The following is a 72,089-nucleotide window of genomic DNA, read 5'->3' as shown; positions in this document are numbered from 1 at the left end:
ATGTATTCAAATTGCTAATTCCTTCTTCGTCTCATCAGGTTTCAACTACAAAATGCGTGAAGAAATGGATAAATTTCATAACAATATCAATTATGTGATATGCATTTAATAAACTTACAGTTAGAATTATTAATGAGGTATCGTTCATTACCCCCATGGGATTTTCTGGCTAGTAGCATAAACAAGGAAAAATCAGTGTCCTATGGAAGAATCAAGAGGTCCACATTTGCCTGCCATTCTAGAATCTGCATTTTTTCATTGTAATGGAAGGCTTAATATAGATGAGTATGGAGATCGTATCTCTGGCTTGCCAGGCCTCAAGAAGAGAGGTCATGGACTTGGTTATCGTTCCTGGATAAAAATTGATCAGAATGGTGACTCGAAGATTTTGGAGCTTGATAAGGCTGCTATAATGAGACATTGTTCTTTGCCTGCTAGAGATCTCCGGCTTTTAGACCCCCTTTTCATTTATCCTTCTACAATTTTAGGACGAGAAAAGGCTATAGTGGTCAGTCTTCAACAAATTAGATGCATAATTACTGCTGAGGAAGTTATCCTGCTGAAAACATTAGATGGATGCGTTGTTCAATATGAGTCGGAATTCTGCAAGCGGCTTCAATCAAACAGAGATCAAGCTGGTAAAAAATATATCTAATTGTTACATTTTTATTGATTTGAATGGCCTCAAAACTTCTATTTACTTTCTTGCCAATTGCTTATAAATGTGATACAAAACAACAATAATTAATACATAATTGGTCCTCAAATTGATTTTGCATTATATCAAGCTAAAAAGAGTTTGTTGAAGGTATTTGCCTTCCTGTTTTACAAACAAAACATGAAAGAGCTTGCGTGCAATGTTATTCTAATAGATGCACTGGTGTTTTCTGTATGTCGCAAATGAGAGAAATTTCTTGTGAATACCAATATTTAAATATCAGCTAAAACTTGACGAAGTAGATAGAGATCGGTAATAGCTTTATAAATTTTTTTTTCTTTTTTCTTTTAGGCTTCAATTTCTCTCGCTCTTAATTATGATTGTTTTTCTTATATCTCTTGAAATTTGTGAAATCAAATGGAAAATATCATGCTCTCTAATACTGGTGTGTTGATCAGAGGACTTGCCATTTGAATTTAAAGCACTGGAACTGGCTTTGGAATTAACTTGCATGTCTCTTGATGCTCAGGTATGCTCTAATCTGGATTCTGGATCATTAGCTAACAATTTAAATTACTTCTCTCTTTGCTTTTTTAAAATCTTTTTTAGCTTCCACTATGCATTCTTTGTTAATTTTCTGCCAACCAAAGTATTCTGTTATTCAAATTGTAAGGAGATAGCTTGGGGATTTGATCCATGTCCAGTTTGCTAGGTCCTTTCTCCTTGGCCTTTCCCTGTTCATAAAGTTTGCTGGAAAATCTTCTGAAGCCGGGGAATTTGTGATAACAAAATTCGTGAGAACATTTTACTACATCACCGTACATTTTGTAAATATTATGATGCTCCGTATCAATATTAGTCCAATAGGATTGGAAGGTAGAGGAGTTTAGATTTTGAATAAGTGAAACAGCTTGTTTTGCTATTTTCTCATTTAAAAAGAGAGCTGAGCTGAGCTTTTCCTCTGAACTGCAAAATTATTGATATTGTCATGGGTTTGAAGCCTTGAGCTGAGATAATCACTGTTTGATTTACATGATTTTTGTGGCTGATCTGAGAATTTGACATAAACCTGAGGTTTTTGTTTAGTTTTATACCAAGGATGCTTTCTTTATCTAAGAAGTATGTCCGAGTTCATGATGCCTCAGGTAGCATTTTGCAATTTGGAAAGCTTGAGTTTCAAATTCTATTATTTATGAGTTGCATGTACTTTATTTAAACAACTTCTCAAATACAAAAAGCATGATGGATTGAGTGTATCTTTAATGTCTATCTAGTTTCATTTTATTAAACACTTATAGCCTTGTCAAGCTGTGATGTAAAAGAGTAATAGTTTGGGTCAGTTTAATAGGTAAAACTTATAGGTAAAGTAGGAAAGTTATAATTGACAACTAAAGTGAGAGAAAGACCAACTTGGTCCACCGACTCAGCCCATTATGGACCAATTAGCCAACATTTGAAAAGAACATGTGAACTGAATTTATATTTTTGTGACTTTAAGGCTGAATTGGGCTAACAATGGATGAGTTAGTGGACTTAGTTGGACCAAATATGTTCGGCCCTTGCACTTTGTGGATCAGATTTGGTGACTATGGCTAATAACATATTGGCTGGAATAATGGTTGTCACGACATGGAGTTAATCGCCAAACCTGGTTTGAAGAAAGTCTCTCTGGGATGGTGATAATTAGCTGATAATTTAGTGGCTTTGGCTAATAACATATGAAGTAATGTGGAAAATGAGTTCTTATCTGTGGCAATGATAATATTTTTGGGTTGTGGGGCCTGCCAAGTCTTGAAAGCAGCTAGATCATGCTAAATTCTTAGAAGATGGGAATGTTATCTTACACTCTGCCAATACATGACTTGCTGAAGAAAAGAAAAAGCTTTTGGTTTTTGTTAGAGATAATATAAACAATTCTTGAACCTTACCTATGAGTTTAAACTGTTGGATTAAAGGGTTTTTTGGCATGGTTTCAGAGCCTCTTATACTAACCGGTGGATGGTTAAGTCCTGGTAATTCCCATTTATTAATTAAATTTCAGCTTAAGTGGAGCAGGCCTGTGCTTGTATAGGTTCAAGGCCAATGAAAATTCGTGTTTGGGGTTGTGTCAGATATAATAGAAACTATTCTTGGACCTTACGTATGAATTAAATGGTCTTGACAAAGCTATCACTCACATTGTTTTGCCTTGTGTTCACAGGCAAAAGAACTAGAATTTGAGATTTATCCAGTGCTGGATGAACTAGCATCATCTATTAATACTATTAACCTGGAACGTGTTCGTAGATTCAAAGGCCACCTTCTGGCATTGACTCAGCGTGTTCAAAAGGTAAATTTTTTACAACCTTTTCCATTTTTCTCTTTTTTGTTTTTGTCTGTTGCTACTTTTCCTCTATTTATTAGCTTCTAGATTGAAATTATAGGTCCATGATGAAATAGAGCATCTCATGGATGATGATGGTGACATGGCTGAGATGTATCTGACAGAGAAGAAACAGAAGGCAGAAGCTTACGCACTTGGTGATTTGTCTTTCCAAAACAGTATCTCAGGTGGGACCACAATAGTTTCAAAATCTGCTCCTGTTTCACCTGTGAGGTCACTTAGCGGAGTTCCATTGTTGGAGAGAACATTTAGCAGTATTGTCACATCAAGTAAGCATGGAAGCTTCACCAATTCAACTAATTATGAAAATGTTGATCAGCTTGAAATGTTGCTTGAAGCATACTTTATCGTTATCGACAATACTCTCAGCAAGTTGTCATCGGTGAGATGCTTTCCTCATAATTTGTGTTTGAACATCTCAAAATACATAAAGATTGCTGTGCCTGTAATTAAATATTATATGTGAATTTGTTTTCTGATTGTTAGCCAAGGCTTTAAGGGTCTTTTGAAATTAGTATTCTCAACAGGAAAAAATTTACTCTCTTCATGTAGTAACATCAAAATGAAGAAATGTTATAGGTTTCCATTGCTGATGTCGGGTATACATAATATTAATTTTTGAATTGATGATGCAGCTCAAAGAATATATTGACGATACGGAAGATTTGATCAACATTAAACTTGTAAGTCGATAATTAGTCATGCATTTCTCCTTTACGGGCAAAATAGATGTCGAGAATTTTAATCTCTTTTTCTTTTCCCTTCAAAATGAACAGGGAAATGTCCAAAACCATTTGATTCAGTTTGAGTTGCTTCTTACAGCAGCAACCTTTGTGGCTACAATATTTGCTGTTGTGACAGGAGTGTTTGGGATGAACTTCCCTGCTTCTGTTTTTGATAATGCATCTTCATTTAATTGGGTTATTCTTGTGACTGGTATTGTATGTGCCCTTTTGTATTTCTTATTCTTGGTTTATTTTAGGCACAAGAAGGTATTCCCATTGTAGAATCAGAAAGTATTACAAATTACTCTAATTATACTTCTTTCCATTTATCTTTTCCTCTTGTAAGTAGGTTAATAGTTGAAAAACAAAGTGATATCCTCTTTATCAATTGGAATGGACACCATTGGTTCAGCAGTTGATTGTTTGTTAATCAATAACTTATTTCTCAAACAAGTTTATTTGGTTGCTTTTTGACATTAGAAAAACATGTTATTAAAACAGCAGAAGCTTGTATCAAGTAATTTTCCAACTTATTCCTGAGTGTCTTTAGACTGTGTCAACCGGAAAACAATAGACCAGCACATGAAATGGCATTATTAGTGGCGAAGTAATGGACATTAAAATATATTAAAAACTATAGATTTTTGGACTGACCAGGATGTTTCAGTCTTCTATCAGTAATTTTAAATCCGTTACAAATTCTGAATAGGTTGAAATTAGCGATGGAAACTTTTATTTCTCTCCTGAGTTGGGAGGTCAACGGACCCTCTGGAATCTCTTGACCTTCCGCGCCGGGGGCAATGATGTCCTTCAGGATCTATGTTAGTATTCAGAGGGAAGTGCCTGATTTTGTTAAACAATTTGCAATCTCTGATCTACCTCCTTGAGACTTTTATTGTCATTTCTATTTAAAAAAAGAAAATGGAAAACGAAAACTGGTCCAAACTAGTGTCGTGCTTGCACAACTGTCGACTGTGCACGCCAGGATATCCCTCTAATCCCGGGATAACCTGAAAGAATCATAAACCTTGCCGTCCCTGCTTTTCTTGTACTCGGATAACAGGTTTGAATGGTCAAATGCCGTAAGTTTCACAAAACCATAATCATAATCTCTGTACAAACTCCAAGTTGTTTGGAGTGGTGTAAATGGGGAAAGGTATGCTCCTGCACCACCAGCAGCAACATGTATTGTTCCATTCAAGGCCCCCTCATAGTGCTGCTTCTCTTTTCTGGTGCATATATTCTGTAATAAGAAGATTAGATTTTCAATAATCAGTGAATGAACACTGCAGTAAATTTAGAGACCATTAATCTACAAAAAGTTGCAGAAATACCTGATAAACAGGGCATGTTCGTTCGTAGTTATGTACATGACCAAACACAGCAATGTCAACCTTATACTTCTGCCACAGTTTCTGAAGGCTGTCCCTTCCCATTGGCTCTGCAAATGATCCTTTTTTAGCATAAGAGAGATCTGAAGAATAACCCAATACCCTATGCCCGAGAAAGATCAGCCAAGGCTGCTTTTGCCTATCCACTGATGATAAACAATGCTCGATGAACTTGTACTGTTCAGTTCCCTCTCTCCAATCATGTTCCGTGTCAGCGATGCAGAATCGGAACATACCATAGTCAGTAGAGTACCTGTTAAATGATAAACCATTATGTTCATAATAAGTGTCTGAGCACATCAAGAAATACAAGGACACATAACTCTCGAGAGCTCTTGCTCAACTCCTGCAGTAATTAGAAAATTGCTTCGAGTTACAATAACAATAACATAACAAGTTATCGAATAATCAGAAAGTGGTATTGAAGAGTGGAGGTAGGTATAGACATTTCAATCGACGACATAAAAACCATTAATTCAGCTACGATAAAGTTTTCTCACCAGAACTTCGCCCTGTCCTCTGCAGGGACGTAGAACATGGTCTCAGCTAAAACACCACATTCTCCTCCAGAATCCATGTACCCATAGAAAGATCCAGAGTCAGGCCAATCACGCTCATGATTACCACTGCGCCGATAGATTATAAATGGTCACAAATGGTTTCAAAGTATAGTATATGTTTAGTTAAGCAACCCAAACACAAACCTGGCAATCATGTACGGGACAGTTGATGCAATCGGCTCAACTTGCGAAGTAAATTGGTCCCATTGTGATATGTATCCATTTGCATAACATATATCTCCAATGTGAAATATTATGTCAATGTTATCCAAGTCCTCAATAAGCTGTTTAGTTGTGTTTAGTGAGCCAGGTTGAAAGTCATTATATTCAGAAGAGCCATCAACTTCACCCTGCAGGTTAACACTTATTGTGTTAAAAATTAAATACAAGATACAATTTGTAAAAAAATAAACATATACCAATCAGATTACAACAAATCAATAAATTCTTACTATACTATACTAGACTGATGAGCTTCAAGATTCACTTGATGTATCAATTAGCATAAATTAGATGTTATTCAATTCCCTGATCCGCATGGAAAAGAAAATGAAGAAAAGCCAATTCAAACCTTTCCCATGTCACCAAAAATGACTACGCGCTGCAGAGAATTTTGTCCAGGGTAAGGAGATGCTTTAAACTGGTATTCTCGACATCCAAGCCCATTTGAAGAAAAGGGTATTGTAGTTGAAAGAAATTTAGCAAAACACCAGCTTTTGCAAATTGTACTACAATAGAAAGGAAATTACATCAAGGTTTCCTATTTCCTTAATGCCAATAATCTAAGTTCTCTATTGCTTCGATTTCATGGTGCGTCATCCTTTAGACATAATATATATCTTTATTAGAAAAGCCAAGACCAACCTCATAAATTGGTGATGTCAGAATTATGAAGAAGGCAAATGTTTGTACTTTCTTTGTACAATCTTCAACAATATTATATCAACAGAATGAATCACTCCATGCATACTCAATCAGACCATCATGTTTAAAGCCATAATTAGTCTTTCAAATGGAACTAAAATCTTTTTCTCCTTTTTTTTTCTTACCTTTTCGTTTTACGAATTAATGCAGACAACAAATAAGCATGCATAATACTGAGCTGATTCTGGCTTATCAGCATCTACTGAGTAAGCTACTAACATGAGTTCCAATTAGATTTGTAAAGCAGCATTCTTTCATTTAATTCCCACATATAATTATAGCAAGAAAACCCCAGAAATTCAAACTTACTCACCACACATGCTAGTACGGTCAAATGTTTGTGTTCCAGCTGGAGAACGGATAAGATCACCTCCTGTTGCACCCCATTCAACAAAAGGTTCTGCTTCATTAATCCCATATCCACTCGTCCATGTCACAGTCATCTGAGCAAAAGAATTAAAATTTTATCAACTCCAAGAGATATTGCCCCAACAAACTGACCGAAATAGCATCAACTGTATGTTCAGACAAAAATAAGTATTAAGTATAGTAAATTTAATAAAAAAACAGTCTTATGCAAAAGGAGAGACTGGCTATACTTCATCCCATGTTTTTCCATGTGCTAAGCGTGGATAGACTGGTGCATTTGGATTTTTGAAAGCTACCGTATTTGACACTGCCACCAACTTTGGCTGTTGTACCAGGAAAAAGGAAAAAATCAGTACACAAATTGCAGAAAGGATTATTTGAAGTAGACATAAGCAAGCATATGGGAAAATTTCAATATATAATTAACAGGATGTAGAGATATACAAAAGGAAATGATAGCAGAAATATATTTAGATGCAACAGATGCTTGCAAATGCTAAGTTTAATTTGACCAACTAAAGCATGCCGAAACTGGAACATATGAAAGAACCATAAAATTGTATTCAAAAGCCAGAAAAGGTACTTGTATATTATACTAGAGGAAAAATAAAAAATGCTTTCATCTGCAGCAGTTATACATGTCTGTTTGTCAGAGCCAAACCAGCAAGAAGGATGACAGACTTTGTAGAACACAGATCTAGTCGAGTTAGAATAGGATCCACAAATTTGAATTTTCCAACCAATTTCTTTCTGATTGGAAAAACAAAACAATTCCAAATTCAGTAAAAGTATTCCCTTCTGAACTTGACACTTTCTACGGCACATGCTGAGTGTGAGATTTTGATATAAAAAGAACAGAAAAATGCAGTTGATGATTTTAACCTTTGCATGCACGACTTCTAAAGGCAGAGGAATTACACACAAAATTCAAAGAAATCAAAGAAATATATTAGACATGTTTGAAAATAATTGTATTCAGTTTCACCATCAATAATCTAACAGGGGCAAGACAAGCACAGTTTGCAAAGAGGCATCTGCCTCATGTAAAAGGGTATTGAATATGAACCAGTATAAGTAGGTTTCGAACTGGAAGGCTCTGAAAGGACGAGAAGAATGCAGAAAAAGGAGTTTGAACTAAGTACTAAACCAATCGGCAATTCTTGCTAATCCATAGATTATTTGTTATGAAGAAAATTGGGAAAAAAAAATCACACAATAATGCAGATGATAATATAGGTAATACAAAAATTAAGAGCATACATTTAAAAATCCACCAGTAAATAAAGCAAAAGAGAAGTCGGATCTCTGTTTGATCAGTTGAAGCTTCAGTGACCCATTTCCTGAATTTTTATACTCGGGACTAGAGTAATTGGCATACTGGAACTGCAACGGAAGTAAACAGTTTCAATTTCAAATATACAAGCATAAATTTCCAATTTCACTGAAAGAAAAAGCAAAACCTCACGGAACACAGGTAGTGGAACGAACCTTAATAGGTGCAGAACACAATAGTGGAGGGAATACTTTTGTATTTTCTGAAGGGCAGATGGAATTGCTAGAACATTGAACACAGCGATACAGTTATATGAAGAGAAGGCAAAAAAATTCTTAGTGAAGACAGAAAATAGTACCTAAAATTGGCAGGAGAAAATACTCCAATCCAATCTGTAACGACCAGGTCCGGAGTGGGTGGCGCCGGGATAGAAAGCCTGAGCAAGGAGCGGCCTAAGGGATGGCGATGGGGCAGGAATGAACTGAATCCCACATCGGAAATGGAGAGGGAGTGAGTGGGGCTTATTAGTAAGATGTAAATCCAATAAATGCAGATGCGTTTTAAAGCCGTGAGGCCTAAGGTGTTGGATTTGGGGCCAGAGCGGACAATATCTACGTGGTATTGGATCAAGGTCATTACACAATCATCAACAGTTGGATTGGATTACTGAACTCCACAGTAACCCACTCGGAATCATTGAATAAGTTAATTTATTGTAAAATTCATGAGTTTAATTTCCGTATTACAAAAATAAAGAGGGAGCTTACCGCGAGTCCAAGAAGTGAAGGATGGGCTTTAACATAGGCAAGATCAGCAAGAGCCAAAGTAGCCCTATGTACAGCGATTTTGGAGAGAGGATGATGTCCATGTGAAGTTACCTCTTGCAGAGTAACCAGAAGTAGGAGAATTGCAGCGAAGATCAACTTCAATCCATCCATTTTGACCCTAAAAAAAGCTGAGTAGAGAAAGAAGAGGGAAAAAATTAACTAAATTACCGAACTGGAACTGGATGAGATAAAGAAAAGCTGAGCATTTCTTAGCAGACAGGAAATAGAACAAGAAAGTTCCACACTAATAAATCAAAGTACACACTAATAAATCAAAGTCTTTTGGTTTACTTTGAATTGTGTGGCGGGACAATAGTATGGAATTTATTTAAGGGAAAAGTACAAAAATAAACGTTGTGGTTTGGCCCATTTTGAATGATAGACTATGTGGTTTAAAAGTTTGCAAACTAATAACACCATTAAAAAAAATGATGATGTGGCAAATTTGGTCAAAAAGTCATAGGGTTATTTTAGTCTTTTATTTATTAATTTATAATTAAATTTTATTTTCTTATTCATCCAACCAATCTGTATTTAACACCACACATCTCACTCTCTTCTCTCCTGGTCTTTAAAACAATTTGAACTCTCAATGGTTTGCAGTATATTACGTATTGCTTTAAATAAGCATTGTACAGATATGCAGTTACAACAGATTACACAAGATATTTGCTAATTCAAAATACATTAGACTAAATCAAAGTCTATCTCAACTAAATGACTAATTACTTGATTACCCTTAACACCTCCCCTCAAATTAACGGTGGGGTAACAGTTAATTTGCCTCGTAACAATTGAAAACGCGCTTTAGACAAAGGCTTGGTCAAGATGTCAGCTCGTTGATCAATAGTCGATATGTAACAAACGCGAATTTCCTTCTTAGATACTTTGTCACGCACAAAGTGAAAGTCGATTTCAAGATGTTTAGATCGATCATGAAATATCGGGTTGGCAGTCAAATAAGTCGCTCCAAGATTATCACAAAATAAAGCAGGAGATTTAGGCAAATTGAAACCAATTTCAGTCATCAGCATTTGTAGCCACAATACCTCGGATGTGAGACATGCAAGTGCACGATATTCCGCTTCAGTGGATGATCGGGACACAGTGTGTTGTTTCCGTGCTCGCCAAGAGACTAAGTTGGGCCCAACGAAAATAGCAAATCCAGTAGTTGATTTTCTATCATCAACATCACCACCCCAGTCCGCATCAGAAAAGCCGACAATGTCAATAGAGGAGCCTTTCCGAAACATTAGGCCGTGTGAAGTTGTAGAATTCAAATAACGAAGAATTCTTTTGACAGCCTTCCAATGATTAATACTAGGATTCTGCATGAATTGGCTAACCTTGTTCACAGAATTGCTAATGTCAGGACGGGTAATGGTGGCATATTGTAGTCCCCCAACGATACTTCGATACAAACTCGGATCCGGAAATGGTTCCCCGTTGTCGCGGCTGAGCTTTGTTGAGGTACAAGAGGGTGTCGAGATCCCTTTTGAATCTGTCATTTTGGATTTCTTGAGAAGATCAAGAATATACTTGCGTTGACTGAGATGAAGAGAAGCTTTACCCCAATTTGCTTCAATGCCGAGGAAGTATGATAGTTTCCCAAGATCTCGAATTGCAAAACGAGTTTGTAGTTGAGAAAACAAGTTATCAATTGCTGTGTGACAATTACCAGTCACCAAAATATCATCAACATATAGTAGGCAATAGAGTCGAACACCCTTAGCAACAAAAAAATACAGAGATGAATCTGCCTTTGAGCCAACAAATCCAAGCTCCAAAAGAGCTTTAGTTAAGCATTGATGCCACATTCTTGGAGTTTGCTTCAAACCATACAAACTCTTATGAAGCTTGCACACATGATGTGGATAATCAGGATTGACAAAACCGGGTGGCTGTTGCATGTACACTTCCTCTTCCAAAGTTCCATGAAGGAACGCAGTACTAACGTCAAGTTGTCGAACATTCCAAGAATTCAAAACCGCAATTGACAAAAGTAGACGTATTGTCGTAGGTTTGATCACTGGACTATATGTTTGGTCATAATCAAGACCCGGGCGTTGGTGATAGCCTTTAGCAACTAAACGTGCCTTGTCTCAATCAACAGTTCCATCGGGATTGAGTTTGGTCCGAAAAACCCAAAGACACCCAACTGTATTCGTAGCATGCTCTGCGGGAACTAATTCCCAAGTGCCATTCTCAATGAGTGCATTGAATTCCAACCGCATAGCTTCTCTCCATTCGGGCTTTGACATTGCCTGAGTATAACAGGTAGGTGTGTTATTTTCAACCACAACTTGAAAAACCTTAGGTTTAAGAGATCTGGTTTGTGCCCGTGTAACCATGGGATGAGTTTTGGTCTCGGTGGGGGGCTGTATCTGTGTAGGACGGGTCTGTATAGTGTTTTGATTTTGGACAGTGGTAAGGATAGTAGATGAAGGTGTGGTAGAGGGTAAGGTAGTTGAGGTGGGGGCTGAATTTGTGGAGTAGCTGGTTAAACCAATTTGTTGAGGAATGGTGGGAAGTGTAGTTAAGGTTGGTGGTTGATTGGATGAACTTGGCAGGTCATTGGAAGGGATGCGAAAATTGGGTAAAGGTCTATGAGGGATTATGGCAAGATTATTTGGTGTTGGAGATTGTGGAGTATTATGAGTAAAGTTTGGAAGTGGAGCAGTAGGGGGGATCACTGTAAAGGGTTCTTTTGCTGAAGGAAACGTTACAGTAACCGGTGCTGGAGTAGAATTGGTCATAGACATACGTTGCAGCTCATCCTCTAATGACTTAAATGGATACTCCTGTTCATTGAAAACAACATGGCGTGAGATAAACAGGCGATTATTAAGCAAATCATAACATTTATAGCCCTTATGAACTTTACTATACCCAAGAAATACACATTTACGGGAACAAAGAAGCAATTTGCTGGAATTATATGGACGAAGCCATGGAAAACATGAACAACCAAATGACCGAAATTGAGTATAATCAGGTGCAGAACCAAACAATTTTTCATATGGTGTGCAGTAATTTAGAACTTGAGCAGGTAATAATCACATAAATTGCACAATCAAAGGCATAAGTCCAAAATTTTTGTGGAATTTTAGCTTGATTAAGCAAAGATAAACCTGTTTCAACGACGTGATGGTGTTTTCTTTCAGCACAACCGTTTTGTTCGGGAGTATATGGACAAGACACCCTTTGATTAATACCATTTTTGCTTAGATAATCAGTTAAGGCCTGAAATTCGCCACCCCAGTCAGATTGAAAGTTAAGAATTGGGCGATTGAAATATTTCTCAACAAGTGTCCGGAATTTAATAAAGACACTTAAGATTTCCGATTTGTAATGCACAAAAAATAACCAAGTGAATTTGCTATAATGATCATAGAAAAGCACGTAAAACCGGTAATTATCATGTGAAACAGCGGGAGCAGGTCCCCATACATCAGAGCAAACTAATTCAAGAGGATTAGAAGCAACAAAATTAGATAATTTGAAAGGGAGGCGACGAGCCTTACTAACACAACAAGAGTCACAAAACAGGCTACTTTTATTATCATCAAAGGGAAGATTATTCAAAGCAAGAGTTTTCTTAACAATCTGATAATTAGCATGTCCTAAACGAGCATGCCATAAAGGAAGACTAATGTGAAACGCCTGAACACGAGGTGAATCGGATGGAGGAAGTGACATGGTATAGAGCCCATTTTTATGCATCCCTCGTTAAATTTCCTTCTTGGTCTCCAAGTCCTTCAAAACAAAATGGTCAGAAAAGAACTCGACAGAAACATTATTAGATCGAGTTAAGGATGAGACTGATAACAAATTATTAACAGTTTTAGGGACTCTGAGAATATTCTGAAATTGAACTGAAGTATTTTTGACAGGAAATTTAGAATGACCGATATGAGTAATTGGAATAGAAGAGCCATTACCTACAATAACCTGTTCAGGACCATCGTATTCACTGTGAACATGGAGATTGTCCAAATCTGCCGTTAGATGATGGGTTGCACCGGAGTCTATGAGCCAATCGGTAGAGCAATTAGTGGAGGAAGCAGCCATATTCGATGAAGGCTTAAAGGATCCACGGGTGTTTCGACTGAATTTGGGAGGACACTGTTTTGAGATATGCCCCATCCCTTTGCAATTATGACAAGTCAGATTAGATGCATCCAAGGGGGCCAGAGTACTGTAGGTTGGTCGAGGAGTATAACCGGAGTTGTGATAGGAAGCACGATTGGAATAGTGCTAGGAATAAGATTGTTTTCCACGGCCTCTCCCTCTAATGGGTGCACGAGCAGAATAGTTCACAGACGGTGCGACAAGAGAATTTTCTCGATTTATCTGACGTTCTTCAGTAAGAAGGAGGCCAGTTAAATGATCAAATGAAACAGCCTCTAGCCGAGCATTTAAGGCACGAGAAAATGGCCGGTAGGCAGGGCCAAGACCTTGCAATATGGCGGTAACAAAATCATCTTCTGGGATGGGACTTTGAAGAGCCGTCAATTCATCATTAAGCAGTTTTGCTTTTTGCAAATACACAGGTATTGTGTCATTACCTTGCTGAAGGTAGTGAATTCGATCCTTAAGATCACGGATCTGTGACTTGGAGCCGGTGCCAAAAGCAGTGGCTAATTTACTCCAGGCGTTAGCTGCCATTTCAGCCCCAATGATGTGCGAGATTACACTCGGTGATAAGGAAGAAATAATTAAGCTGAGAACCTGCTGATCTTTCTGTTCCCAGGTATCAAATTCTGAATTAACAGCTCCGGTGGGCAGCGTTCTGGGGGGCGGTGTTTTGGTTGCATCAACATGATGTGCCAACCTTTGCCCTTTCAAAATGGGCATTAACTGAGTTTTCCACAATAAGTAATTGGTGGATGTTAATTTTTCAGAGATTTGGATGGAGAGAGCCGAAGAGGTACTGTTTGCAGCCATGGATAAGAGAGAGTTCGGGAAAAAAAAGCAGGAAGGAGACAGAGTTGTTAAACCTCCTAGAGGCTCTGATACCATAAAACAATTTGAACTCTCAATGGTTTGCAGTATATTACGTATTGCTTTAAATAAGCATTGTACAGATATGCAGTTACAACAGATTACACAAGATATTTGCTAATTCAAAATACATTAGACTAAATCAAAGTCTATCTCAACTAAATGACTAATTACTTGATTACCCTTAATAGTCTTCACCCTCAATGTCTCTTCTGGCTCGCTCTCGTCTGCCTCGCCTGTAAAAACCAGCAGCTCTTCCTCTTGTATTCCACTCAACATGCACATCCGGCCGCTGCTCATCACACTTTATCAGAAAATTATGCAGCAAACAACCCATTACAATCACAAATGGTAAGAATTCCGCCGTATCCCCTTCCACCTCACCGCCTGCAGCTTCCATTTATCAGCAAACCACCCAATTCCATTTAGCAGCAAACAACCCAATTTCATCATAAAATTATGTAGCAAACAACCCAATTTTATTGCTTTCTTATGACAACAATTAAACTCTTTCTTTGCTGAATTCAAACTATCCCCTCCAATATATGGAGTTAATAGCCATAGAAGCATAGACAAACAAGATTCCCCCATTATGTATTGCAGAATTGAAAATTCCATTATTAAGATTATAATATTTTCCGTTTAGTAATTCTTTGTTTTTTCGATTCGACTATAGAGTTTGTTTTGGTCAAGATAGATTCCGGCTTCATCGTACATGGCCCGATAGAGATAACCAAGAACCTTCCCTCACAAATTTCCTCAATTCAAAGACCCTCTTTTCGCCTTTTCCAGATCTGAGAAGAGAGATAGATAGATGTGAAGGGAAAGAGAGAAATCAAATGAACTTACCGGAACAGACTGTGTTTGCTGAACGTAGAAGATGACGAATGACAGAGAAGACGAACAGAGAAGGGAGAAAAGAGAAGAGAGAAAATGACTAAAATAACCCTATGACTTTTTGACCAAATTTGCCACATCATCATTTTTAACGGTGTTAGTGTTTTAGACTGTCTTTGCTAACGGTTTGAACCTCAATGTACTAGTTTGTAAACTTTTAAACCACATAGTCTATCATTGAAAATGAGCCAAGCCACAAGGTTTATTTTTGTATTTTTCCCTTTATTTAATACTTATTGATTTGATATGCATTTATTATTTTGTTTTTCATGATTTGTTTTCTTGTCAATTACATATAATATTTTATTTCTTTTTATTATTTTTGATTAATTAATATTTTATGTTTAATCTTGTACGAGATAAAATCATTACAAGTTTGAATACTCCTCCTTGATGCTTTGTCCATAGACTCCAAGTTTAACTTGTAAGAACTCAAACTTATTTTTCGGGAGTGTCTTAGTAAAAATATCTGCAACTTGATTTTCACTACTGCAATGAATCAAATTAATTTCGCCTTCATTTTCAGCTTCGCAGACAAAATGAAACTTGATATTGATGTGTTTCGTTTTTCGATGCTGAACCGATTTTTACCAATGGCAAATGCAGACTTGCTATCACAAAAAATCTTAGTCGGTTGGTGTTGTATTTCGCCCATATCCTCTAAAATTCTTCTTAGCCATATCGCTTGATTTACCGCTGAACATACTGCAATATATTCAGCTTCTGCAGTTGACTGCACGACTGTTTCTTGCTTCTATGAGATCCATGAAAAAACTCCGCTACCGAGACTGAAATTATAACCGGACGTATTTTTCATGTCATCTTCTGAACCTGCCCAATCACTGTCTGAAAAAACCAATTAATTGATAAAATTTCATTGGTTTGTACCAGATTCCAAAATCAACAGTGCCTTTGATGTATCTTAGCACTCGTTTTGCTGCTGTGAAATGAATTTGACTTGGATTCTGCATAAAACGTGATAATAGGCTTGTAGCGAACATGATATCTGGTTTGTAGATGTAAGATACAACAAGCTACCGATCAGACTTCTGTATTGCCTTTGATCTGCTGGTGGTGAACCATCTTCCTTAGTCAATTTTTCATTATTGACTAGAGGTGTAGTTACTGCCTTGGAATTCTCCATCTTGAATTTTTTGAGAAGATTGCTTGCATACTTTTTCTGACAGAGAAAAATTCCTTCAACGCTTTGAATAATTTCCATGCCAAGGAAATAATTCATCAAGCCCAAATCCGTCATCTCAAATTTTTTCTTCATCTCATTTTTAAATTCGGAGATTAAGGATGGATTGTTACCCGTCACAATTAAATCATCAACGTAAAGTGAAATAATGATGATATTTGAATTTTTATCAACCTTTGTGTAAATAGTATATGTTGAGCGATTTTCGCAAGTGCACGGTTTTGCTTGTAGTAATAAAAAGATATTGATCCCACATGGAACGTTTTTTCACAGAAACTTATTTAGATATAGTTTAAATACGACTTAAGGTTTATTTAATAGATAATCGTTAATTGAATTTGGTTTTGAGATTGATTTAATAAGAATCAGATTAGAATATACGTAGAATGTTAGAAATCAATTATGTTTTGAGTTTGAATTACAAAACAGAAACGTTTAGTGTTTAGACCAAGAGAATAATTGTACTCATTTGCATTAAGCAAAGAAAACAACTTTAAACTTTGTAAAAATTATAAATGTATAATAAACATAAACTCCTTCAATTAAAAGGCTTTGAACCGTAGATAATCCCCCTGGCTCTGAGTAGATTTCTACCTTGACCAAATTTATACTTATTTCCGATAAGCCGACCTAACGATCATATCGTCCGTAAGAATGAATTTACCTAAATGTTCAACAAAGTTTCCTTGTAAAGATTTTGAATTTAACTACGTTTTATGAAAACACCAGAACTTTACTTCGGATCATTTACCAAAGTAACTACATAAAAATATGTTGAGTTGCATGAACTTTATTAGATGAAGTGTGAATTGATACAAGTTTACAGAGAATAAAAAGCATGGAAGCATTCAAGAGGACTTAGTGAGTCTGGGTTGTCAATCCTTCCTCAAACCTCGTTAGAGTTTGTCAGGCTCCGGGGTCGAATCCGCTACTTAATCTTCTCGCTGAATCTTCGGAATAGAGATGGTTCTTCTACTACCAAAATGTAAACTAGTCTTGAACAGATCTTAATCTAAATCTAATTGCTACTGTGTTTGTAATTAATTTAAGAACAATGTGTGTACATCAAATTGTTTTTACAAAATCGAACTTTAACTCTGAATCGTTTCTGACTCAGAATTTCTGCATAAATTTTGTACTAATCTTAAAAATCTAACTCTCCACAACTCTGAAATCAACTCTTTATTTATAGATGTTGAAGAGTCATGTTTAAGGATCGTGTCCGCTGCGAAGAGACATTTTTATCCACCCGAACGGACGCGTTTCTTTGAATTTCAACATGTGAAGGATGTGCTGCCAGAGTTTCTGATGTTACCGAGATTGAGGAGTAAAATTTTTGTCTTTGGAACGCAAGGAAGAGACGCTGAAATCAGCGTGTCGCGATCGAGATTAGGGAATCTCGGTCGCGACTCGGGAGTTTTTTCCCGACTCCGACTTCATTCCATCATCTTCATTTCGGTGCGTTGATTTTCTTCGTCTTTTGCTCGTAACTTAGGGTTTTTCCTTCGTTTTTGACCTCTTTTTGTTCCTATTTGAATTGTACCAAATATTTAGATACCTTGCATGAAAGAAACATATTCGGACGTAAAAGTACTCTAAATAGATATAAACATTACAAATTCATAGTAAAACTGATGTAAATATTAATGATATTTTAGGTATATTTTGGGCTTAACAAATATCCACACTTAATCTTTTGCTAGTTCCGAGCAAAATTTTACTGAATTTATCATTTAACTAATCTCTTTATGAAAATAAAACATATATCTTTGTATTAACTTTTTAAATTAGTTAAGCCGAAAAGATTAACTTCGCATGACAAATTTATACGCAAAATATCAAACTAACTAGTATAAAGGCGATATATCATTTGTCTTGTATTTTCAATTTTTAAATTGAAGTATTCGAGACAATATAAGCACGCATGTTATTGAGTCTTTCGTCTCAAGGCATTTCAAAGCATAAAATTTCATTTCCCAAACCTAAACTATTATATGAAAAATATTAAATGAATAAGTACTTAGGTTAATTTATTTGCTTAGTTACGCCCGAGATAAGGGTGGTCTCGATCGTAACTTTATATGCATTTTATTTGTGTTCGCTTAAGAGGTACCGACCATGCCATGGGTGGACGCAATCGTTACTTTAAACTTAAACACGCTTAATTTTTGCTTTTAACGTTCCTTCCATACCTCGATTGTGATAAGGATGGTCACAATCGTGGCCAAAAGTACCGTTTACTTAATTTTCTGCCCTTTCATACCTCGATTGTGATAAGGTTGGTCTCAATCGTGACCAAAAGTTAAGAATACGACTACTTGATTTAATTAACATGAATTATAAAATTAAAATTGTAAATTGGAAAAAAGAAAAATAGCACATTCATCCTATATTGGCTTAAAATTCAACATGTATTATGGCTAAAGTTTCCTTAAAAACTTCAATTGGTGTTAATGTAAGATGAAAATCAAACCGAGCTAAAAATTGTTAGTTCAATTTAATGCCTATAAACCTAATTGAAAATTTAAAATAAGATTTATTGTATCATGAATTTCATGATATAAAATAAAGATTGAAATAAAGAATTTATTTACTTAAATACATTCACTCGAGACAATTTTACTTAAAATCGTATTGGAGATTTGTGAAAAATTTGAAAAATATTACCCGTATAGAAATTCTATTTTCTATTGATAATGATAACCTAAAAATAATCATAACTTAAAATTTTTTTAACTTATGATTAATTTATAAACACATGAAAAATATTAAGTTATAAAAATAATGTTTTTGCATAAAATGTCATTTATTAAAAAGTATGACTTTATTGAAAATATGTTGCATATTACTTTAAACAAATGTTGCTTTAAAAACTTATTAACATGTATTTTTGTTAAATAAATCATTTATCTTTATTCGTTGCATTCAGTCGTACTAAAAATAAAACGATATATGTAATATCTTCTCCCACACTTAATTTGGACCATGTTCTCATTGGTGCAAAAATTGATAAAACACGAAAAATTGACGAAAATAAATCATACGAATTAAGATATAAAAATTATGAAATAAAAATCATTCAACATAAAACTTAGAATAAAAGGATCCAACAAAAAATAAAATTGTACCAAACATAAGAAAAATAAATTGTACCAAACTTAAATTAAAAAAAAAACAAGATAAATGATGAAAAAGAGTAGATAGAACCTAAGTATGAATAGGTGAATCCGGTGGAGTCGGAGTGGTGTCAACATTTTGACGACGGAAAAAGGATAATACCCGACGCCGTGTGGATTTGTGCTCCCTCCGCAAAGTGTTGATATTGTTATCAACCTCGGTGACTCGTGAACTAATCACATTGTTGCTCTCAACCATGTCGTCTAATCGCAAATTTAATTGCCGATTATGTGCATTCATTTGGTTCCAAATCATCCTCTAATCAATTGGATCATCATCATTGGGCGCACCACCTACAAACGCTTGAGTTTGAGCTTGTGGTTGTGGTGGTGGAACATCATGCACCTCCTCCTCACCCGCTTCTTCTTCACCTCCCTCTTCGGTACCTACATTATGTGAACTAGAGGCTCCTCCACTCGTATGACCACTAAGATGGGCAATACGCGCCTCATATGAAATAAAAACGGGAGGACCATCTCGAAGTAATAAATTGGCTCGATTAAGGGCAGCGAGGTCCAAAAGAGGTATATAGCCTTGGTAGGAGAGGGTTTGAAAATCCGTTAATTCCCCACGTGCACCCATCACTAAGCCGGTAATAAAATTTCCTAAAGGCACTTACTTAGTGTGTGACGCGGAAGCACAATATAAATTCTCAAATAGCATTCCGATGCTATCAATATGAAGACCTTTCAACAAGCAATCAAGCACAAATAAATCCCGAACTTGAACTTTTGAACTCTCTACCCGTCCAAACAAGGAAAAGCTCAAAAATTTGTGAAAATAAAACACACAATTATCCCGAATCATCTTGCTTGAAGTGTTTTTGGGATAAAAATATTCTTGGCCCGAAATTGCATGCCAAATAGTGTGTGAATCAATATCCTTAGACCTATCAACAAAGCCACTAGTTGGAAACTCGAACATATTCCTCATAGCCTCATAATCAATAGTATATGTGATACTATTATTCCTAAAGGTGATAAATCTCTTCCTCTTATCATATTTCAAAGTACCTAAAAATTCTATGATGAATTCATCATTATGAGGAAATTTCATAATAGCAAAGGTATTCCAACCAAGTGTATCAAGGAATTCATTGATTCGATCAGAGAAAGAGACCTCGCTTACCGAGTCAAAGTGGAGAAACGGCATGTTTATGAACTCCATTTTGGACCCGGAAAAGTGAGTAAAGAGTTTACCTTCCTCCTCGGATTCAATGTCGAAATATGCTCCGTATCTCACACGAAGACGATTGGCTTCGGTGACCTTAGGCTTATGCCCGGAAACCTTGATTCTAGGCATGATTTTTGTTAGTGTTTGAGTAGATTAGAGAAAAGAGAATATAAAAAACTTGAAAGGTTTTGTGTGTAATGGGTTAATGGTGAATGAGTGAAAGAGAGAAAATAGAGTAAATGGTAATTGATTGTGAATAGGGAATGAATAAATTGGGAAGAGTAAAAGGTAGAGTATTGGGAAGAGTTTAGTGTGTTTAATTGGGTAAAATTGGAGGTGATGTGATGTTTGTGTAAGGAGTATGTATATATAGAGTGGAATATAGGTATGTAGAGTTAGTATATGAATAGGAATTGAAAAATTTTTAAGTTCAAAAATCGGAATCCCCCTGCCTACAGGTCGCGACACGGTAATTTCTGGAGATTATTTCTCCAGAAATTCGACCGTCTTGCTGAACTTGTAGGGATTTGCTAGTCCCTACCGAGATTCAGACCTGGTTGCTGAAAAAACGCGCCTAAAAAACTCCGTTTTGCACAATTTTTGTGTAAATATGTCCTATAATTGAATAAATGTATACCTGAAACTTAAAAACATAAAATAAAGCATTAAATACAAGGTAAACCAAAGGTTTATCCTTATTAAATGTTGAGTAATGAAACATTAAATGCCTTAATTAGAGTTAATATATAATCAACGTTCATTAATTCATATAAGTTAAATGAATAAGCATTTAATGTAAATGAACCTTGTAATTATGGAATGATTAAGTATTGAATTGATAGAAATGTTAAATATTATTAATCACTTATTCATAGTAAAAACATAATCATTGAAACTTATGAAAATTAATTAAATTTTATACAGAATCATTTTAGCATTAGAGACAGATTTATGTGGAAGGTTATACTGTTCCAAATTAATCATTATATTTATATATTCATTCTATGAACTTGCATGGTAACATATATCAAAAGAATAACCATAGAATTAAAATGATACTTTATTAAAAAATGAAGAACATATATACATTACAAAACTAAGAACAAACATACATAAAAATGAAAACAAACCTATTTACAAACTATATACATAAAATTAAACAGAACAGAAATAAATTAAACTAAATTCTCATCCCTTTGAATTGGGATTCGCATAGACCGGTAACGATCAATCTTCTCTTGCACGAAGATCTGTCTTTCTTCCGCAGAAAGAAATCATGGGTCAACCCTAAAAATACGCTTCATGAGGCCCTCACTTTCCAAAAATTCATAATCCATTATTGGAAAGGATTCAGCATCAGTCCAAGGAACAGAACTTGCTCCTTTTGCCCCAAGGATTATGCCACAGATAATATTCCCATATCCAATCTTCTTATCTTTGGATCGAGCAGCGACAACCAGACCTTCCATCAATATTTTTGAAGAATTGATGGTGTTGCCTTGGAAAATGTCCCCTAATACGTACAAGTCTGTGTCTTTGACAACACTGCTTCTAGTTCATCCAAACAAACTGTGACACAGAAACTTGTGCAAATAAAGCATAGAATTGGAGTTGATGGACTTGTTGTAGGCGAGACTTGGGTTGAAACGCTAGAAACCAGTTAACATCCTCCAAATATCTCTGGATGTCATATCTCTGCCAGGGTGTTAATGTGTTGTATCCCTAGGCGGGAAACCAAACCAGGCATGTAATTCAGGGTAACCAAAAGTGAAATTTCGCCATCCTTGCGAAAACTTAGACGAACTCGACGCTTATTCACGAAGCGCACTGTACAGAGGAATTCCATAATCTAGTCTCCAATTATTGGAAACTTCATGTAGACAAATTTAGACCAGCCTAAATTCCTTAAGTAGCGATCCATATCTTCGCTAACTCCGAGTTCATCATTTAAGAACTCATCCATGTACATCATTCCGACAAAAATGGCATAGCGGAATCGATAATATCTTCGTCCTTCATCATGGTTGTAAATGGAGAATGGTGCACCGTAGCATTCTGACATACCAGGACGCTTATTGCGTGCAACAGCATCCTTCTTTGAAGATTTATGCTTGGTAGTCATGTTTGTTTAAGAAGAAAAAGTCTTTGTAACTTCTTTTTTGAAAAGGGTTGGATCTTGACCAAACAAGTGCTTTTGAGAAGAAATCAAAATTGTCTAATAGAGATGAAAAGAAATGGGAAGTAAAAGAAGACTGATCTTCTCTAATTATTTATAATGAATCTAGGACAAATCAATGTGTCTGTTGGTATTAAAAAGGTGTAAATTCACACCATTTGGACATGAACTAACCTGATTTTTCGAAATGTACAGCAAAGGTTCATGAACTAAAGAAGAAAGAAGGACACAGGTCAAAAATGACCCGTGTTGCGACCGAGATTGGTGAATCTTGGTCGCGACACGCTGATTCCCTCTTGGGAATCGTGCGTCGAAACCCTATTCCGCTGATCTCGGTCGAGATTTAAATCATCTCGGTAAGATCAGAAACTTCGCTCACCTTTCCTTGAATAATTGAATCCCTGGAATCTCAACTGACATTCCTGAAATCTCAACTGAGATTCCTGAAATTTCACAAATACATATGAATTTCCTGAAAACTGACTAAAAACATGACTTAAATAAATTTTTTATTGATTTAAAACTTGATATACACAATCCTAAAAACTAAAAATCTTAAAAATAAAATTTGTAAAAATAAATAAATTAAAACTAAATTAAAAACAAATAAAAATAAAAGCTAAACTTTAAAACTAAAGAAAAGGTAACAAGAAATTGTATGAAAATTATTGAATTAATCTTCATAAAATTCGTCCACAAACTTAATTTCCTCAATTGGAGCGTTTTCATAATAAATTTTGCATCTATTACTGTTAACTTTAAAACGAATTCCATCAGTTCTTTCTAGTTCTAAAGATCCATAGTCGAAAGTTTTAACGACTAAAAATGGTCCTGACCATCTAGACTTAAGCTTACCTGAAAATAATCTGAGTCGAGAATTAAACAGCAACATTTTATCTCCAACATTAAAGCTTTTGACTTTAATTTTGGCATCGTGCTATTTTTTCACTTGCTCTTTATATATCTTTGCATTTTCGTAGGATAAATGGCGTAATTCATCCAACTCGTTTAAGTCGAACAAATGCTTCTTTCCTGCTTTCTGCAAATCATAATTAAGTGCTCTAATAGTCCAATAAGCTTTATGTTCTAATTCTACTGGTAAATGATAAGCTTTTCCATACACGAGTCGGTACGGTGTCATTCCTATAGGTGTTTTAAATGCAGTATGGTATGCCCATAACGCATTGTTAAGTTTGTGTGACCATTCTCTTTTTGAAGACGAAACTGTTTTCTCTAATATCCATTTGAGTTCTCTATTAGATATCTCCGCTTGACCATTCGATTGAGGATGGTATGGCGTAGATATGCGGTGGTGTACTCCATACTTTTTCATAAGCGATTCAAAACTTCGGTTTATGAAATGGGTTCCTCCATCACTTATCATAACTCTAGGGACTCCAAATCTACAAAATATGTCATCAAGAAACTTAACAACAACTTTAGAATCATTCGTCGGGGTTGCAATTGCTTCAACCCACTATGAAACATAATCTACGGCTACTAATATATAAGTTTTACCAAAAGAAGGGGGAAAAGGACCCATGAAATCGATTCCCCACACGTCGAAGACTTCAACTTCCAACATGTTCGTGAGAGGCATCTCATCTTTCCTTCCTAAATTCCCGGTTGTTTGACATTTGTCACACCGAATAACAAACGAACGAACATCTTTAAAAAAATGTAGGCCAAAAGAATCCGCATTCTAATATCATAGCTACTGTTTTACTTACGCCGTTATGCCCTCCATAAGAGCTTGAATGACATTCTGACATTATAGACTCATATTCGTTTTCACTGACGCATCTCCTAATTATACCATCACCACATGTTTTGAACAAGAAAGGATCTTCCCAAAAATACATTTTAATATCGAAAAAGAATTTCTTCTTTTGTTGGGAGTTTAACCCTTCTAGGACAATATGAGCTGCGAGATAATTAGCTATATCCGCATACCATGGTGATATACACTTTTTATCTGATTGAGATATTCATCGGGGAAATCATCTCGTATACTAATAGTTCACCGATAGGACCGTTTTCATCTTCAAGTCTTGATAGATGATTAGCGATAAGGTTTTCTACTCCCCTTTTGTCTTTAATTTTTATGTCGAATTCTTGTAATAACAAGACCCATCTAATAAGACACGGTTTTGCATCTTTCTTAGCGAATAGATACCTTAAAGCTGCATGATCGGTATATATAATAACTTTAGATCCTAACAGATATGACCTAAACTTATCACATGCAAATACTACTGCTAGCATTTCTTTTTCGGTTGTGGTGTAATTCAATTATGCACCGGACAATGTGTGACTTGCATAATAAATAACATGAAGTTTCTTATCCTTCCTTTGACCTAATACACATCCTACGGCTAAGTCACTTACATCACACATAATTTCGAAAGGTAAAATCCCAATCGGGTTTAGCAATTATGGGTGCACTGACTAAGGCGGTTTTCAATGTTTCAAAAGCTTTAATGCAATCTTCATTAAAATCAAAGGTTGAATCCTTCATAAGCAAATTAGTAAGTGGTTTGGAAATTACAGAAAAGTTTTTAATAAATCTTCTGTAAAAACCTGCATGTCCTAAAAATGACCGTACTCCCTTAACAGTAGTTGGAGGGGGTAATTTTTCTATAACTGAAGTTTTTGCTCTATCCACTTCTAATCCTTTTTCAGATATTTTATGACCTAAAATAATTCCTTAGTCAACCATGAAATGACATTTTTCCCAATTTAAAACTAAATTCGTTTCTTCACATCTAGACAACACTTTATCTAAGTTTTCTAAACATGCTTCAAAAGAATCTCCATAAACTGAAAAATCATCCATAAAGACTTCCATGATATCTTCAATGAAATCATTAAAAATTGCAGTCATACAACGTTGAAATGTTGTTGGTGCATTACATAGACCAAAGGGCATTCTCCTATATGCAAAGGTTGAATGTTGTTTTATCTTGGTCATCCGGGTAAATATATATTTGAAAGAATCCGGAATAACCATCGAGAAAATAATAAAAAGCATGACCGGCTATCCTTTCGATCATTTGATCGATGAAAGGTAGAGGAAAATGATATTTCCTGGTTGCTTTGTTTAGGTTCCTATAATCTATACAAACCCTCCAACCGGTGGTGGTTCGCGTAGGAATTAATTCACCTTCGTCATTCCTTACTACAGTTATGCCTCCCTTTTTAGGTACACAATGGTGTTGGAATTTAGTGTCCTAAATACAATTGTTTTGGATATTAATATTAATGAATAAATTGTTTATTTGGTCATTTGTTTAATCAGATATATAGCATTAATATGTAACTATATATAAAGGCACAAATCTTTCGCAAAGGAAGTAATCCTAAGTTTATTCAAGTAGTTATAAAGTGTTCATACAAGCATGAAGTGAGACTATACTTTATAATAGACTGATAGACTTAAAGTAAACCCAAGTCAAGTAATATGTTATAGGGATTGGCATATTGCTGTTGAGACTTACATGTAACAGTGTTTTCTATCGAGACAGAAAGCTGATCACACAAGCTTTAGATATTCTGATATCTAGACAGTTACATGGATCTGATGAAGGAGTTCATTAGGATTGGGACCCGATTTGAGATAACAAAATGGAGTGATTTATCTAATGTGTCAACTGTTCATCTCATCGGTATTAGTAGGTATAACTAATCCTCAGACTCAAACATTCATTAATTAGTAATTCTGGATTGCGGAGTCTGATACTTTGATTCTGTGCGAGCACGATCCAATAGGTGAGAGCCTAGGGTGTGTGAGAGCAGGGTTGGGTATCACACGAAGTAATTACAGAATGGTTAATGTCAGATTGAGAATTCGTCACTCCCGATAAATGGGAGATATATCCAAAGGGCCGCTTGTGGTGAATTGACTGAAATCCTTGCAAGGTGATACAGTTAAGAGTATAAATAAACATTTCACTTAACTTATCTTTCAAAGTGAATTCAACCTGTACAAGTAAAACCGGACTCTTCGTTATATGTAACCTTGACACATTCCATGGTTATAAGGAATTGACCGACAGGATATAGTTGATGAATGATCGTATTATATTGTACCTAATACAGAAAGGTTAATGTCAGTTATCAACCTGACTTCTTAATTGCTCTGGGGGAATATCATAGGTTCTGCTAGTAACAGCTCTCGACGGTATTCCGTTATATATATGTTGGAATTAATCGTAATGAATAATTTCAAATGATATATACGGCTAGTGGCAATAAAGAACCTAATGGGTCGCATATGAGACTTGGAATCGGAGGACGAAAATATAATTAGTGGGACATATACATATGGGCCGAAATTTATATTAATTTAGGGATAAATTAATTTGATTAATTAAAAGATTATCTGATAATATTAATTAGAAGTTTTTATGTGATTGAAACTCTAATTAATTATCCCTAATATTAATTAATTATTAATTTGATTAATAATAATTATCTAGATATAATTAGTTATTATTTAGATAATAGTAAAGTGTTTATTTAATTATCTAATTAGGAATCCTATTCCGAATAAGATTCCAATTATTTAATTACCTAACACAACTGGGATTTGGGTTAAGAAAAGTCTATAAATAGACTCCCTAACCCCTAAAATTCGACCAACACAAAAGTGAGAGGAGGAATCGTTCCGTCTTTCGTCTCGGCTAATTTACTTTATTTTTTACTCCCTCTTTGATCTCGTATCGATTTCTGTTAGAGGCAATCATTGCGATTGCTATTCATTGAAGGTTGATCATTGATTATCTTTTGGTTTTGTGTTGAATCAAACGTTCGTGGTTCACGAGTTGATAATAACAAGTTGTGGGCACTTCGTTTGCAACAGTAGATAGTTCATCAGTAAAGGTATTACTATGAAATAACAATTAACAGATCTTGGAAAAGTAAAATAGATAAAATTTTATTATTCCGCTATGCCTAGGCTTGTCTATTTTCCTACAGATTGGACTAACACATTCACTATCCGAGATAGGATAAATGATTCCATTGTCTAAAAGCTTAGTAATCTCATTTTTTACTACTTTCATGTTCGGATTTAAGCGTCTTTGCCTATCTGCTTTAGGTGGCTTATCTTCTTCTAAATGAATTTTGTGCATTACAATACTAGGATTAATTCCTTTTAAGTCTGAAATTTTCCATCTCATACTTCCTATTCTATTTCTAACAACTTCTTTCAATTTTTCTTCTTGATCTTTAATCAAGTTGTTAGAGATAATTATAGGAAGAGTATCACTTTCGTCTAGGAAAGCATACCTTAAATGGTTTGGTAACTCTTTAAGTTCTAACTTAGGGGGTACTACAATTGAAGGCGGAACTGGTCCATCTTCTCGAGTCAAAGGCTCTGGGTCCTTATCTTCTAATTCTTCTTCCACTATGGGTTCTATTATTTCTTCTCTTTGAACAATATCATTGACACATTCTTCGACCAAATCAAGTTTCATACAAGCGAATTCTTCCATAGGATATTTCATCGCTTTGTTCATATTAAACTTGATCTTATCTTCACCTATTCTTAAAACTACTTTCCCTTCCGATACATCGACTAATGCACGTCACATATTCATAAACGGTCTACCAAAAATTAGTGGACAATTAACGTCATATGCAAAGTGTAATATAACAAAATCGGTAGGAAAAATAAACTTATTGACTTTAACTAAAACATCCTCAATTATACCATATGGTTTCTTAGTGGTTTGATCCGCTAATTGCAAAACCATATTTGTACGCTTGATATCTTCTTCTAAACCTAAGTTGTTAAAAATAGACAACGACATTAAGTTAATGCTTGCTCCTAAATCACAAAGACAACTTGGAAATTCAATATCTCCCAACTTACACGGGATGGTGAAACATCCAGGATCTTTGAGTTTAGTGGGCAAATTACTTGACACTATTAAACTATAGTCCTCTGTTAACGATACAGATGAAATTCCTTCCCAACTGATTTTCTTTGAAATCAAATCTTTTAAAAACTTACCATAGTTAGGAATTTGCGTTATCGCATCCATAAACGTCAAATTTATATGCAAATTTTTAAGTTTGTCCAAAAATGTTAAAAAATGTTTGTCATAGTCCTTATTTCAGACTTTGTGTGGAAAATGTGGTTTGGGTACAAAAGTTTTTGAACTTGAGTCAATAGGTGAACTTTTTGTGTTTAATGTATCTTCTTTGGATTTCGTTGGTAAATCAGTTCCCTGTATAATATTAGTAGAATCTCTGGGCATTTCCGGGCCTAAGTAATTTTTCCCTGAACGAAGAGTTATAGCCTTTACATGCTCTTTCGGATTTTCTTCCGTATGGCTGGGAAGACTTCCCTCTTTTCGGGATGGAATTGATTTAGCAATTTGTCCAATTTGAACCTCTAAATTATGGATGCTAGACGAGTGGTTTTTAATAAGTTGATCGAATTTATTCTCGATACGTTTAAAACCATCATCGTGGCTACTTACTTTTCCACCGATAGCGTCTATAAATTTATCGATTTTATAAGATAAAGTGCTAATCGTATCTCTAGATTGATTTTGATAATTATTGGTACGATTTTGATTAGCGTTTGCATTATTATTATTATTATTATTATTATTATTATTATTATCTTTCCAGTTAAAGTTAGGATGATTCCTCCATCCAGAATTATAAGTACTAGAATAAGGATTATTAGTTTGGTTTTGCCCTTAGACAAAATTTACCTGTTCAATCTCGCTCATACCTTCGTAATCCACATCCGTTGGGATTGGATTACCATTGGTATCGCATGGTGCCATAAACCTATCAATTTTGTGTGATAAGGCAGAAAATTGGGCTTGTAACATCGAGACTGGATCGAGATTCATTATACCTTTAACTGATGATGTGGTTGAGGATGATGGTTTCACCACTGGTATGTGTCCACGTTCTGCTGGCCACATACTGCTGTTGATTGCCATTTCCTCCAAAAGTTCTCTTGCTTGGGTGGATGTCTTCTTCTTAAATAACCCTCCCGACATAGCATCTAATGAACTTCTAGTTGTAGGATTTATCCCATTATAAAAAGTTTGCATTAAAAGTGCATCGGGCAATTGGTGGTGTGGGCATAAACGTTGAAGTTCCTTAAAACGTTCCCAAGCCTCATAAAGAGTTTCATTATCATTTTGAGAAAAAGATGTCAACTCTTTTATGACTCTTGCTGTTTTTGCTAAAGGGAAATACTTTGATAAAAATGCTTGGGCTAATTGGTCCCAAGTTGCAAATGTTGCGCCTGGCATAGAAGTTAACCAATCTTTAGCTCTATCCTTCAAAGTGAAAGGAAAGAGTCAAAGTTTAATTGCTTCGGCAGTCACATCTGGTATTTTGAAAGTGTCACAAATTTCTAAGAAATTTGTCAAATGGGTGTTAGGATTTTCGTTAGGTAGCCCATAAAATGTTACATTGTTTTGCAACATATTAAGCAAAGCTGGCTTAATTTCAAATTGGTTTGCGGTTATTCGGGGTCTAACTATACTGTTGGTTACACCGGCCACTTCTGGCCTAGCGTAATCCATAAGTGTTAGTGGATCTGCCATATTTTCTGGCTCGGAATTTTGTTTATCTTTTTGTTTCTTGTTTTTCTTTTTCTTTTTAATTGTATTTTCAATTTCTGGATCTAATGGGTTTGGTGGAATGCCCGAACTTCGAGAATTGCGCATGAACTTGAAATTTTTGCACGAACCAAAACTACCTTCAAAACATAATTGAAAAATAAATATGTTAGTAAAATAAAATATAAAAGTTAAAATAAGTATGTATAAACCTAGATTCGAAATAAAACATGAAAAATCTAAATTTTTGTAAAAAAAATTGGCGTTTCCCGACAACGGCGCCAAAAACTTGTTGAGCGATTTCCGCAAGTGCACGGGTTCGCTTGTAGTAATAAAAAGATATCGATCCCACAGGGAACGTTTTTTCACAAAAACTTATTTAGATATAGTTTAAATACGACTTAAGGTTCGTTAATTGAATTTGGTTTTGAAATTGATTTAATAAGAATCAGATTAGAATATACGTAGAATGTTAGAAATCAATTATGTTTTGAGTTTGAATTACAAAACAGAAACGTTTAGTGTTTAGACCAAGAGAATAATTGTACTCGTTTGCATTAAGCAAAGAAAACAACTTTAAACTTTGTAAAAATTATAAATGTGTAATAAATGTAAACTCCTTGAATTAAAAGGCTTTGAACCGTAGATAATCCCCCTGGCTCTGAGTAGATTTCTACCTTGACCAAATTTATACTTATTTCCTATAAGCCGACCTAACGATCATATCATCCGTAAGAATGAATTTACCCAAGTGTTCAACAAGGTTTCCTTGTAAAGATTTTGAATTTAACTACGTTTTAATGAAAACACCAAAACTTTACTTCGGGTCATTTACCAAAGTAACTACATAAAAATATGTTAAATTGTATGAACTTTATTAGATGAAGTGTGAATTGATACAAGTTTACAGAGAATAAAAAGCATGGAAGCATTCAAGTGGACTTAGTGAGTCCGGGTTGTCAATCCTTCCTCAAACCTCGTTAGAGTTTGTCAGGCTCCGGGGTCGAATCCGCTACTTAATCTTCTCGCTGAATCTTCGGAATAGAGATGGTTCTTCTACTACCAAAATGTAAACTAGTCTTGAACAGATCTTAATCTAAATCTAATTGTTACTGTGTTTGTAATTAATTTAAGAACAATGTGTGTACATCAAATTGTTTTTACAAAATCGAACTCTAACTCTGAATCGTTTCTGACTCAGAATTTCTGCATAAATTCTGTACTAATCTTAAAAATCTAACTCTCCACAACTCTGAAATCAACTCTTTATTTATAGATGTTGAAGAGTCGTGTTTAAGGATCGTGTCCGCTGCGAAGAGACGTTTTTATCCACCCGAACGGACGCGTTTCTTTGAATTTCAACATGTGAAGGATGTGCTGCCAGAGTTTCTGATGTTACCGAGATGGGAGAATCTCTACCGAGATTGAGGAGTAAAATTTCTGTCTTTGGAATGCAAGGAAGAGATGCTGAAATCAGCGTGTCGTGGCCGAGATTAGGGAATCTCGGCTGCAACTCGGGAGTTTTTTCCCGACTCCGACTTCATTCCGTCATCTTCGTTTCGGTGCGTTGATTTTCTTCATCTTTTGCTCGTAACTTAGGGTTTTTCCTTAGTTTTTTACCTATTTTCGTTCCTATTTGGATTTTACCAAATATTTAGGTACCTTGCATGAAAGAAACATATTCGGATGTAAAAGTACTCTAAATAGATATAAACAGCACAAATTCATAGCAAAACTGATGTAAATATTAATGATATTTTAAGTATATTTTGGGCTTAACAGTATACTCATTTGGACTTTTCTTGAAGCCTTGTTCATTGAAGTAGGTGTCGATTCTGCTGTACCATGCTCTTGGTTCTTTTTTGAGACCGTACAAGGCCTTTTTCAGCCTTAGTACCTTGTTTTCTTCTTTCTCAACAATAAAACCCGGTGGTTGCTAGACATATATTTCTTCTTTGAGAAACCCATTCAGAAAAGCTGACTTCACATGTAGCTGATAAACTTTCCACGCCTTTTGTGCTGCTAATGCAAGAATTGTACGAACTGTATCTTGCCTTGAGACAGGAGCAAATGTTTCATTGTAGTCGACTCCAAATTGTTGTGAGTATCCTTTTGCAACCAATCTCGCCTTGTGCTTTTGGATTGAGCCATCAGGGTTGAATTTGGTTTTGAAAATCCACTTAACGCCAATAACATCTTTATGCGGTGGTTTTTCAACTAGCTCCCATGTCTGATTCTTCTCGATCATCCGAATCTCCTCCTTCATTGCAAGCCTCCATTCATCATGTTGAGCTACTTCTTTAAAACATTTTGGTTCAAGTGAAACATAATTACAAGATTCTACAACCTCGGTGTTGTCGTAGAGATCAGTTAAGAGTCTTGTCCTTCTTGGTGGAGATTCTGAATCGTTTGAATAACCATCATCATCACTTGAGTCTGAACTTGAGTCTTGATGGTGCTCCTCCTACGGTTGATCCTGTTCTGGCTGAGTATTTTGCTGAAATGATGGAATGTCCAATAGTCTCTTTTCTTCCTTGTTCTGCTCCCAATTCCAAAAAGCTTCTTCATCAAAATTGACGTCTCTGCTAATAACAATTTTTTATGTCTCCAAGTTGTATATTCTGTAGCCTTTGGATTAAGAACTGTAACCAACAAAGATTCCCTTACAGCTTTTGCTTCTAGCTTGTGTCTTTTCTCAACTGGAACGTGCATGTAGCAGATACAACCAAACACCTTCAAATGTCCGACATAAGGTTTGTGACAGGTCCATGCTTCAAGTGGAGTCATCTTTTGAACCGCTTTTGTGGTGTTGCGATTCTGAAGATAAACATCTATATAGACTGCTTGTACCCAAAACTTGTTAGGCATATTTTTATCTTTCAACATTGACCTGGCCATCTCCATCACTGTTCTATTCTTCCATTCTAAAATGCCATTTTGTTGAAGAGTATATCGAGTGGTGAGTTGATGATGAACACCTTCTTCGTCACAAAACTTGTTGAACTATGTGGATGTGTACTCCGTGCCACGATCACTTCTAATTGTCTTCAGTTTGCAGCCACTTTGATTTTCTACCAGATTTTTAAATTTCTGGAAGATCTTCAAAACCTCAAATCTGTCTTTCATGAAATAAACTCAAGTCATTCTTGAATAATCATCTATGAATAAAATGAAATATTTGATGTTGTCAAGTGAGAGAGTCCTCATTGGCCCGCAGATGTCTGTGTGTACCAATTGAAGCTTTTCCTTTGCTCTCCAAGCCCCGCCTGTAGGAAATGAATGATGACTCATTTTTCCTAATTGACAGCCGTGACAAACTCCAGTGCAGTCAGAGATTTTGGGTAGATCTTTCACCATGTTTTGTTGAGAGAGTAACTTCAAACTTTGAAAATTGCTATGTCCGAACCTCTTGTGCCAAAGCGAACTGTCAGCTTCAGTTTGAGATTTCATTGCTGCCATAGCTATACTTTCCCATTTGATAGGAAATGCTTTGTTCTCCATCTTCACACATACAACCTCCCTTTGTTGAGAATCATAAATTGCACAAGTGTTACCTTCAAAGTGCAAGAAATAACCATTAAGCATCATCTGTGGCACACTCAGCAAATTTTGGCTCAACCTAGGAACATACAAGACATCATTTATTAGTCTTGTTCCTTTCTTCGTGTTGATGGTGATCGTTCCTTTGCCTTCCGATTTTACGACAGCTCCATTTCCCATTGTAATTGGAACTTGAACAAATTCATCCAGTTTGGTGAAGATGTGAGGGTCTTTAGACATATGGTTAGTGCATCCACTGTCTATTAACCACATATCTTTATTTTCTGTAGCAGCTTGACAAGCAACGAACAAGTGATCTTCTTCATCTTGAGCCTCCTGACTGGCTGCAGCTTGTTGTTGTGGCTTGTTTCTGTAATCATTTTCGGTGTGACCGAATTTGTGACAATAATTGCATTTGGGTTTTCCTTTCTTCCAGCAATTTTTCTCCAAGTGGTTTGTCAGTTGACATATGCCACAAGGAGGAAATTTCTCTTTCTTGTCTCCATCTTTGGATCTCCAACTGTTTCTCGAATTTTGGCCAACATTAACGATACGGAAAGATTTGATCAACATTAAACTTGTAAGTCGATAATTAGTCATGCATTTCTCCTTTACGGGCAAAATAGATGTCGAGAATTTTAATCTCTTTTTCTTTTCCCTTCAAAATGAACAGGGAAATGTCCAAAACCATTTGATTCAGTTTGAGTTGCTTCTTACAGCAGCAACCTTTGTGGCTACAATATTTGCTGTTGTGACAGGAGTGTTTGGGATGAACTTCCCTGCTTCTGTTTTTGATAATGCATCTTCATTTAATTGGGTTATTCTTGTGACTGGTATTGTATGTGCCCTTTTGTATTTCTTATTCTTGGTTTATTTTAGGCACAAGAAGGTATTCCCATTGTAGAATCAGAAAGTATTACAAATTACTCTAATTATACTTCTTTCCATTTATCTTTTCCTCTTGTAAGTAGGTTAATAGTTGAAAAACAAAGTGATATCCTCTTTATCAATTGGAATGGACACCATTGGTTCAGCAGTTGATTGTTTGTTAATCAATAACTTATTTCTCAAACAAGTTTATTTGGTTGCTTTTTGACATTAGAAAAACATGTTATTAAAACAGCAGAAGCTTGTATCAAGTAATTTTCCAACTTATTCCTGAGTGTCTTTAGACTGTGTCAACCGGAAAACAATAGACCAGCACATGAAATGGCATTATTAGTGGCGAAGTAATGGACATTAAAATATATTAAAAACTATAGATTTTTGGACTGACCAGGATGTTTCAGTCTTCTATCAGTAATTTTAAATCCGTTACAAATTCTGAATAGGTTGAAATTAGCGATGGAAACTTTTATTTCTCTCCTGAGTTGGGAGGTCAACGGACCCTCTGGAATCTCTTGACCTTCCGCGCCGGGGGCAATGATGTTCTTCAGGATCTATGTTAGTATTCAGAGGGAAGTGCCTGATTTTGTTAAACAATTTGCAATCTCTGATCTACCTCCTTGAGACTTTTTATGAAATGTCATTTCTATTTAAAAAAAAAAAAAAAATGGAAAACTAAAACTGGTCCGAACTAGTTTCTGCTTTGTACTATTAGAGTCGTTAATAAAGGAACAAAGAAGGAACAGGCAAATTTACAGTTCTAATCAGGTCTTAGAGCAACATGATTTACTAAAAGCCAACTTTACATACTGATAAATAATACTTGTATATGTGAAGGTACACATCAAGATGCTAGTGTCGTGCTTGCACAACTGTCGACTGTGCATGCCAGGATATCCCTATAATCCCGGGATAACCTGAAAGAATCATAAACCTTGCCGTCCCTGCTCTTCTTATACTCGAATAACAGGTTCGAATGGTCAAATGCTGTAAGTTTTACAAAACCATGATCATAATCTCTGTACAAACTCCAAGTTGTTTGAAGTGGTGTAAATGGTGATAGGTATGCTCCTGCACCACCAACAGCAACATGTATTGTTCCATTCAATGTCCCCTCATAGTACTGCTTCTCTTTTCTGGTGCATATATTCTGTAATAAGAAGATTAGATTTTCAATAATCAGTGAATGAACACTGCAGTAAATTTAGAGACCATTAATCTACAAAAAGTTGCAGAAATACCTGATAAACAGGGCATGTTCGTTCGTAGTTATGTACATGACCAAACATAGCAATGTCAACCTTATACTTCTGCCACAGTTTCTGAAGGCTGTCCCTTCCCATTGGCTCTGCAAATGATCCTTCAATAGCATAAGAGAGATCTGAAGAATAACCCAATACCCTATGCGCGAGAAAGATCAGCCAAGGCTGCTTTTGTCTATCCACTGATGATAAGCAATGCTCGATGAACTTGTACTGTTCAGTTCCCTCTCTCCAATCATGCTCTGTGTCAGCAATGCAGAATCGGAACATACCATAGTCAGTAGAGTACCTGTTAAATGATCACAATCAGCGGCTGAGCACATCAAGAAACACAAAAAGTCAAGAAAGCTCTTGCTCAAGTCCTAGAAAGTGATGATCATTCTTGAGATCATTTGAATAGAAGTGGTATCAGAGAGTGGAGGTATGTATAGACATTTTCAAATCATTCATTAGCCACAACAACACAAAAACCATTAACTGAGCTACGATGAAGTTTTCTCACCAGAACTTCGCCCTGTCCTCTGCAGGGACGTAGAACATGGTCTCAGCTAAAACACCACATTCTCCTCCAGAATCCATGTTCCCATAGAAAGATCCAGTGTCAGGCCAGTCACGCTCATGATTACCACTGAGGCGATAGATTATCAATGGTCACAAATGATTTCACATATAGTATATGTTAAGTTAAGCAACCCAAAAACAAACCTGGCAATCATGTACGGGACAGTTGATGCAATTGGCTCAATTTGCGAAGTAAATTGATCCCATTGTGATATGTATCCATTTGCATAGCATATATCTCCAATGTGAAAAATTATGTCAATGTTATCCAAGTCCTCAATAAGCTGTTTAGTTGTGTTTAGTGAGCCAGGTTGAAAGTCATTATATTCAGAAGAGCCATCAACTTCACCCTGCAGGTTAACACTTATTGTGTTGAAAATTAAATACAAGATACAATTTGTAAAAAAATAAACATATACCAATCAGATTACAACAGATCAATAAATTCTTACTATACTATACTAGACTGATGAGCTTCAAGATTCACTTGATGTATCAATTAGCATAAATTAGATGTTATTCAATTCCCTGATCCGCATGGAAAAGAAAATGAAGAAAAGCCAATTCAAACCTTTCCCATGTCACCAAAAATGACTACGCGCTGCAGAGAATTTTGTCCAGGGTAAGGAGATGCTTTAAACTGGTATTCTCGACTCCAAATATATGTACCATTGGACAATCTATGTCCCATCTTGTACGTATACCTACAGAATCAGCAAGAAGCACATCATATGCTCATTCCATCGGAGAATAGAAGACCAAATCTAAACCATTCAACAAGGTGCTAATCTAATGCATCACAATTCCACTTACATCCAAGCCCATTTGAAGAAAAGGGTATTGTAGTTGAAAGAAATTTAGCAAAACACCAGCTTTTGCAAATTGTACTACAATAGAAAGGAAATTACATCAAGGTTTCCTATTTCCTTAATGCCAATAATCTAAGTTCTCTATTGCTTCGATTTCATGGTGCGTCATCCTTTAGACATAATATATATCTTCATTAGAAAGCCAAGACCAACCTCATAAACAGGTGATGTCAGAATTATGAAGAAGGCAAATATATTTAACAACAATCTTCAACAATATTATTTCAACAGAAAGAATTACTCCATGCATATATGTTTATACTTTCTTTCAGATAAAGAAACAGATGACTATCCCTCATGAATTGTTGAACTAGTTTACACTCACACGTATCACATATCCTGGTAATATGTAAGAACATATTACTTCTGTTTCACATTTGAGGTCTGTAATTAATGTAAAGCATGTGTGTAATGTATGCTGTAGGGTTGGGCTGCTGTAGGGTGAGATGTCTAGACTACTTGTAGGGTAAAGACGTCTCCTAATTGTGTATATAAATATATGTGCATGTAATAGAGAATCAATAGAGAAATACCAATACAGATTACATGGTATCAGAGTTTAAGGTTCTGTGAAAGGTTTTCTCTGGAAGACGAATCTTTTACAAGATATGATGTGGGTTGATTAATTAAATTAAACTTGGGAGAAACTTCCACATTTGACAAAAGGAATTGTTAACAGGAAGTTATAAAAAACTGTTAAGAGTAAACACAACATACCCTTTATTAGGCCACAAATCCTTCAAAAAACTAGTATGTATGTAACCAGGATCACGCCAACCCACAGTCCTTGCTGGTGCACCTGTTTATAGGTAGATTTTTATTATCTGAGTCACTAACCAGAGAAGCATGCTTTAACTTCAAAAGCACAAATGTTAGACCATAAGAAATAAGGTAAATATGTCGCCATCATATCCTACTTGAACAATCTAAAGATTCTAAACCAAGTATAAAACCAATTTAAAATGCACAATCAAATCAGTAACTACACTCACTTTTAAAACTCAATCAGACCGTCAAAGCCATAATTAGTCTTTCAACAACAACAACAACAACAACAAAGCCTTAGTCCCGAAATGATTCGGGGTCGGCTAACATGAACCATCATATAAAACCGTGAAAATCAAGTCGTGTCAGCGACACAGATTCGCTCCCTCCACTCCGTCCTATCCACTACCATATTTTCCTCAATTCCCAATAAACTCATATCACTCTCGATCACCCTCCTCCAAGTTTGCTTAGGTCTTCCCCTACCCCTCACCACTACATCCCTTTGCCACTCTTCGGTTCTCCTAACCGGCGCATCAAGCGCTCTACGTCTCACATGGCCAAACCACCTTAGTCGGTTTTCTCTCATTTTATTCTCAATAGATGTGACCCCTACTTTTGTCCTAATTATTTCATTACGCACCCGGTCCTTTCTCGTGTGACCACACATCCATCTCAACATAATTAGTCTTTCAAATGGAACTAAAATCTTTTTCTCCTTTTTTTCTTACCTTTTCGTTTTACGAATTAATGCATACAACAAATAAGCGTGCATAATAATACTGAGCTGATTCTGGCTTATCAGCATCTACTGTGTAAGCTACTAACATGAGTTCCAATTAGATTTGCAAAGCAGCATTCTTTTATTTAATTCCCACATATAATTATAACACGAAAACCCCAGCAATTCAAGCTTACTCACCGCACATGCTAGTACGGTCAAAAGTTTGTGTTCCAGCTGGAGAACGGATAAGATCACCTCCTGTTGGACCCCATTCAACAAAAGCTTCTGCTTCATTAATCCCATATCCACTTGTCCATGTCACAGTCATCTGAGCAAAAGAATGAAAATTTTATCACCTCCGACATATATTGCCCCAACAAACTGACCGAAATAGCATCAACTATATGTTCAAACAAAAATAAGTATTAAGTATAGGAAATTTAATAAAGGAACAGCCTTATGCAAACTATATGCTATGATATAGTTGTTCTGTTCAAGTTCAATGCATCACATGAATGAGCTTTGAAACTTGCAAGATAGGAGAGACTGGCTATACTTCATCCCATGTTTTCCCATGTGCTAAGCGTGGATAGACTGGTGCATTTGGATTTTTGAAAGCTACCGTATTTGACACTGCCACCAACTTTGGCTGTTCTACCAGGAAAAAGGAAAAAATCAGTACACAAATTGCAGAAAGGATTATTTGAAGTAGACATAAGCAACCATATGGGAAACTTTCAATATAAAATTAACAGGATGTAGAGATATAGAAAATGAAATGATAGCAGAAATATATTTAGATGCAACAGCTGCTTGCAAATGCTAAGCTTAATTCGACCAACTAAAGCATGGCGAAACTGGAACATATGAAAGAACCATAATATTGTATTAAAAGCCAGAAACTGTACGTGTATATTATACTCGAGGAAAAATAAAATATGCTTGCATCTGCTCTAAGAAGGATGACAGACTTTGTAGAACCTACTCTAAATCCTATGTAATTGTTACTTATAGAAAACAACGTAGCAAAATACAGATTTAGTTAAGTTGGAGTAGGATCCACAAATTTGGATTTTCCAACCAATTTCTTTCTGATTGGAAAAAAAAAAAATTCAATTCCAAATTCAGTAAAAGTATTCCCTTCTGCAACTTCACACTTTCCATGGCACTACGAGTGTGAGATTTTGATAGAAAAAAGAACAGAAAAATGCAGTTGATGATTTTAACCTTTGCATGCACGACTTCTAAAGGCACAGGAATTATATTAGACATGTTTGAAAGTACTTGTATTCAGTTTCACCATCAATAATCTAACAGGGGCAAGACACACAGTTTGCAAAGAGGCATCTGCCTCATGTAAAAGGGAATTGAATATGAACCATTATAAGTAGGTTTGGAACTGGAAGGCTCTGAAAGGACAAGAAGAATGCAGAAAAGGGAGTTTGAACTAAGAATGTGGCTTTAATAAGTACTAAATCAATCGGCAATTCTTGCTAATCCATAGACTATTTGTTATGAAGAAAATTGGAAAAAAAAAATATCACACAGCATTGCAGACGATACTATAGGAAATATAAAAGTTAAGAGCATACATTTAAAAATCCACCAGTAAATAAAGCAAAAGAGAAGTCGGATCTCTGTTTGATCAGTTGAAGCTTCAGTGACCCATTTCCTGAATTTTTATACTCGGGACTAGAGTAATTGGCATACTGGAACTGCAATGGAAGTAAACAGTTTGAATTTCAAATATCCAAGCATAAATTTCCAATTTCACTGAAAGAAAAAACAAAACCTCACGGAACACAGGTAATGGAACGAACCTTAATAGGTGCAGAACACAATAGCGGAGGGAATACTCTTGGATTTTCTGAAGGGCAGATGGAATTGCTAGAACATTGAACACAGCGATACAGTTATATGAAGAGAAGGCAAAAAATTCTTAGTGAAGACAGAAAATAGTACCTAAAATTGGCAGGAGAAAATACTCCAATCCAATCATCAACAGTTGGGATTGGATTACTGAACTCCAGAGTAACCCACTCGGAATCCTGTTCCTGAAACAATCATTGAATAAGTTAATTTCTTGTAAAATCCATGAGTTTAATTTCCGCTCTCTCTGTATCACAAAATTAAATTAAAGAGCTTACCGCGAGTCCAAGAAGTGAAGGATGGGCTTTAACATAGGCTAGATCAGCAAGAGCCAAAGTAGCCCTATGTACAGCGATTTTGGAGAGAGGATGATGTCCATGTGAAGTTACCTCTTGCAGATTAAGCAGCAGTAGGAGAATTGCAGCAAAGATCAACTTCAATCCATCCATTTTCACCCTAGAAAAAGCTGAGAAGAGAAAGAATTAACTGAATTACCGAACTGGAACTGGATGAGATAAAGAAAAGCTGAGCATTTCTTAGCAGACAGCAAATGGAATAAGAAAGGCCAGGAAGGTTGGAGGAATGTTTGACAAGGGGCGTGGAATTTGTAGCTCTATACCCTCCCTTTCCTCCCTCCGATCACTCTTAACAAACATGCCATAAGAGAATATGCAAAAGGAAGATCCCATTATCTAATCATTTTCTTGGGATGCATGTATGTAGCAAGTCACTATTTTGTCATGAAATTATTGGACAACCATTCGAATCTATGCTACAAGAAATTTTACCATTCAAAGTTCGGTCCTCTATATATATATTAATGTACAGGAATGTCGTATAGAAAATAAATATTCTAACTTCATGAAATTAAAAATATATATTCAATAGGGGTAAGCTATGTTACTTTATTTTTAATAAATAATTATTATTTTGTTTTTTTTTTGTAAGAGATAGAAAATTAATCTAATGGTGAAAAAAAAATAAAGTCATAGTGAAAAAAACAAAATGATAGTTATTTTGTCAAAAACAAAATAGCTATATTATACGCAAAATATAGCTATGGGATCAAAAAATTTAAAATGTTTTTGTATTACATCTAATAAAAAAAATAAAAATGTTTTATATTATTAATATAATAATATATCAAAATAGAAAGGTATAAGGTACTAAAATAGGTTTATGGTTTTTTTTGGAGAAGTATCAATTTAGGTTTCACGTACAAAATAGCACCAATATAGATTTAACGTTTAAAAAATGTATCAATTTAGACATCGATAACGGATTGGACACGTCATTCCTATTACTCCGTTAAGTTCTGATTTCATCCTCCACATAAAATTGACTGAACTTAACGGAGTAATATCAATGACGTCTCTCGTTCCGTTATCGAGGCCTAAATTAGTACTCTTTTTTAAACATTAAGTCTATTTTAGTGATATTTTGATACTTTCTCAAGGTCGCTCTTTCAAATCATCAACAATTGAATCTATACTAAAACTATATGTCATCTCCCTCTCAATATACAGCATCAAACAATTGGAGAGATAATCATTTTCAATTAAAATTTGAACTTAAATTCTACTAAACATGGTTAAATTCAAATTTATTTAGCACAATTAAATAGAAATTTGAAAATAAGAGGTAGAATTTGAACTTTACTTGATTAAAAATTGTTTGCCGACTGATTATTAACAAAAAAAATGAAAATTGTTCGTCTATCAATTATCAATTAACAAAAATGAAATAAGAAATGGACTAGGAGTGGAGAAGTTTAAAAATTGTTCGCCTATTGATTATTAATAAAAAAAAAATATGAAATAAAAAATGGACTAGGAATGGAGAGAGACTGAATTAATGAAAGCTCTTAATGGGTTGAGGAGTAAGCTCTTGGAGTTGGTTTTTACCTCCCTCTCCTCAAATTTTATTTGGTCTTAGACCCTTAGACGTGAACTTCTGTAACGAAAATTAAGAATAGAAAAAACTGAAGTAAACTAAAAACAAAAGAAATAGAAAATAAAATAATGGTTAACCATTATACTTAGGTTCAAATAAAAACTGTTTTTAGTTAAACATTATATTTAGGTTTGGATTAAAAAACTTTAGTTAACCGTTATTTCTAGTTATCTATTAAGATAATGGTTAAAATCCATTAACCCAAAATTATTGTTAACCGTTGATAAAGTTAACCAATATACTTAGATTGGTTTAAGGGTTAGTGTCTTAAAAACCAAGTTTAAAAAATATTCTGATAAACTGGTTAATCGAACTGTGCGCACCCATAGTTATACAATTTACATTTTGACCTTGCTCTTGTTTTTCTTAGCTTTATCTTTAATCATTTACGGTTAAAATCGCCACTACATTTTTCTCTTAATCCCTCCATGCATCAATATATTATATACTTAAGTAATTATGCATTATTTTTAAAAATGTATATCAATAGAATGTTCAATTACATTGTGACTTAACAATTCGAGTAATCTGCTCAAATTGCGAATAAGAACACAATACTTACTTGGCAGTAAAACTCATATTGGTGTGTTTAGTTCAGCCTGAACAGTTTAGCTGTCCTTTACAGCTAAAGTTGTTTAATTTCTGCTTTACACATTTTTTCATTTATTTGGATTGTTTTTTTCCTTTTAAATATCCATATAGTACACTCAAGAACAAAAGCCTTTTCTTCATCAGCAATGCAAGTTAAGATGCCAGTGTTGTACTTGGACAACTATCTACTGTACATGCCAAGATGTCTTTGTAATCTCTTGATATTGTGAACGAGTCGTAAACCTTTCCGTCCCGACTTTTCTTGTACTCAAACAACAGATTAGAATGGTCAAATGCTGTAAGTTTTACGAATCCATAATCATAATCTTTGAAGTAACTCCAAGTTGTATTGAGACTTGTAAATTCTGCTAGCCCTGATCCTCCGCCTCCTGCTACTACATGTATCGTGCCGTTCAGGGCACCCTTGTACTTGTTTTTCTCTTTGCTGGTGCAAATATTCTGTACCAGTTCAACATGACACAGAAATATCATCAGTCCTAATTGTAATTTTTTCGAAGTTCAGGGACTGTGGGTGCTTTTAACCAGGTGGAAGAATGAGAGTGTACCTGGTAAATGGGACATGTCCTCTCATAATTATGAACATGGCCATATACAGCTATGTCAACCTTGTACTTCTGCCAAAGTTTTTGAAGGCTTTCCCTTCCCATTGGTTCTTCAAATGATCCTTGGTCACCGTACCATGATGCAGAAGAATAGCCTAGCACCCGATGAGCGAGGAAAATCAGCCATGGCTGATGTTTCCTATCCACGGAAGCAAGGCAGTGCTCGATAAACTTGTATTGTTCTGTACCCTCCCTCCAATCATGTTCTGTGTCAGCTATGCAGAACCGGAACATCCCATAATCTGTGGAATACCTGAAAAGAAAATCATGACGCTCTTTTTCAGTTCTCTGGCGTTGTTTAAACAAGTAACACCTTTACATCGTAGGTTTAGATCTTTGGCTTAGTGCTACATGAAGCCAGATCAATAAATTGATAATAGTTGTCAGTCAACACAGAACCTGTGAGAAAAATGAATTTCGGAGAGCAAGAAGCAGTCGTATATGCATGCAAGTCCAAAGACGCATCAGTCATTACGGTTAAGATTCCAGGCTTTATGACAACTGGATTTAATTCATTCCAAGAGAAAGAATAAAGTTTAAAGTAGCAGCCGCCAAATATATTTGACAAAGCAACTACTGCTATATCAGATAATATCTAAAGCTAACATCTAAAAGTTTCTATCAACATACCAGAATTTTCCCCTGTTCTCAGCAGGAACATAGAACATTGTCTCAGCCAACACGCCACATTCACCTCCAGAATCCAAGTTCCCATAGAAGGATCCTGTTCCCGGCCAGTCGCGCTCATGGTTGCCACTAAAAGGAAAAGGCATCAATTGCAATATCAGATGAAGTGTACGACTGATAAATGTTCAAAGTTCAAACAAACACCAGAAGTAAATTGAAGATCGGGAAAACCTTGCTATCATGTAAGGAACTGTTGACGTAATTGGCTCAACCTGTGCAGTAAATTGGTCCCATTGTGAAATATATCCATTGGCGTAAGTTATATCTCCAATGTGGAAGACAATGTCGATGTCTTTTAAGTCTTTAATCAGCTGCTTGGTAGTATTAAGGGCACCGAACTGGTAATTGTTATATTCATTGGAACCATCAGCTTCCGCCTACACAGTGAAAATAATATTACTTCAAGAAGTGATATATGCTTGAAAATACTTTAAAACAGAAAACTATAAAAGAAACTGAACTTTCATAAGTGCAGTGTCATCAGCATGGAACGTAAGTCCTGAATATTACTTAAGCGCAGGATTTTGCAGCAATATAATGCATTACATTATCTCAATTCCTTGAAAATTATATATTTATGAATATTTGTACAGTTGTACCTTTCCCATGTCACCAAAAATGACCACACGTTGTAGAGAACTTTGACCAGGGTATGGAGATGCTCGAAACTGGTATTGTTGACTCCAAATGTATGAACCATTGAGTAATTTATGTCCAAGCCTGTATTCATACCTGCACAAGTAACATTAAGTTATATGCAATGTCAACTGGCTGCTAATGAATCTTTAACTTGGAGCTAATTTCAGATTATGATATGAATATAACATTCCGAGTTATTTGGTATAATATCTGGATTCCAGACCCAATTACTTCTGGAGGATCACATTTATAACAAGAAGCTCATCGATCTTGGTTCCCGGGCTGAGAGACCGTTATTTAATCCATATGTTTATTATTGCATACAAAATCTATTTCATGCATTATAGAATGTTAACATAAGACAGTAATGCAGGTCTCTTTGTTCAGTTCTGTATAGCTCTATCACTATTACCTGATAGATATCATCATTCTTTTATAAAATGTGATTTGCCATAAATTTCACAATTATCATGCTTATATTTTGTTATTCCCAGCAAGAATGAGGATCACAAGCAAAAAATGAAGAGCAACATACACATTATTGGGCCACAACTCCTTCAGAAAGCTAGTGTGTATAAATCCAGGATCACGCCAACCTACTGTACTTGCTGGTGCACCTATATACAAATACAATTGATAGGATGGATTCACGATAAAAACTCTTGGAGTGATAGTTGTATTGGAAATCAGATCAAACAATTTACAAAAAAAAATCTATTATTTTTAGACTTGCCAATTACTGTGAAGTGCTACTGTTCTACTAGCTCACTAGGAAAACTTTAATCTGATGATGCAGGTCTTTTAAGTTAAACTTCTTCAAATAATAATATGTAGCATTTTAATGTGCTAAAGTTTCCTGAGAGAGAGAGAGAGAATAACCCAAATTCTAAATTTCAAGTAATAAATGGAAGTTACAATAGTCACCCACCACACATGCTGTTACGGCTGATAGTCAGTGTTCCAGCTGGGGAGCGTTTTCGATCACCTCCTTTTGCACCCCATTCAACAAAAGGTTCTGCTTTGTTAATCCCATATCCACTTGTCCATGTCACAGTCATCTGAATATCAGATTTGGAACAAGAATATCTCTTTGAGAAATCATTAGCTCCAACAAGTAATTCTAGATTTAAAAAAAAAAAAAAAACTGGAGGTATGTTACCAAAAAGGGTAATAAAGGTTATTTGGTTTTCAAACATTAAGCAGAAATTAATAATTCTTTAACACAGGGAAGAATTTAAAACAATAGAGTGCTACTTTTAGTACTTCATTTATGTAGAAAGAAAATTCCATAGTCTTTTGGTGTAGGATCAGTAAACTTCAAGAAAAAAATATGAAGTAACCTTGCACTTACTTCATTCCATATCTTTCCCTGTGCTAAGCGTGGGTAAACTGGTGCATTAGGATTTGCAAATGATATGGTATTTGACACTGCCACCAGCTTTGGCTATTGTACAACAAAAAATTGATCAAAAAGCAACATTGTAGGCCAAGTATAAAAATGATCATTACTCAGAATTATGACAAATATGACAAAAAAAAAAATTGAAAAGAGAAAGTAAGGTACACAAAATTTAAACAATGAGTTTGCTATTCTGAAAAGCAGAAAAAGACATTCATGTCATGAGCTTACATTTGCTATTCCTCCAGAAAATAGAGCAAAAGAGAAGTCAGATCTCTGGTTAATTATCTGAAGCCTCAATGATCCTTTTCCCGTGTTTTTATATTCTCGAGTTGAGTAATTTGCATACTGATACTGTAAGATTGATAAAGTTATTGGTATTGCTCTTTGAAAATCAGTTAAGGCACAAAAACGGGTAATAGCAAGCAGTATAGGCGAACCTTGATAGGGGCAGTACATAAAAATGGAGGCGAAACTTTTGGAGCTGAACTGTCTGGAGAGCAAATGGAAGCACTGAACAATTGAGAAAAACAATGCTCGTCTTCGTATTAAAAGAATTAGGAAAAAAACAATTATCGGAGTATCAATCCCAATTTCCAATGTTGAAAGGAATTTGTATACCTGAAATTGGCAGGAGAAAATACTCCAATCCAATCATCACTAGATGGCTTTGGAGAAGTATACTCCACAGTCACCCACTCTGTGTTTTGCCCCTAAAAGAAATCACAAAATAAATTGATTCCTTATAAGAAAACCTAAACTGCTGATAATTGAGTTCCTTCAAATGTAAAAGTGAAGTAAATGGCATTTCATTCATTCTTTCTGTTTTCTGATGTAAACCATAGGTATTCTAATTGAGATAGTCTTGTTCGGGACTTGGTCACTCCTCATTTCAGTCTTTGAAAAAATGCAAAACTAAAATCCCTCTTCTAATCAAACTGAAACTCGTGGAAGCTTAATAAGGACACTAAAAAGTAGTAAAGTGGAAGGAATTGAAGCTTACTTTCAATCCGAGAATCGTAGGAGACGCTTTGATAGAAGCATTGTCATCAAGAGAATATGTTGTCTCATGAATAGCAATCCTAGAGAGTGGCTGAACTCCATGTGAACTTGCTTCTTGAAGAAAAGCTAGAAGTAATACTATTACAGAGAAGATCAATTCGGATCCTCTCATCACCCTCAACATCTGAAATTGGAATCAACAAGAAAGAAATTTAGCCCAATTAAAACCTCAACCAATCTATATAAAGCAACTGATAGCTCCAGAATAAATTCAGCGAAATGCGAAAGTATTAGCAAGTGTCTATTTGAAAGCTGCTAAGCAACCGACAATTCAGACATTTAAACATGTTCTAATCGGCGTCGCAGTTCAGTATATTCCCCGATGAGAAACAGTCCAAAGAAAGCGCTCTCTTGATATGATAAGAATTGAAAAGTAGAAGAGAAAGCAAAGAAAATACTAACCAGAATATTGAAATGCAAATGAAAGAAAAGATAGGAAAAGAACAAGTTGCAGAGAATGGAAGGAAGAAGGCGGAGCAAATCAGCAATGAATAATAAATGATGGAGTAACTAATAATATGGGAAAGGAAAAAGGAAAGAGGCGACCATTTTAGTCAACTTTATTTACTTCAGAATCTTCCTTTTCAGATGTAGACAAGTTAATTGGAGGTTGCCGGCGTGTTATCGCCGGGCACGCTATACGGAGTGTTTTCTTTATTATTTGAATTTCATTTTTATTTCAATTTAATTCAATAAATCACTTGGCCACTACTTGAGTGGCGACACCTTCTAAAGCAACCAGAATATAAAATTACTAAATTAGAACATTGTTGTTTACGGAAAGACAATAAAATAACGAAATTAATATGTTTTAGAAATTTAAATACTTGTAAAACAAACAAAGGATTCTCTTCCAAGCAACAAACACTAATATCCATCCTGTAAATTACATCATGGTCTTACCCTTTTTTATGGCCTAAAACTATAAAACCGGTTTTATTTTCTTCTTTTAACTTTTAACTACTCTAATAAGTGACGGAGTCAGGAATTTACAATAGGTCAAAAGGTTACGAATTGTAAGCTAGCAGCATAGGGCAATAGGCCAAAAAAGGTTCGGAATGGAGGCCTAAAGGTTCGGAATAGGAAGCTAGCAAGGAACTATGCCTTTACCTAGGACAATGTAACTAATGCCTTAGCTTCTAAGCCAGCAAGATTGAGAGTTTGATTTTAGCCATACTTGCGGTGATCGATGATGGGCCCATAAAGGAGCTAGATGATGAAGGGGTGAGAAAATGAAAAGGATAATGGGACGGGAACTAAGTGATAACAATCAGATAAAATGGCTTTATTAATGGGCTTAGGCTTAGGGTCCGTAAAGCGGCTCCTTGGATGGTCAACCCAATAACTTTTTAAAAAGAAAAAGCTCATTTTTAGTCTAGAAAACAATAAATGAAGAAAGACTCGACATAGGCTTGTAAGACAGTCATGTCTTCTAGCATGAATGCAACAACAAAAAGCTTTTGCATGTAGTGGTCAGGGATGGTAACGCCGGGTATCCGCAGGTAGTGTCAATCTCAAATACTTATTCGTTTATTCTTTCATTACATGTACTCGTCTCATTATTCTAACGAGTATATTTTATGAATCTCATTCCCGTCTCATTTAAATAGGGGTACCCGTACCTGTTAAGAATCAATACATAAAACAAAAAAAAAATATTACAAATTTAAAAAAGAATAAATTTAATAAACCATCCATAAATAATTCATCTACAAACTATTAATACATGAGTTGTGGTTTCTAATCCCACTTCCTACATCTAAAAATAATAATATGTTTTTATATAAAGGATTCGAGACGGGTAACAGTTAATATGTTACTCATTATGTACCCGCCAACTCTATGTCAGGTACCTTGTTGGAATTTTTATATGTCGTGTTTTAACTGTGGAAAACAAAATAAAACACACAAATCCATTTTGCTGCAGATCACGGTTAGAATAAAGTTAACGAAATTAATTTAATTTCTCCGCAGAATGAGAGATGTTCCCTTTAATGTAAACTTTTTCTAACTTGAGATTAGGAGGTGAAATTCGAACCTCTTCTATATTCACGCTTGCAAAACAAGAATTGTGTTCATCTTGCAATGACCAGAACAATATCCTCGAACATGAACTGCTTGAGTAGGCCGAATTCAACCAAGGGGCGGCTCCTTTTTTGTTTCAGTGTTCTTGGTGTTCTTAGTTCTTCGGTTAGAATATGGAAGCTTAAGTAAAAGATGACTTGCATTCACCTCAAACCCTATCTTTAATAAACTTAAGCCTTATCTACTAACTTAAGATTAATTAATACATTAATTAATTAAACAAAAAAATAATTATCAAACCCTATTTTTGAGACAAATGGTTGACACACTTGATAGAGATTAGGGGGGATTTGTTAATCTTCAACTCAACTTAAATCACCCACCCTCCCCTGGAGCTGAGAACCTTCATGGTGGTACCCTTTCCTGGCTTGACATGGTAAAGAAAGAACAAAATGATAATGATAATGATGGAAACTGGCAGACGGTTGGTTCAACTAAAAAACACAGAACAATGACTGATGGCACTTCAACTCGTGAAAAACGGGTCAGTAAACCCCCTGCCCGGCTTAGATGAATGTTTTGTATTAGAACTGTCATGGGATACTGAATTTGGAAACTCAGCGGTATCTCTCTGCGCTTTGCGATTCTCATAAACCGGACTTTTTATGCATTGTGGAACCTATGGTGTCTCTTGAAAACATTAGATTGTCTTATTGGCATAGCCTGGCTATGCAGTTTGTTTCTTCAAACCTTAGGAACAGGAAAACTATGTGGTTATTTGTTTCGAACCGGAATTTTGATCATGTCTCTGTTGTAAGATGCAGTGATCAATTTATTCTCGCTACTATTTCTTGGCAAGGAACTCAACAATTTCTCTGATATGTGTATGGAAGCATTTGGGCAAATCGTCGGCTTAGTCTTTTTTATGATATTTCTTCTTTAAAATCTAATTTGCAGGGTATGTGGTTAGTAGTTGGTGATTTTAATTCCATTTTAGGTGCTCATGAGAAAATTGGAAGGCCTCTTGCCAGAGGACCTTGCCAAGCTTTTCGCACATTTGTGGATGATGGGGATTTCACGGATGTGAATTCGTCTGGTTCTTTTTTCACCTGGTGCAATGGCAGAATGGGATCGGCCAGGGTTGAAAGCAGGTTAGATATGGTGTTAATCTCGGAATCTTTTTCTGAGTTTTGGGATTTCCGCAGTACAGTACTTGTCAGGCATCATTCTGATCATCACCCTCTTCTTTTCCAGTTCAGTAAAGGAACTTCTAGGATTTCACGCTTCAGATTTCAAACTATGTGGGTCTCGCATCCCGGGCTCCGTGAGGTTATTAGAAATTTTTGGGAAGGCTCGCATCCAGCTTTAGCGCTAATGTAGCTTCTATGTCACAAATTGCGTGGCTTACGGCCTATCCTTCGATAATGGAATAAAATGGTATTCGGGCATCTTGATGTTAAAATTGATAACGACAGAAACAACCTTGAAAAGATTCAGGAACGTATTAATTTTGAGGGATTTTCTGAGGATCTGCACAAGTTAGAGCTTGAAGCTCATGCTCACCTTGAAGAGAATCTTCTTCAAAAGGAAATTTATTTAAGAGAGAAAAGCCAAGTCCAATGGTTGGAAGCTGGTGATAGGAATATCGCTTTTTCCACTGTGTTGCCACGCGTGGGAAGGATAATGCTGGCATTTCTGCTTTACAAATAAACGAGCAACTAACCACGGATCAGGAGGAAATTGCTAATCACACTATTGATTATTATTCTGCTCTTTTTACCAATCCCCCTACTATGGAGGATCTTTCGGCTATCCATGATATCATTCCTGCTCTTGTATCTGTTGAGGACAATGACTTTTTGCTTAAACATCCGGATATGGTGGAAGTTAAAAAAATTGTTTTTGACATAGATCTGAGTAGCTTTTCGGGTCTTCATGGTTTCACTGGTATTTTCTTCCAAAATTTTTGGGATATTGTGGGCCCTGACATTTTCCATATGGTGAGTTGGTTCTTTCAGCATGGGAATCTTTCCACAGGCATCAATTCAAGTCTCATGGTTCTTTTACCAAAGATTGATGGTGCAAACCGCATTGAACAATTCAGGCCCATTGTCATGAGTAATTTCAGTTTCAAGATAATTTCAAAAAATTTAGCTGATCGGTTAGCTCACATTGCCAATAAGATTGTTTCTCATAACCAATTTGGCTTCATTCGGGGTAGGAGTATTCATCAATGCATTTCTTTGGCCTCTGAAGGTGTCAATATATTGAACAAGAAATGCTTTGGAAGTTGCATGAGTCTAAAAATTGATATTTTAAAAGCCTTTAACACCATGAATTGGAACTTTTTGCTTGCGGTCCTTGAAGCCTTTGGGTTTGCACTACCTTTCCAGGACTGGATTCTGAACATATTATCTTCTGCTCGAATTTCCATCATGACCAATTCCGGTACACATGGTTATTTCTCATGTTCACGAGGCGTTCGGCATGGGGACCCTCTTTCACCAATCCTATTCGGAATAGCTGAAGATTATCTTAGTAGACCGATCACTGCTAGGATTATTGAGGGCCTTCTGCAACCGATGCCTTATATAAAAAATCAGTCATTCCCTACTCATTTATTATATGTGGATGATGTTTTGTTATTTTGTAAAGCAACCCTGCGGAATGCTCATCTTATTAACACCATCTTTAAGCACTGTGGTAGACTTTCTGGTCAGCTTGTCAATTGGCAAAAATCGGAGCTTTTCTTTGCTCAGGCTATCACTCCGCGTGGCCATTTGCAGCTTGCTTCTGTCACTAGAATGAAATCTGGATCACTACCTTTCATTTATCTCGGTGTTCCAATCTTTGGTGGTGCTCCTAAGGCTGCTCACCTATGTGGTATTGCAGACAAAATTTATGCTTCTTTCTCCAAATAGAAGGGTAATACCTTGTCTATGGTTGGTCGTCTTACTTTGGTCCAGTCTGTCATCACTGGCTCGCTTATTCACTCTTTTCTCATCTATAAATGGCCGATGAATTTAATAAAACGTTTGAACTGACATATATGTGGAATTTTATTTGGAATGGGTCTGTTTATGATAGAAAACTCATTACTGTTCCATGGAAGACTTGTATTAAGCCGATTCTTGAAGGAGGGCTTGGGATCAAGGATTTGGGGGTTTTTAACCTTGCTTTGTTGGGGAAACTTGCCTAGGGGGTTTTGTGTAGAGATTCTTTTTGTTTTCATCTCCTCCGAACGCGGTTCATTGGTTTAAATGGGCTTCCTCTCTCAATGTCAAATTCTTCAATTTGGTCCTCTATTAAAGCGGCTTATGGTTTGATTCGATTACATTGCTTCTGGAGGATTGTTGTGATTTCTAGGCTTAATTTCTGGAATGTTGAATGGCTACAACCGCTTGTCTTCGTCCAAGCGCAAGTTTCTCCAAAACGACTCACCCAAACGGTAGATGATTTTTTGATTAATAATTGCTAGACGAGTTTGCCTCCCCTACAACAACCTATCGTTGATGTGATTACTCCGGTCTCCCGTAGTGGCAAGGACGAAGATCTTTGCATTTGGAAACCTCCGGCTGCGGGAACTTTCACTGTTCGTTTATTTTATCAGTGGCTTAAGCACGAACCTATTCGACCGAGCATTTTCCGTTTTATTTGGAATCAATACACTCCTCCTTCTCGTTCTATGCTTTGCTGGCATGTTTTTTATGGCTATCTCCTGACTCAGGAATCTCTTCGCATTCGTGGCATCCCAATTGTATCTCGTTGTTCCTTGTGCCTTAATGCTAGTGAATCATTGCAGCATCTATTCCTCTAGTGCACTTTCTCTCGCCAAATTGGGATCGCTATTAGCTCTCTTTTTGGTAGAAGCCTTGGTCTAGGCTCTAATTTGGAAGTTTTCCTTTAACGAGCCGTGAAATAAAGATTCAGTTCTCAAATTCGAGTTCTTTGGGTTAATGTTGTGATTCACGGAATTTGGATAATTTGGCTTGCCAGGAATTGTTGTATTTTTGAGGATATTTCTCTGTGCATTCATAGATCCTTACGTATTCTTTGGACCCAGATTAGACGCAGCGACTTACTCCATAAAGGTTTCGTTTGGAATTCTTCCATCGAATTAGGAATTTTATACACTCTCAGACTTGCTCCCCGGCTTCGATGCGCTCCCAGAATTATTCCTGTCGGTTGGCAAAAGCCCCATGGTCTTTGGATGAAAGTCAATATGGATGCCTCTATAACTGATAATTCGGCTGGGTGTGGAGGTATTTTCAGGGACTCGAATGGCCTTGCACACGGCTCATTTGCTTTCCCTTCCAGCAGCTTGAACGCACACCTTGCGGAACTAGAAGCTGCTTTTCACGCCATTATTGTGGCCCATAATCATGGTTGGTCGTCCCTCTAATTGGAGAGTGATTCCACATATATGGTCTCCCTTTTGAAGTCACGAACTGGCATTATTCCTTGACAGCAGCACACAAAATGGCAGCAGTGTCTCTCAATCATGGATTCAATGTCCTTTGTCGTTTTCCACATCTTTCGTGAAGGGAACATGGTGGCGGATTTACTTGCAAATATGGACCGACTTAGTGACACTGCCTGTTGGTGGGACACTTATCCGACTCCTTGTGCTAGGGCAGTCTGTGATAATCTTTTTTGTTAAATTGATTTTATTCTTTGTATTCTTTCATTTTGATTTAATAATATTTGAGCTCGGGTCTTGAGGTTGACGCCTCTTATCCCCTCTCCATTTTTAATAAAAATTAAATATATATCTCTTCCATAATATATATATATATATATGGGTTATTTCTCAATGGGTATTACCCATCCATGGATACTCTTGAGAAATGTGTAATTTATTAGAGTAGATTGTAATATCCAATTACAAAGCATATTACTATAAATACAACATTGGGATTGTATATAATTTCCAACACTAAAAATTAATTACTCTAAAACTTAATCACGGAAGGCTTTGAGCAGTGGCTGCTCTCTAATGGCGGTGGATTGATCAGGTGCTGGTCTTGATTAAAATTTAGGCATTGTTTTTTCAATTCAATACCTTGGAAAAGTAAGCTTAGTTATTCTAAGTTTTAATACAATTAATACAATTACTTTTTATTTGCCTTTACTAATTAAAGTATTCATTGCACTTTAATTGTTTTCAATTTTGTTTGAAAAATAACTTGTTTTCTTTATGGTAAAAATTGCTTTGTTTTCAATTTTAATACAATTCATATATAGATAATTTAATGGCTTATACAACATTTTCTTTTTGAACTTGTCTAATTTTAGTTTCATGAACTTTTAAAACGTTCTGATAGCTTCACCAACTTGCTTAAATGTCTCATTAGCTCTATCAATTTATTTAAAATATAATCAATTAATCATTCGGTTGCAAAAAAGAAGCTAAGCTCCCGAAATCTGTGTTGCTCGTGCCTTGAAAAAGTAAAATGACTAAGATCGTGATATGAGGTTCTAATATAAGAGATGATAAGTTTTACAGTTGAGGAAATAAAAACTTCATTTTTAATATGTTTTAATCTATCATGTGAAGGCGCGTGAAACACATCTTTCGCATGTAGCTTACTTCTTTGCAATCAAGTGATTAATTGATTACATTTTAAGCAAGTTGAGCGGCTATCAGTACACTTTGAAAGTTCGGGACTAATAAAGCTTTTTGAACAAGTTCAGAGGGAAATTGATATTCTAAGCCTAATTTAATATTAAATAAACTATAAGGACTAGATGAGGGGTTTGGTGTTCAGTTCGATAAAAGTTCGGTCGTGTTCAGTTCAATTTATAAACAAGTCGAGCTTGAGTACGATTTTTTGAGGTTCGATTCGTAAACGAGCCGACCTTGAGCATGATGAAACTCGGATCGAAAGCTCATGAATATGCTCGGTTATAGGTTTTTGAACAAGTTGATGAACAAACTCGATTATAATGTCCATGAATAGGCTCATGAACAAGCTTGGTTTGACTATTTTTTAATAATAGTATTTTTTATAAAAGAGAAAATATAACTTACGTAGTTTTGTATGAAACTTTAGTTTTGTACTATGTAGCTTGTGAACATAATTAATGAATTATTCAGGAGCAAAGTCCATGGACATAATTAACGAGGTGCTTGCGAGCAAAACTCGTGAATAAATAAACAAGATGCCCGTGAACAGCTCACGGCTAGATAACTTTCTTAATGATCAAACTCGAATAGGATGTTCAACTCAAAATGAGCTCGAGCTTGAGCTTGTACATATTCTGTCGAGCCGAGCATGAGTAGGCCAAAGCTCGACTTAGCTCGATCATGGGTCTTGGATTCGCATGGTCCAATTCTCAGAACAATAAGGCAGATGAGCTTCATCCCGCTTGGTTCTCCCTGTATCGCTATAGTATCCAGACTGATTCTCCTTCTCCTCCCGCATGGGAGGCTCCAATGAGAGGCCGCAAAGGAACCAATGTGATTTCCCAGAACTTGCCCTATTGCCTCCGAAAAGAAGTTAGTCGTCAATCCATACACGTGAACCCAAAAATTCACCAAATGCAATGGAACACTACAAGGATCCACTCTTGGGCCGATTTCTTGCAGAGCAAGTAAGTTGCTATCAAACGTCCATGGACATCCCTCCACCACCCAATGGAGGTCGTGTTTGTGATAAAATCGGAATAGGATTAACTTACCTCCCAGGTCCGTAATTGTTAAGCCCCTCCCTGGTCTCCTTAAGCTAACCATTCGACTTTTGAATATATTAAAATGAAAGGCTTTGTCGGTGACGAGCGATCCTACCACACATAAGTCATAGTTATCAGATCCCTGATGTATTCCCTCCTTAGGAAATTCGAATCCATCGTCTATAATCCGCAACTAATCTAGTCCGTCAGCCATAACAGCGGTGCTGGTAGCCAACCCTAGCCGGCGTAGGAAGCAAAGTCTCAAAGAACAAGACCCTAAACCCTTACTTGGAAGGTACGACTCTTAGAAAAAAAAAAATTACTCCCAACTTTTATTCTTATTTTTTTATACATTATAAAAAATATTTTATTTATTTATATTTTTTTTTTTGAAGAAATTCATTTAATTTAATCTACCTAAAATAATACATGTAAATGACATATAGCGTCCAATAAACATATATACATTAATTGTAACTAATTTCTTATGAAAATGTACTATTGATTGACTAATATATAACACAATTTTCGACAAACTTAAGAGCTAGAAAAAAAATATGAAAATGATATCTATTAGTATATGCAAAATAAAAAATATTGGATATTACATGATTTTTTTTTTAATACAATCAAAATTGCAATTATTACCAAAAGCCAAAAGTCATGCATTGGGAAGCATGGAATTTATTTCCGCATATCATTAATTGGATTTTAAAAACTGCAAAGTAAATAAAAAAAAAAAAAAAAAAAAAAGTCAAACTTGACATTAAATAATCTAATTAAATTGTAGGCCATTGGATTTTAATGTAATGGCTTATATTGAAGTAACCATGGATGGCGATAAAATGTAATCACCATTAAGAGTGAATCCATATATATATATATATATATATATAACTTATCTGGATTTATATTTCCAATTAAAATAAAAAAAAAATTATTCAGACAATTTTGTCACTCTCTTTTATTTAATTGATCTAAGGTCGGGCTAAACTTGATTTCAATCCAATTGAATTCTTCTGTTCAACTGAAATCTAATAACATTGATGTAATGCTCTTAGATTCATGCAATCGTGTTAGACATGTATACTAAGACATTTCGAGAAACCTTTTATTCCATCCAATTCTTTTGCAAGCGATCCTGATAGCCTATCTAGAGATGATGGTCAGACTGAACATCCGGTTCATCTTACCATCATACAAGGGATTAGCTGACCTTTGTGATAATCCAAGTTAGACAGTAATCTCATGTGTAACTTTGAGAACCTAATAGTGACCTTTAAGTAATCACTTGATATGCGATATCAAGTCCAACAACAGGAATGGTTAAGTCATCCTCATTTGTTGCTTAGACAATTTCTTTGATCTCTAATGAACTGATAAGTTTGAATGAGAAATTACATATTGTCTCATTCGGGTGTAGTCACACGCTTCTCAGTCTCACTAATCAAGTGGTCGATAATAACTAATCTCTATAAAAAAAGTTAGCAATATCTATCTTCGCTCATGGTTTCTAAGCATGACGTACAGTGCATCCAATTGAACTCATACTTGGCACCTTATTATAGGCCTATTAGACGATCAATCAAAGTATAGTGCAAACCATCTAGGCCTCATAGTGAATTTGGTCTAAGGATTCAAACTTAGAGTGTTACATGAGAACCACTTATGATTATCCTAACCATGTGGTGTTGTAGACACCGAGTCGGAGGACCTGTGACGAAAACCTGTAACAAGACGGTTGAAGTGGTTGATTCCGGAAGTTTTAAAGCAAAAAATATATAATAAAAAGACGTGAGGTCAGTAGGAGTTGCGGTCGTCGAATGGACGGCTCGCGAGTGCTCGGCGACGTGGTGCGAGCGCCTAGCGATAATCGGTGCGCGCCAGACGACAGTTGGACGCGCGTCCGACAGCGCGGGGTGCACGCCCGACGTCCGCTGGGCGCGCGCGCCCGACAGCGCAGGGCACACGCCCGACGTCCGCTGGGCGCACGCGCCCGACGACCGTTGGGCGCGCGCCCAACAGAAGTTGGGCGTGCGCCCAACAAGAGTTGGGCGTCCGCCCAACCAAGTTGGGCGTTCGCCCAACTAGTGTTGGGCGATCGCCCAACCTACTTCGGACGACGCCCAATTTTAATCGGGCGTCGCCCAAAGTTTCCGGGGATCTATGCCTATATAAGGCACGGATCCCCATGCATTTATGGGGAGGAGGATTTGGGAGAGCTTTCTCACTCTAGACATTTTTAGAGAGAGAAAGCGAATTTTTTTGAGGAAAATATTTTTTTTCTCAAAAAGTCCAAATTTCCTAAAAGTTAAATTTTTACTAAAAAAACCAAAAAAAACACAAAAAGGCAACTCGTGGAATCAACCGACTTCAACTGTTAATACCGAACTTGAGGTATTATCCGAGGACTAGACTCGTGTTATTTATTTTAATTATTTTTATTTTTAGTCTTTATTTTTGTTTATTTATTTATCACGTCTTATTTAATTTCCCGTATTTATTTATTTTTGTCTCGTATTAAATAAATGTTCGTTTTTATTTTGAAATAAAAAACCTCGTTTTAATATCCCAATACGAACCGTGATCCGATTCGAATGTAGTTCTGTAACACCCTGGTCCAATACCATGTAGATATTGTCCGCTCTGGCCCAATTCCAACACATTGGGCCTCACGGCTTTAAAACACGTCTGCATGTATTGGATTCTCATCTTACTAATAAGCCTCAATCACTCCCTCTCCATTTCCGATGTGGGATTCAGTTCATTCCTGCCCCCATCACCATCCCTTAGGGCCGCTCCTTGCTCAGACCTTCTTACTCCGGCGCCACCCACTCCGGACTGGGTCGTTACAGGCCCACCAGCTTCCGCCTGGTTCGTCCTCGAACCACACATCGTACGTGGAGAGTCGGCTCTGATAACAATTGTAACACCCTGGTCCAATACCATGTAGATATTGTCCGCTCTGGTCCAATTCCAACACATTGGGCCTCACGGCTTTAAAACGCGTCTGCATGTATTGGATTCACATCTTACTAATAAGCCCCAATCACTCCCTCTCCATTTCCGATGTGGGATTCGGTTCATTCCTGCCCCCATCGCCATCCCTTAGCGCCGCTCCTTGCTCAGGCCTTCTACCCCGGCTCCACCCACTCCGGACCGGGTCGTTACAGGCCCACCAGCTTCTGCCTGGTTCGTCCCCGAACCACACATCGTACATGGAGAGTCGGCTCTGATACCAATTGTAACACCCTGGTCCAATACCATGTAGATATTGTCCGCTCTGGCCCAATTCCAACACATTGGGCCTCACGGCTTTAAAACGCGTCTGCATGTATTGGATTCTCATCTTACTAATAAGCCCCAATCACTCCCTCTCCATTTCCGATGTGGGATTCAGTTCATTCCTACCCCCATCGCCATCCCTTAGGGCCGCTCCTTGCTCAGGCCTTCTTACCCCGACGCCACCCACTCCGGACTGGGTCGTTACAGGCCCACCAGCTTCCGCCTGGTTCGTCCCCGAACCACACATCGTACATGGAGAACCTGGCTCTGATACCAATTGTAACACCCTGGTCCAATACCATGTAGATATTGTCCGCTCTGGCCGGCCCTAAGGGATTGAACCAGAAATCGAGACACGAACCCACGCGAATAAAAGGAAACGAGTCATTGTCAATAACGAACGATTGAACCAGAAGAATAACCCGTACCGCGTCTAAATCCGAGATACGCTCAAAGGGGAATCAAAACCCGAACTAATGCATCTCGCGAAATAATAAAAGACGAGTTATTTGAAAGGACAATCCATTTGGTCGATATCTTAGTCACTGGATGTGGATACGTCAAAACGAACTGTATTGTCTGATAGATGATTTATTTTTCCGCAATAATCGTCGGCATCACGCGTCCCCTGGATCGCAATGTGAGCCCCAAACCAAAATCCTAGGAAAGAGACTTGGACCATCGAGTGCGTGGAGGAATAAGGGTGGAAGAGAGATGTTGTGATACGTGTAATTAGACTGGCGTTTGTTCTTCTTATCTTATATATCTGTAAATAAATAAACGCACACACCACGAATCATGCATATAAAATCATGCATACATACTAATGGATACCGTTCGCGCAGACTTCATCATTAAGCGGTTGTGGTTTCGCGAGAGTAACCGGCTAGTCAGGCAGTTTGATCAGCTACAGATTGACAGTTCCGAATCGGCAGTTGTGGCTTCTGAATCACCTTCGTCCGAGTATACTCAGTCTTCTGCCAGTATGTCTGCGACCGACGAAAAAGTGGCCGAATTAGAAAATTCTGTGAACAACATTAATGATCAGTTGGCCGTAATTTTGGCCCAGCTCGCTGAGCTAGCGTTGAAGGACAACAAGAGTGGTAGCAAACGCGCTGAGAATGAAGTGAACACCGGTCCCGGCTTCGAGAACGAGGATGACTATCAGGATTATATCCAGAAACAGCTTGAGAAAGAGAAGGCTAAGAAAGAGGAGTGGAAGCAGTACATCACTCAGAAAGTGCAGGATCTGCGTGGGGGAAGTTCCAGGAGTCAAGACTTTTATAATTTAAAGAACTGCTTGTCGGCAACGGCTTTGCCCTTGAAATTCCGGCTCCCGGACATGAAGAAGTTCGATGGAACCGGGGATCCCACGGCTCACATGAATCAGTATATTGCAGTAATGAAGCACACGATCCTAACTGAGGATCAAGTCCTGGGGCTGTTTAATACATATCTGGAGGGGGCTGCCCTCGTATGGTTCCATGCGTTGCCGATGGTTACGAAGAGAGATTGGAAGGAGTTAGCGAAGTCATTCATCGCTCAGTATAGCTTCAACACCATGCTTGAGGTTACTCTGAAGGAGCTAGAGAGCACTAAGCAACAGACTGGGGAATCTTTTTCAGATTTTGTGAGGAGATGGAGGGCCAAGGCTGCAGTTATGAAGCAAAAGCCGCTTGAGCAGGATCAGATCCGAATGGTAATTGGCAACACATTGCCGTATATTAAGAATGAGCTGCGGTATATGCCTTTTACCGATTTTAATCAGATGTATAGCTGCGCCTTGACAGTCGAGGGGGACGGAGAGCCGAAGAAAGCCTATACCAAGTGGACAAAGTCTGGATATAGTGCCGGAGGGCCAAGCGCGAGTACAGAATCGGCCGCAGTGAAAGTGCTTGATCTTAATGCTATCGAGAAGAGGCAGTTCGCCAAGTTTGATCAGACCTACGTAAAAGTTTTCGAACGATTGCAGAAAAAGGGGTTGTTGAAAGCCCTCACTCCTTATAACAAGGCACCGCCTGCTCCGCAGATACAAGCTAGGGGATACTGCGAGTTCCACAGTAATTATGGGCACACTATTGAGAACTGCGAGAGACTGAAACATAAGATTCAGGATTTGATTGAGGAAAAGAAGATAGTTGATCCTTCGTCAGCGAACCCTTCCACTAGGCGTAATCCATTGCCTAACCATAGGGTAAGCGTGATCGGGTCTGGGCTCGGAGCGAGATTAGTCATGGAATCCTTCGAGGAAAATGAAGAGGAGTTGTTGGACTCCGATGAGAAGAGTAATGTTGGAAATGGTTTATACGTGTCCTTCATTGGCAAGGAGCAGGAGGGTGAACCGATGGATGAAGGGTTAGACGGTGGAGCACCGTATGATGAAGATAGTGCTGAAGAGACCGGGGAAGGGTCGTCTCGAACTATTGCCAGAATTGAGTCTATTCAGTGGAGGAGAGAATCTTGATGTGCACTTGCGTGAGTATATGCATGATATGTTTGTTGAATCCTTTGGGGTGGACGAGATTGCTCAGTGGTTCCACCATTCGTTAGTTGGCGAGCCTTTGGGATGGTTCCACTCGTTGCCTGACTCCTGCAAGCATGATTGGGAACAGTTGTCCGATTTATTCCTAGAGAAGTACAAGAAAGCTAAAGATAAGACTGCGGAGTGTTTTGCGCTCCAAATTGGACCTATTAAGCGTCCGTTGCCAGCTGTCAGTAAATACAACGGCAACAAAGATCTAATGGAGCACCTTCACTTCTACTTGTCAGCCATGGGACCGTTGGGTTTTAAAGAAGAAGAGATCACGAGTTTGTTTTGTAATTCGCTGATGGGTGAGCCGTTGATGTGGTATATGTCGCTCCCGATGCATGTCAAGAGCGATTGGGCGGCAATGACGAAGAGGTTTATCAAAGAGTATACAGTATGGATGCTTGCGGAACAAACCCCGGACTCACCCTCTTATGAAACACCTGAAGCGGTGTTAGCAATGCCTAGGTATGGTGGATATCAGGATCCTATTAAGCATGCGAAGTTATTCCGCAACCATATGTATGATGCTGGGTTCCCTCAATGTGAATTACATGAACATTTCCCGGAAACTCTCATGGGAGAAGCCTTGTTGTGGCACCAAGGCCTATCAGAGGAAGAAATGGGTCATTGGATACCTCTTAGGGATGCTTTTGTGTCGAGATATGAGATGTACGTTCCATGGACGGGATCCCTGGAAGATCTGGATAGGATCAGGCAATTCCCCGAGGAACCATTCATGGATTATGTTAGGAGGTGGAGGTACCGCTACGAGTTATGTCATGAAACGATGAGCGATAAGGTGCAGCTCATGTGCATACAGAGAGGCGCTATTCCGTTAGCGGCAAGAAGAATGAACATGGTGTTTCTCCAGAACTATGATGAATTGATAGGCTGGGCTATGTATGGATCGGCAGATCCCTTGTATTTAAATCCAAATGTCCCTCACATGATGGACCTAATGGTTGTGGACATTTGGGAAAGTTCCTCGGACGAGGAGGATGCTGATCGGAGAATTCCTATCAATATTTGGGATGAATCTGATGATGAGCCGAAAATTGCCATTATGACACGATCAGGTCGAGTGGCCGAAGGGAAGGCGCCCATGGTTGAGACAGAAATAGGGGAAGGATCGGCTCCCAAGCTAGATGACCAGGTCCTCGAGCAGTTGAAGAAAACACAAGCTAAGTCTACGGTGTGGGAAGTCCTATGTCATTCCAAGTACCACGTGAGAATCTGATGAAGGAGCTGCAAAATTTGGTCATTTCTACCGACACTGAGCCGGCAGCGTTAGTAGGGGCGATTATGGCCCGGAAGAAGACTGAAATCACTTTTACCGACGAAGATCTCCCGGAGGAGGGTAAGGCTCACAACAAGCCTTTATACATCCGAGCTGAAATTAACGGGAAGAAGACTAGCTGTGTGATGGTTGATGATGGATCGGCCATTAATGTTTGCCTGCTGAAACTTTTGTCCAAGTTGGGAGTGGAAAGAGGAGACTTGACTGCCTCGGAAACCGTGATCAGAGCCTACGATGATAGCCGCAGGCACATTGAAGGAGTCTTTAAGGCCAAGCTGAAGGTAGGGCCGCATGAGGAAGAAACTGAGTTCACTGTGTTGGATATACCAGTGACCTTTGCTGTGTTGTTGGGACGCCCATGGTTCCATAAGCTAGGAGGTGTGCCCTCCACGCTCCACCAAATGATCAAATTCCCCTTCGGGGAGGAGATAGTGACGATCAGAGCTGAGAAATTGAGTTCAGTGGCGGCACTGGGAATTGAGCCTCAGCTTTTCTCTAGATTCCAAGTTTCTGGGATCTACGAGTCTAGCATGACCACCGATGTGGTGAAGATGATGAAAGGAGGTTTCATCCCCGGTATGGGCTTGGGAGCACACCATCAATGGTTGCCAGAATCTCCGGACTTCAAGAGTCAGAAAACCCGGAGGGGTTTGGGATATGAGCTGGGAGGTCCGTCCAACACAGGTGGTGAAGGACAGGTGGGCCTAAAAAAGTATTTTGTGAATGAGGGGCACGGGAAAGTTTATTCTGGAACTCCCGAGTCATGGACTAGCGTCGAAGGAAAGATTTTGCCAGGCTTTGAGATTTTCAATGATGTCACCAGCTGGGGCAAAGGAGAGGCAAGCTGCTTCGTCGAGGAGATCGTGATGTTAGATCTGAATGCCGAGGAGCATGTCATCACTATTGAAGCAACTGTGGGAGCGGTGGATGAGCCCAGTACCTCTAAGACTTATGAGAAACCCGAGAACCCCGATGATGAAAATTGTATTACCGCTTTATTTGAATCCGATGATGTACTCGCCAACACTATCAATGAAATGATTTCTGATTTTGCTTACTTGCTTGATGTTGATTCTGATCATTCCATGCATTTTCATTCATATAACATGCCTACATTTGAAATCAATACAATAGAAATGTCAACTTTCAATCTTGGCACGGATGAAAATCCTAAACTTATACAAATTGCTCAAGAATTAACTACTGAAGAGAGGAAAGAATTTGAGAGAATAATTAAAAAATACGAAATAGTGTTTGCTTGGACATACGAAGACATGCCAGGAATCGATCAATCAATCGTAACTCACCGTATCCCAACATACCCCGATGCTAAGCCCGTGAAACAGAAACTCCGACACATGAGGCCGGAATGGGCAGATAAGATCAGAGAGGAAGTGAAGAAACAGTTAGAAGCGGGGTTCATCGAAGTAATCAACTATCCCCTTGGGTCGCAAATGTAGTGCCCATCGCAAAGAAGGACGACAAAGTGAGAATGTGCGTCGATTATAGAGATCTTAACAAGGCGTGCCCCAAAGATGAATTCGCATTGCCTCACATCGACGTATTAATCGACAGTGCTGCATCGAGCGTCTTGCACACGAATATTGACGGCTTCATGGGCTACATGCAAGTTCAGATGGCAGAAAAGCACAAGGCAAAGACCTCGTTCACAACTGAGTGGGGAACGTACTGCTATAGGGTAATGCCGTTTGGTTTGAAAAATGTTGGGGAAACTTATCAACGGATGGCTACGGCACTATTCCATGATATGATACACAAAGATGTGGAAGTTTATGTGGACGATATGATGGTCAAGTCGGAGACGAGAGAGGGGCATTTCGCTGCACTTGAGAAGTTTTTGGCCCGAATTGCGGAATTCAAGCTAAGGTTGAACCCGAATAAGTGCTTCTTTGGCGTTTCATTGGGGAAGATCTTAGGCTATGTGATCAGTAACCAAGGGATTGAGGTGGATCCCGATAAGGTAAAGGCCATACAGGAAATGCCAGCACCCAAGAATGAGAAAGAAGTGAGAGGATTTCTGGGGCAGGTTCAATATATCAGTCGGTTCATAGCACGACTCACTGCGATCTGCGAGCCGATCTTTAAGCTGTTACGGAAAGATCAACCCACGGTTTGGAATGATAAGTGCCAGCAAGCATTGGAGAGTGTCCGGAACTACCTGTCTAATCCACCGGTTTTAAGACCACCTAAACTTGGAAAACCGCTGCTCCTCTATGTAGCAATCGAGGAGCGATCTATTAGGGCAATGCTGGCCCAAGAAGGGGACACCGGTGTGGAGCACGCGGTGTATTATCTAAGTAAGAAGTTCCTGGAATACGAGCTTAAGTATAACATGATCGAAAAGACGTGTGTGGCAGTAGTATGGCTAACAAAGAAACTACGGCACTATTTTCAATCCTACAAGGTGATCATTATTTCTCGGATGGATCCCGTGAAGTATCTGTACCGAACTCCGTCTCTAATAGGGAAGCTAGCCCGATGGTTGTTGCTCTTGTCCGAATTTGACATCGAATATGTAACGAAAAAGGTTATTAAGGGGAGAGCCGTAGCGGAATTTTTGGCCAATCAGCCTCTAAATGCGGAACAGGAAGAGGTAAACTATGATTTCCCCAATGAGCACTTAAACGCAATAGAAGTTATACCATGGAAAATGTTCTTCGATGGAGCGGTTAACTCAAATGGAGCCGGAGTAGGAGTGCTACTTATCTCACCAGAAGGAGAAAGGATCCCAATGGCAAAGAAGCTATCCTTCCCTCTCACCAATAATATGGCCGAATATGAAGAGTGCGTCTATGGGTTGGAGTCATTAGCAGCGCTAGGAGCATCATATGTTGAAATTTGGGGCGACTCAAAACTGATTATCGAACAAGCACATGGAAATTGGGAAGTAAGGGAAGAAAGGTTGCGTCCATACCTAGACCAGTTGGAGGGACTGGCGCAGAGATTCACCGAGTGTCATTTTTATCACATTCCTCGAGCACAGAATCATGCAGCAGATGCTTTGGCCACTTTGGTGTCGGTATGGGATAATCCCCAGAATCTTGCCTCAAGGCCTTTGGTATTGAGGAGGTCTCACAAACCATGCTACGAAGATGTAATGCTATTGGGGACAGATGAAAAGCCTTGGTATTTTGATATCGTAAACTTCAAGAAAAGTGGAACGTACCCGGCGGAATCAGAACTTAGGGATCAGGCTGTGATTAGAAGGTTAGCTCAGCAGTTCGTCATCCACAACGACTCGCTTTACAAAAGGCACACCGATGGTTTACAACTGAGGTGCTTGGATGCGGGAGAAGCCCGTGAGGCAATGGAGTCAGTACACTCGGGAATTTGTGGAGCCCATATAGGAGGAGCAGTATTGGCAAAGAAAATCATAAGGCAAGGCTTCTATTGGCTCACCATGGAAAGAGATTGTCACGAGTATGCGAAGAAATGCCATGATTGTCAAATCCACGGAGATTATAATCACTTACCAGCTATGGAATTGCACGTGTTAGCGCCCATTTGGCCGTTTGCGGCTTGGGGCATTGATATCATCGGGGAGGTGAGGCCTAATGCGTCAAACAGACACAAATTCATTGCAGTCGCCATTGATTACTTCACCAAGTGGGTAGAGGCAGAATCGTTTAGCAAGTTGGGGTCTAAACAGATGAGGAAGTTCATTGAAAAGCACTTGATCACCAGGTTCGGAGTGCCTCATCACATGATCACGGATAATGGGGTCCAGTTTCAAGGAGAAGTGAAAAGTCTATTCCAAGAATATGGTATTGAGCATCATAAGTCTTCTCCATATCGCCCGCAAGCTAACGGGGCAGTAGAAGCGGCAAATAAGAACCTTAAGAGGATCCTTGTAAAGACAGTGGAGTCACATCGGAATTGGCATGAGCAGCTTCCACTTGCTTTGTGGGCCTATCGCGCCACCATTAGAACATCTACCGGGGCATCGCCGTTCTCCTTAGTGTATGGTGCGGAAGCCGTTCTCCCAATTGAGATTGAAAAGCGATCGTTGAGAATCGCAGTAGAAGCAGAGATTCCTGAGACGGAATGGGTGAAGAAGCGATGTGAGCAGTTGGCATTGGTGGATGAGAAGAGGATGGACGCTCTTTACCATGTGCAGTTATATCAGAGAAGGATGGCCCGAGCCTTCAATAAAAAGGTCAAGGTCAGCCCTATCAAAGAAGGGGATATGGTGCTGAAACAGATCCGAGTGACGCACACCGACCCTAGGGGCAAGTTCAGGCCAAACTGGGAAGGGCCATTCCTCGTGAAGAAAATCCTAAGCAAAGAGGCGGTTAAGCTTACTACTATGGACGATATGGAGTTCTCCGAACCTACCAATCTGGATAGGCTTAAGAAATACTTTTCGTAAAAAGAGAAAAAAAAAAGAAAAAAAAAGAAATGAAAATTCCCGATAGGTTGAAAACTCACAAAGGGCGACCTATGCAACAATAAGGGACATCCCAATGGGTGAAAACCCGAAAGGGCACTCATTTGAAAATTCCAGGATAATAAAAGGAGAGCTGAAAATCGTTGGGATCTGAAAACCGAAAAAAGGCGGGTCCTGGTAACAGTAGTTATACCTTGAGCAATTATGAAAATAATGTATAAGCGGCTAAGTATTTCTATTGTTTGTAAATAAATAAAGGCATGAATATATTCGAAGAGGATGATTGGAATCATTACAATCTACTGAATGCATTGTATTATGAATCATGAGTTATACATTTCCTACCTCTTTCACATAAAAAACCTACGTCCTATCCACCCCTCTCCCTATATACAAACTATACATCGGGGTAATACTAATGAAGAAACTGCAAATAATGAGCCTAATAAGGAGGAACATGTTGAAACACCTTTCCACATAATTTTGATTTGACAAAATTGTTTAAGTATAAATTAAAATACATATTATAAACACACTAAGTTTAAATGCCTTGATTTATTCTACTAATGTGTTTGTTCAATGTTGAGTATAAATGTTATAAGTCATAAGGATTGGAAGGCCCAAGCCCAATACGGAAGCCAAGGCCCAAGTCAAACAACTCAGTACACTCGGCCCGCGTATGTCAAGACGTTGCCGTTTTGAACAAAACGCAACTCAGCAAACGGAAGGATCTAGAAGACCTTCGGGAACAACTTCACAAAGAAGCTGCTGAGTAGTCTCGACAAAGCGTACAAGACAGCAGCTGGCAAAGGAAAACTTCCAGACAAAGTGTTTCCTCTTTTGGCAAAGTTCAGACGACACAGTATGCTGTCCAGTTGACTTTACCATAAAAGGAGAGACCATCTGCTGAGCTGACCGAGGACAGAAGATACACGATTGTGATTGGCCGAGAGCTCTGTACAAGTCAGGATGACAACGACACATAGCCGTTTCCCTCCAACGGTTATTTCGAAATTCGAAATGACCGATGACCCAAACGTCTCTATAAATAGTGCCATCACAAGCTTCACAAGATACAGAACTTGATCAAGCCATTACGCTGACCAAATCTCTACAAGTTCTGCAAGCAAGAAGCAAAGCAAATTCTTACACTACATTTCTAATATCTGTGTAAAAGTCTAGAGTGATTGTAAATCGTCTAAAGTGTCTTAGCACATCTTTGTATTAGGACAAAAACACTTATCATTTCTAGAGATAGAAAGGAGAGGCTGAGTACTCGGTTTTAAGTACTTAGCGAGAGATTAGGATTGAGTAGAAGTATAGAGGAAGGTACTCTTGTCATACTCAATTGCTGATATTGTAAAAGGTTTGAGGCTATACCTTTAAAGAGCTCAGTAGAGTATTTGAAATCTCGGAACGTGTTCCGGGGATAGGACGTAGGCTTAGAAGAAGCCGAACCTGGATAAATCTGCTGAGTGAAGTATTTCTTACCTTAACTCCTTATTTATATTGCTTGCTTTAAATAATCAAAACTGACCAAGTAAAGAGGTCAAGTTGAGTTGTGCGCGTTGAACGTCTGAGCTCAAGAATAGACTCTAAGTGCTATTTCCTGACTCAAGCTAAGAAACTGACCTAGTCACCTGTTGACTAAGCCAGTATCTTATTGTTTACTCAGCGCCGCTGTTCAAATCTTTTTCTTTAGAAAAAGAAGTCTGCCTAAATTGCAAAAAAGTTTAAATAGTTCCTAACCCCCCCTTGGAACTATACTTGCAACTAAACAAGGGACCAACAGAACATCCCAGAAGTCCTCAAAGTCCCTCAGACGAGAAGCCCACTCCGCAGATAAGGCCTCCTCGGCAACCCGACGACCCTCCTCGGCGGCAAGGCGCCCCGCGGTCTCCACTCGCGTCCTCTCCTCGGCAGCAAGACGCCCCTCGGTCTCCACTCGCATCATCCCCGACCAATGAGCGTTCCTCTCCCGATAGACCTGGCCGACCCTGGCATCGGCATCCCGCTGTGACTCGCTCCGCCTCTGCTCATTTGCATGGAGATCGCTCTGTAAAAAAAATAATATATATATAAAAAAAAAGAAGAACAGACAACAACAGAAGTCATACATACATATGTGCATACATTCCACTACACTAAAATAAAATAAGAATACTCACCAGGTGGCTGGTACAACGCAGGCTGAGCTGCTCTCTGAGATAACCAGACAACCCCACGTAATCAGTGCATGTCTCCCTCAAAGTATGAAGGGCATCCGGGGGATCAAACGGCACCCTCGATGTGAAAACGGGAGGAGCTATCTCAACGCCGGCATAGGCCTCCCCTGTCTCGTCATAATGAACTACCGAGAAATCCCTCCCAAAGTCAGGGATAGGTACGCCTAAGTGGGGCCGCTCTGGCCGGGCAGTGCCTGAGGACTCACCCGCATAGTAAGAAGGCTCGCTCGTAGGCGTCCGGGCCCGAGCACCGTCAAAAAAGTCAGACATCCGAGCGCTCCTCAAGGAACCCTCCTGCATATAAAGACACAATAAACATCCCTAACCACCTCGCAAATAAAGAATACAAAGGGTCGAACACTCACCGTGATCTCCTCTCGACCAAAAACCGCAGCGACAGCCTCCGCTGAAAACACGTCCGTCCGGGGATCCACGTCCATCGCGACCTCGGGAGCGTCCACCGGAGTCAACAGCATCGATAAATAGCGAGCACGGCCCCCTGCATGGTCCCACACATCTCGAGGGGCAAATCGGTGGGTCAAGTCGCGACGAATGTCCGATAGAAGCATGGTCCTCACTGCAAACATGGACACTGGGATCTCGCCGGGTGTCCAATGCGAGGCGCTAACCCCGGTGATGCTCCGATCACCCAAGTACCATGCCCGCACGCAGGGGCCTGTAAGTACGCACTGCTGCCCCTGGATACGGGTAATATAAGCGTAATCGGGACCAAAGTCGAGGTCGTCCCATCTGAATCGAATCTGAAAAAAAAAAGAGAAAAGTTAGGTCTAATCAAGCGAAAATCTGGCATAGTTAGAAGATGTTCACCTGCCCCAAGGTCCACGAGTCAATCCACGCCAGGAATCACGCCACTGTCCGCCTCTCCTCGGTGCCTAAATCAAAATCACCCCACCGGGCCATAAGTGGAAGCCTAACCACCCGAGGCCTGCTCCTGCGCGTGCACGGAAGAATCCTCCTCTCGTAGGCCCAAACCTGCTCGTCGAAACGAAGGTTAAAAGCAGAAATCGCGAAAAGAATAAAGAAACAAGCCAAGGATGAACGACGTACCAAGAGATCAAAGGTGTAACCACCGAAATCCTTGCGCTTCCGGCAAGTCAAATCCAAAAACTTGTACAGAAAAGCTAAGCCGGCTCCTGCCCAATCATAAGACGATACCGCATCCAAGTCACGGAAAGCCTGAATAAGACCCGCGTGTATGGTTCCGCTCTTAGTGCGGAAGATCGTCTCGCCCAAGGCATACAAAAGGAAGCTGCGTGTAGCCTGATCCGTGTCATCTCGGTCACAGGAGTCCCTGCGACTTAATAGTCCAGATGTGGTAATGAACTTCGCCGGGGTGGCCTTGACACCCGTGTAGACTCCAGGCCCAATCAAAGCAGATAACTCGGCGCGATCAACCCGGGGACGCACCATGTCAAAAAAGAAGGGGACCGGGATACCGCTACCTCGCAACCCAATCAACAAGGAGAAGTCGCGGGGCGAGATCGTCATCTCCCTGAATGAGAAGTGAAAAGTATGGGTCGAGTCCACCCATCTCTCGCACAAAGCACGCAGGCCGTATCGGTCGCATACCCCGTTGACGCGAGGCAGCGCCAGGACAAAAGGCTCGAAGCCCAACTCTAGTACCCGGGCTTTGGCCGCCGGGCTAAGCATGGCGTGCCAAGCATGGATATCCTCTGTGGTCCCAGAAATGCCTATGATCTGGAAAGAGCGGAACGGGTAAGTTTAAATCTCGCTCCTAGGCTTACGTCTAATAAAGGTTTGTTGACCTAGTTATTCTTTCGGTCGTGTTTAAATCTAACCTAGAGACGCCTTGTCAATTAGGACCATCATTTTGTGAGATTTCGTTCTTAGGGTCGTTTGTATA

The 72,089-nt window shown here is 37.9% G+C and overlaps 3 protein-coding genes, 1 non-coding gene and 1 pseudogene across 4 annotated transcripts in view; 2 read left to right on the top strand and 3 right to left on the bottom strand.

The window, feature by feature from the left end:
* LOC136217837 (magnesium transporter MRS2-5) overlaps positions 1-4,177 on the top strand; it is a 4,723-nt gene extending 546 nt beyond the window's left edge. Inside the window, exons 2-7 of the mRNA XM_066004509.1 lie at positions 39-638; positions 1,117-1,187; positions 2,859-2,987; positions 3,082-3,423; positions 3,677-3,724; positions 3,818-4,177. Of these exons, the coding sequence (XP_065860581.1) occupies positions 203-638; positions 1,117-1,187; positions 2,859-2,987; positions 3,082-3,423; positions 3,677-3,724; positions 3,818-4,048 (1,257 nt within the window). The 5' untranslated portion in view covers positions 39-202 and the 3' untranslated portion in view covers positions 4,049-4,177. The remainder of the gene's footprint in view (positions 1-38; positions 639-1,116; positions 1,188-2,858; positions 2,988-3,081; positions 3,424-3,676; positions 3,725-3,817) is intronic.
* Positions 4,178-4,339: 162 nt separating this feature from the next.
* Positions 4,340-9,056, bottom strand: LOC136217839 (nucleotide pyrophosphatase/phosphodiesterase-like; annotated as a pseudogene).
* A 20,777-nt stretch (positions 9,057-29,833) lies between these two features.
* Positions 29,834-29,940, top strand: LOC136221397 (small nucleolar RNA R71). Its single transcript, XR_010685160.1, has one exon. It is a non-coding gene; the product is annotated as a small nucleolar RNA R71 (small nucleolar RNA).
* Positions 29,941-35,450: 5,510 nt separating this feature from the next.
* Positions 35,451-41,573, bottom strand: LOC136217836 (probable inactive purple acid phosphatase 1). Its single transcript, XM_066004508.1, has 12 exons — positions 41,087-41,573; positions 40,902-40,993; positions 40,760-40,826; positions 40,532-40,654; positions 39,496-39,588; positions 39,138-39,267; positions 38,168-38,249; positions 37,153-37,285; positions 36,726-36,931; positions 36,523-36,648; positions 36,000-36,309; positions 35,451-35,908 (listed from the first exon to the last, which is right to left on the bottom strand). The coding sequence occupies exons 1-12, from the start codon at positions 41,255-41,257 to the stop codon at positions 35,603-35,605; spliced, it is 1,839 nt and encodes a 612-aa protein (XP_065860580.1). The 5' UTR covers positions 41,258-41,573; the 3' UTR covers positions 35,451-35,602.
* Positions 41,574-43,198: 1,625 nt separating this feature from the next.
* Positions 43,199-48,389, bottom strand: LOC136217835 (probable inactive purple acid phosphatase 1). Its single transcript, XM_066004507.1, has 13 exons — positions 48,165-48,389; positions 47,704-47,886; positions 47,322-47,413; positions 47,141-47,213; positions 46,932-47,054; positions 46,653-46,745; positions 46,230-46,359; positions 45,837-45,918; positions 45,262-45,394; positions 44,834-45,039; positions 44,606-44,731; positions 43,919-44,228; positions 43,199-43,811 (listed from the first exon to the last, which is right to left on the bottom strand). The coding sequence occupies exons 2-13, from the start codon at positions 47,884-47,886 to the stop codon at positions 43,506-43,508; spliced, it is 1,857 nt and encodes a 618-aa protein (XP_065860579.1). The 5' UTR covers positions 48,165-48,389; the 3' UTR covers positions 43,199-43,505.
* Between the last annotated feature and the right edge of the window lie 23,700 nt (positions 48,390-72,089).

Source organism: Euphorbia lathyris, chromosome 2 (genome assembly GCF_963576675.1).
Source record: "Euphorbia lathyris chromosome 2, ddEupLath1.1, whole genome shotgun sequence".
In the NCBI taxonomy this organism is placed as follows: Eukaryota; Viridiplantae; Streptophyta; class Magnoliopsida; order Malpighiales; family Euphorbiaceae; genus Euphorbia; species Euphorbia lathyris.
The sequence above is the reverse complement of the archived record's forward strand: the minus strand, read 5'-3'. Positions and strand labels throughout refer to the sequence as shown.

What these genes read in the sequence shown, in the direction of transcription:
- LOC136217836 (XM_066004508.1), bottom strand. Translation starts at nt 41,257, where the DNA reads ATGGATGGATTGAAGTTGATCTTTGCTGCAATTCTCCTACTGCTGCTT. An exon ending in TTTTTGGTGACATGGGAAAG is followed by an intron (nt 36,932 to 37,152) that starts GTTTGAATTGGC and finishes GTTAACCTGCAG; the next exon opens with GGTGAAGTTGATGGCTCTTC. An exon ending in GTCCCGTACATGATTGCCAG is followed by an intron (nt 36,649 to 36,725) that starts GTTTGTTTTTGG and finishes CTATCGCCTCAG; the next exon opens with TGGTAATCATGAGCGTGACT.
- LOC136217835 (XM_066004507.1), bottom strand. Translation starts at nt 47,886, where the DNA reads ATGTTGAGGGTGATGAGAGGATCCGAATTGATCTTCTCTGTAATAGTA. An exon ending in TTTTTGGTGACATGGGAAAG is followed by an intron (nt 45,040 to 45,261) that starts GTACAACTGTAC and finishes TTCACTGTGTAG; the next exon opens with GCGGAAGCTGATGGTTCCAA. An exon ending in GGACATGTCCCATTTACCAG is followed by an intron (nt 43,812 to 43,918) that starts GTACACTCTCAT and finishes GAACTGGTACAG; the next exon opens with AATATTTGCACCAGCAAAGA.